At 40.3% G+C, this 56,962-nt stretch overlaps 3 protein-coding genes across 5 annotated transcripts; 2 read left to right on the top strand and 1 right to left on the bottom strand.

Annotated features, from left to right (window-relative positions):
* Positions 1–232: 232 nt before the first annotated feature.
* On the top strand, positions 233–8,347 carry stoml1 (stomatin (EPB72)-like 1). Its single transcript, XM_034204882.1, has 7 exons — positions 233–527; positions 1,215–1,321; positions 1,926–2,075; positions 6,905–7,108; positions 7,190–7,394; positions 7,482–7,682; positions 8,044–8,347. Exons 1-7 carry the CDS (start codon positions 377–379, stop codon positions 8,238–8,240), a joined length of 1,215 nt encoding a protein of 404 aa, XP_034060773.1. The 5' UTR covers positions 233–376; the 3' UTR covers positions 8,241–8,347.
* Positions 8,348–8,619: 272 nt separating this feature from the next.
* LOC117538821 (cholesterol side-chain cleavage enzyme, mitochondrial) lies at positions 8,620–11,663 on the top strand. Its single transcript, XM_034204727.1, has 9 exons — positions 8,620–8,916; positions 9,159–9,314; positions 9,455–9,654; positions 9,763–9,966; positions 10,103–10,263; positions 10,349–10,515; positions 10,702–10,780; positions 10,885–11,076; positions 11,168–11,663. The coding sequence occupies exons 1-9, from the start codon at positions 8,669–8,671 to the stop codon at positions 11,288–11,290; spliced, it is 1,530 nt and encodes a 509-aa protein (XP_034060618.1). The 5' UTR covers positions 8,620–8,668; the 3' UTR covers positions 11,291–11,663.
* ccdc33 (coiled-coil domain containing 33) lies at positions 11,632–34,323 on the bottom strand. 3 transcript variants are annotated; one of them, XM_034204729.1, is made up of 12 exons: positions 34,241–34,323; positions 34,020–34,124; positions 16,429–16,604; positions 16,222–16,285; positions 14,511–14,700; positions 13,033–13,121; positions 12,815–12,946; positions 12,613–12,706; positions 12,408–12,532; positions 12,133–12,222; positions 11,907–12,023; positions 11,632–11,823 (listed from the first exon to the last, which is right to left on the bottom strand). In XM_034204729.1, exons 4-12 carry the CDS (start codon positions 16,249–16,251, stop codon positions 11,761–11,763), a joined length of 930 nt encoding a protein of 309 aa, XP_034060620.1. In that variant the 5' UTR covers positions 16,252–16,285; positions 16,429–16,604; positions 34,020–34,124; positions 34,241–34,323; the 3' UTR covers positions 11,632–11,760. The 3 variants fall into 3 exon arrangements, with proteins under 3 accessions (XP_034060620.1, XP_034060621.1, XP_034060619.1); XM_034204730.1 differs by lacking the exons at positions 34,020–34,124; positions 34,241–34,323 and adding an exon at positions 23,796–23,888; XM_034204728.1 differs by lacking the exons at positions 34,020–34,124; positions 34,241–34,323 and adding an exon at positions 17,585–17,683.
* Between the last annotated feature and the right edge of the window lie 22,639 nt (positions 34,324–56,962).

Here is a 56,962-nt window from a genome sequence, read left to right on the forward strand (position 1 = left end):
TCTGGACAGAGCACCCTTTGGACCGAAAATACAATTACCCTATTTTTTTTACTGTTAAAGTAGTCCAGTATCTAACTGCAAATATATGTTTAATGTGAGATCTTGAAAGATAAAGATGTATAACCTTGTGCTATGTTATCATTTTAAGCACCATCTGGGCTACAGTAAATTACGTTAGGGGGCGGTAATGAGTAGATGCACTGATGAACAGGAGCCGTCAGTAAACACCGAGAAGAAGAGCCGTACCAAAACACGGAAGAAAGAAATGTAAAGCGTCCATTTAAATAACCAACCAGGTTTGGTTGACAGTTGAAGCGGAGTTTGATCATTCTGATGAAGTTGATTTAAATAGGAAATACCATTGTTTTACCTCATAATGTTCAGCAAGTCTTACACGCTGCTCCCTCAGGGGGACTGTCCCAAGACTCCGGGCCTGTTCGTGGACCCTGTCAGCTTCACACAGCGAGGACCCCACAAAGGCTTCTCCTTCGACAACATCCCCAATGTCTCTGAAAACGACTTCACTGGTAGGCAGCTTACATTAACTATAGAAAAATATAGAAAATAATAAGTGACCATAAGGGTTGACAGTGGGTTAAAGTCCAACAAACCAACCCCAACTATTATAGTGCAATAATGACAACATTTTCTTTGATATATTTCCTTGTTTGAATAAGAGCGATTTACTCTTAATGATCAACAATATGTTGTTAAAGTGTTATTACTGCGTAGTTCAGTGTCTCCCTGTACCTGTAACTGTGTTGTCCCCAAGGGAAATGTGCCTTGCACCGAGGTGATCACAATCCATAAAATACAATACAAAAAAACAATGCCACAACGCAACAAAAATTAATTAAATATGCATTAAGCTAAGGTTGGATAGCTTGCAGGAAACAGCTTGGTTATAATTAGAACATATAACATCCTGAAATATAGTCTCTATGATGAGTGAATCTCCAAGGACGCTGGGATATGAGCCCTTCCCATAATGCAATTCAAAACCATTAGTAAAAAGGGCCTTCCTGCCCAATGAGACACCATATTCCAAACCTCACACTCACACAGTTTGTAATACAGGTTTTCTGTTCAAATGGTGTAGTCTACATTCCTAATTTAAGTAATTTCGTTTCAGAAATGTACCCTTTAAGATACATATTACAAAAATGTTTCACATGCTGACTGGTGTACTAAAAAGTACCTTTTATTTCTTTAAGATGCCTCCCAAGGATGGCTGTCCTGGATCTGCAACCTGATTGTCATCTTCTTTGTCTACTTCTTCACCTTCATAACATTTCCTGTAACAGGGTGGTTTGTACTGAAGGTAAGGTGAAATTATCTCTCATCAGGTACTCCCTATAATGTCCACTCTTAATAAACAACCTGTAGAGGAAACTTCTGTGTAGCTATGTAGTGGGAGTCACCGACTCAGGAAGGAGACACGGGAAGAGCAGTAGCTTTGATGTCAAACACATGATGGTTTATTTGGAGTTAACGGCCGGAGGATTCACATCACAAGTCCAAGAGTCAGAGGTTCTGACTTCACGGTAGAGTTGCCACGTCAATTCTGGAGAGCCTCTCTCTTGCCAGCCCATCTAACTGGTTTCGCAGAGAGTAAACAACATATTTGAGGAGATAGCCTAAACAGTGTGGGAACACAGAGCTACTTGCCTCGGACACTTATGACCTCGAAGATTTTACCTTGGAGTCCACAAATACAGAGAAGGAAGTGTCCCAGTGTACCCACAACACAGACCATCTGTATCCCAGTATTGACCGGTCACAGAATGGGAACAATAACATTATTGGCTAAGCCGCCTGTGTCCTTAAAGAAGGTAAACAGACATCGAGGTTTGTCCTGTATGTTACTAATTGGCGTCTTATGATAATTATTTCCACAACACAACCAATTCTTTTTTTGTCTGTAGACGGTGCCTAACTACCAGAGGATAGTAGCATTTCGTCTGGGTCGAGTTGGTCCTCCAAAGGGTCCTGGTATTGTCCTCGTGCTGCCTCTCATTGACCAGTGGCAGAGAGTAGACCTGCGCACCCGTGCTTTCAACATCCCTCCCAGCCAGGTAAACCACTATACTGAGTTCATAACTAGTACATTTACATGCTGTAGCACTGAAAGAAATACAGACAACTACATCAAGTCTTTACTAGCTAAACTATTACAAATTAAAGTATGAGTAACATTTATCAGCATTGCCTTAAAACAGAAATCAGTCATAAAAGCTTCCCATTACCCATTGAATATATTTTTGAACCGTAGTAAGAGTGTGGAGTTTGTGCCCAATCACTCAGTTTAGAGTGCATTCACAGTTAATCTGTTAATCGCCTGTTGAAACAGCCGTAATGATTACAGGAAGCAAAATGTCTCTTGATTTTGTTTACCCTGCAGGTGGCACTCTTGGTGCACTGTTGATCCGTTTGAAACTGGAGAATGTAAATGGTACTCAGAGATCTATAAATGATTAGTTTGCGACAGCACATCAGCTGACACTTAACGATGTAACCTCATGCTGCCTGCAATTCATTTTAAAATGACTATTCCAAATGTTTTGTTTGTTTTTTTCCAGCTTAAACGTAATAAGTAAATGCAAATAGATGTCTTATGCTAACATTTAGTTTTTTAAAGTTCAATCAATTAACACAATTACTTTACAAGTAATTTTTATAATTTATGTGTGTACATTTTTTAATCTTCACTGCATTTTACTAAAGCTTTTACATTTCAATAAAGCTAAAGTGTCAAGCTCATGTCATGTCAGCATTACACTTTAAATATGTCTTAGTCTGCATCAGCTTTAAGAATTAAAGGTCACATGTCATGTCATTTCCGGTTATTACCCGTCCCCTTGTGTGTTATGAAGGTTTTTATGCATGTAAACGGTGTGCAGAGTCAAAACTCTCAAAGTACACCATGTAGGGAGTAAAACTCTAAAACAGAAAATACCTCCCCAAAACGCCTCGTTGGTGAAACGTCATCATCCATTTGATTCTTCCGGGGACATCTGATGTCATGTCGTACCCGGAACGAAATGGACCAATCCGTGGAGCCGTTACGTTACGTCCGCGGAGCCGTTACGTTAAGCCCCCGCTGATTGGTCCAAATTGACCAATCCACGGACTTCCTCACACACTCAGTGCAAGCAGCTCTGCTGATCTCTCCTCCCTGGCTGATAACAGACAGTTGGGATCGCGGCGAAATTCTCTCTGCAGACCCATTCTCACAGCGTTTATCAACCTTTTTCTTACTCAATATCAAGCCACACTTATTGTTTTTACTTCGGCTGTGACTTTTCATTTCATTTCAAACCTTTATTTATCCAGATAAATCCCATTGAGATCATTGAACTCTTTTACAAGGGAGACCTGCTCAAGTAGGTTCCACATGAAACATAAAAACATTAACAGAACAACAAAAGGACATCTTACATCATCATCACAGGGATTACAATTTACATAACTATCCACATGTACAGGTACCAACAGCTTCCGATTGAGTAGCATCCAACCGAGCTTTAAAAACATTTAGTGGCACCAGATTGCTCAGTTTCCATTTCAGTTGCAGACTATTCCAAGACAGTGGAGCTGCACATCTAAAAGCTGTCTTCCCTAAGACAGTCCTAGCAGTTGGCACATTTAATAAAACCACAGCATTCGATCTCAGGCAGTAGCCACTTATACTTTTCTGTGAGATCAGGGAGCAGATATAAGATGGAAGTTTCCCTAACATGGCTTTGTATATAAAAATGTACCAGTGACTGAGCCTCCGTACAGTTAGTGAAAGCAAACCAGCCCTTGCATACAGGGTACAGTGATGGGTTAATGCTTTACAGTTTCTCACAAATCTTAGTGCACTGTGATACGCAGCATCTAACTTGACCAGGCAATTGGCAGGTGCATTCATATAAATCAAATCACCATAGTCCAGCACAGGTAAAAAGGTCACAGTGACTAGCCTTTTCCTGGCCTCAAGCGAGAAACAGGACTTATTTCTGTAAAAGAAACCTAGCCTAACCCTCAGCTTTTTAAGCAGGTTATTGTCATGAAGTTTAAAAGTGAGGCAATCATCAAGCCAGATACCCAAGTATTTGTAACAGGCAACAACTTCAAGTTTTGTTCCTTGTGTAGTTACAATATCTAAAACATGCTCTGGTGTCTTTTTAGCTTTAGAAAAGAGCATTACCTTGGTTTTCTCAACATTTAAAAGAAGCTTTAGTTCAGAGAGCCGAGTCTGAATAATGTTAAAAACAGTCTGTAATTTAACACCGGCCTCCTTAATGGAGGGACCTGCACAGTACAACACGGTATCATCCGCATAAAAATGAAAAGTAGCTTCATCCACATTTTCCCCTAAACTATTGATGTAGATGGAGAATAAAAGTGGACCTAAAACAGAACCTTGGGGAACACCATTAGCAATATTCAACCACTCAGAAGACAGCCCATCAAAATGAACACATTGGGACCTTTCAGAGAGGTAGTTTACAAACCACCCTACTGCATGGCTGGACATGCCTATACTGGCTAGCCTCTGCTTTAAAATGTGATGATCGACGGTGTCAAACGCTTTGGACAGGTCAATAAATAGAGCTGCACAACTCTGCTTATTGTCTAAAATACTCGCCACATCATTCACCACTTTCATTGTGGCAGTGATGGTGCTGTGTTGCTTTCTGAAGCCTGACTGATGTTTAGACAGGATGTCATTTGTACATAAAAACACCTTTACCTGCTCACTCACTAGGCGTTCGAGCACCTTAGCCAGAACTGATAATTTTGAGATGGGCCTATAATTATTTAATAAAGTGGCCTCCCCTCCTTTTAGTAGAGGCAGGACATACGCTGACTTCCACAATTTTGGAATTGTGTTAGTGCTGAGGGAGAGGTTAAAAAGAGTAGTGAGAGGTGGAGCAATAAAATCTGCAGCTATCTTTAAAAAGAAAGGTTCTACGTTGTCCGGGCCAGCCGGTTTCTTAGGATCTAACTTGGTTAAAACTTCACGAACAACATCAACAGTAAAAGGAGTAAAACTAAAAGGGTTTTCCAAAACACCTTTTTCAGAGTTACAGACTGTAGTGTTCACAGAAGCAGAGTTAGTGACAGAATCAAACAGAGAGCCACAGGACACAAAATGCTCATTAAAACAATTTAACATAGTGGCCCTGTCCGATATAGTGCCAGATGCTGTGGTAATGCACGGAGGTAGCTCATTACGGATATCACCGGTGGATATCGATTTTATGGCTTTCCAAAATTTTCCAGGATTATTCAGATTCTTTGTGGTTACTGACAGATAGTACTTTGATTTAGCACTTTTGATTTGCGATGTGAAGCTATTTCTTAGCTGCCTAAAACGCAGCCATTCTACCTCTGAGCCTGATTGCCTAGCCTTTGCCCAGGCCTTGTTTCTCTCATGAAGGAGACTGGACAGATTAGCAGAAAACCAAGGATTGTCTCGTCCCTTTACTCTAAAAGTACGCAGGGGTGCATGTCTATCTATAATTTCCATAAAACCAAGATAAAAATAAGACCATGCAGTTTCTACATCAGGACACAGATCGATTTTACCCCAATCAAAATCAAACAGATCATGCACAAAACCCTGCTCCACAAAATGTTTTTTGTCTCTCTTACTGATAATGCGAGGTTTAACTTTTAGGACCTTAGTGTCCCTAATTGTGGCTACAACACAGTGATCACTCAGATCATTCGCAAATACTCCCACAGATGAGTATTTATGGGGAAAATTAGTTAAAATGAGATCAATTAGGGAGGATTTATTTGGGGACTTAATGTTAGGGCGAGTAGGACTGTCAACAATCTGAGTAACATTTAAAGAGATACAAAGGTTTTTAAAATCCTCTGACACTGCAGTTAACCAGTCCCAGTTAAAATCACCAAGCAGTACTATTTCCTTGTAGTCTAGTTGAGATAAAAGTGTTGCCAAAGAAGATAAAGAGTCCTTGACAGCTGAGGGGGGTCTGTAGCAGCCCACCATCATGACCTGTTGCCCCTTTGCTACTTCAATATTTAAAGCTACAAATTCTAGTTGTTTACTAATAGATTTGGAAACCATCTTGGTTACACAAAACTTATTTTTCACATAAATGGCAATGCCACCACCTTTTTTAGTACGGTCGGTACGATATACACTATAACCATTTAAGTAGATGTCAGAGGCCAAAATAGATTTATCTAGCCATGTTTCTGATAAGACAATGACATCAGCATCAGTCGAGCTCCCCCAAATGCGGACAAAATCTAATTTAGGTAACAGACTGCGCACATTTAAGTGAATGAATCCCAACCCAGATCTAGAATTAATATCAGCAGGAGTAGCGATCTGACTACTACTGCTGCTGGGCGGTCCAGGGTTTAGTTGTACATTCCCTGATAGTAATAATAACAACAAAAAAAACAAGCACTTTTTCCTCTTAACCGATATACATACATTGTCATCTGCTTTAAAGTCACCAGTAAACTCTGCGAAAGTGAGATTAGAGCTCAAGAAGCAGTCCTACTTTGTGTGTGCTCAGGGTGAGTTTGGCTGTGTATCGCTAAACAAGGAAATCACACCTCCACGGAGCTTAGCGCGATTCACAACGTCCCGACTGGTCCCGACCAATCGGAGCACACTGGGCTCACAGGGAGGGGGGGCAAGAGCTGCAACGAGCCGTTTAGTGGAGAGAGTGAATACACGTAGTTTACAGAGATGCTGTATGCGAAACAATGTGAGTTTGGAAAATTGCACAGTATAAATCTATTCTAGTAGACCTCAACAATGGAATTATGATCAGTGGAAATGGCCATGACATGTGACCTTTAAGATTCCAAATTCTTTAACTAATGTTAAATGACCGCAGCATTCATCTTAAATGTAATTCTGCTACTGTAGGTGATCACTCTGGATGGCGGTGAGTTGTTAGTGGGAGCAGACATCCAGTTCAGGATCTGGAACCCCGTCATGTCCGTACTCTCAGTCCAGGACCTGAACGCCTCAACCAGGATGACGGCGCAGAAGGCTATGACCTACCTCCTGGCCAAGAGGACTGTCAGGGAGATCCAAACTCAGAGAGTTAAACTGGGAGAATATCTTGTGGTGAGAATACACTGGACCTACTCTATCTGCTGACTCTTCACTGTATCAGGTCAAACTAACATCCTTAAATGTTCTTTACAGACGGACATAAATGAGATGACTCGACCCTGGGGGCTGGAGGTGGACAGGGTTGAGCTTGCTTTGGGCTCTGTACTCAAAGCACCGGAGCAAAGCCCCTCTGCACCCCTCACCATGCCCCCTGCTGTGCCTGGACTGGAAGATCTCACTGACCCTATTCAGCAGTTGGCCATGCACTTTTTGGGTGGCATTCAACAGCCTCAACAAGGTATGGATCTACATGTAAATAACCGTTTTTATATAACATATACTGAATCTGATGTTGAGTAATACATCTGTTGCTTTTCCTCTTCAGAGGACTGCATAACTTTTACAGATGAGCTCAGCAGTGCAGCTCAGAATGTCATGGCCACACCACGTTCTGTTGAAGAGCTGCTGGACGCCGTCAAGCTCCTGCTCTCTGAGGCTTTGGTCCACCAGGTTGGGGCCTGCTTCCAGTTTGACGTGAGCTCGGAGAATGGACAACATCACAATTACTTTGTGGATTTGAGCCAAGGTAGTGGTTTGTATATTACACTTAAAGGTGGGGTATGTAATTTATTTCAGAAACACTTTTTGTTATATTCCATGGAATGCTCTTAACATCCCGATAGCAATGAATATATTAAATGCTTTGACAATAAATACAAAAAATGTCATCTGTGGAAGCCGTAGTACTGGCAGATTTTTTCCGGCTGTGTATTTTCAAATCCTAGCGCACTCGAGCTGGTTTCTCCAAAATTACCTACCCAACCTTTAATAGAGAAATCCCATTGAGATTAGTGTTCCATTTGTGTAATAATGCTGATGTGAGAAGCAAACACAAATACTGTTACATTAATATTAAATATCTCGTTCGCTCTGTGTGTGTTCTGTAGGCAGCGGTGCAGCTGGAGCAGGGTCTCTGTGCAGAGAGCCAGATGTGACACTGAGCATGAGTGACAGCGACCTTCTGGCCATGTTCCAGGGAGTGCTGCGACCGTTTTCTGCTTACACCAGCGGCAGACTGAAAATCCAAGGAGATATTGATACTGCTATGAAGCTGGAAGAACTCATAAAGTTACTTCAGAAATAAGGATGAGATTGGCATTTGTAAACGTATTTATTAAGTCTTTAATTTAACCTGTACAGTGCCTGCTTTTTATGTATACATTGATTACGTAATAAACTGATTTACTTTTATGGACTTGTCTTTCTTCACAAAACAAAAACTCTGAAGGTGTTAAGGTCTAGTGTAAGTTTTAGTTTAAACACAGAAGATTGCATGGGCCATGATACAAGGTAAAATATTCAGTAAGTAGTACAGCTCAACATACCCACACATGCTGCATTGTGGGGTATTCTGTTACTGTACCTATCTACTGTAGAGATGAACTGGGGAGCCCTGATCAGCCCAGCAAGGAGGGACAACTATTTAGACCAGCCTCCTTGTTTTGCAACAGATGTCCCTGGGAGATCCAGAGTAACTGCTGAAGGTAAAGCAGAGTGAGAATTTAAGTTGACATGATGGTTGGGTGGAGTGTTTGGCGCAGTCCGGTAATGGTGCTGACAGCCGGTGTGCGCTGCAGCAGCAGTGTGCCGGCAGTCAGACAGGCGTACTCAGACAGCAACATGGTCAGGCCTTTCAGTGAGATTCCTGGACTGTGGAAGAATGGAGCGGCCAACTTGTACAACTTCTGGAAACTGGATGGCTTTAAAAACCTTCACCGTATCATGTTGCAGAACTTCAACACTTTTGGACCCATTTACAGGTATGGAAGATTGCAAAAATAGTAGATAATAGCTATACATGACTCTACGGTATCGAATAATTAGAAAACAACAACATAAGCAGGCACAAATAATAATGACACGTTTTAAATGCATTTTCTGGTCTAAATATAAACATTTATGTTCTTGAAAAACAGTTGTGACCGTAAATCTAAAAGTCCATGTTTTCTGAAAACGAGGCTGACATGTCATATTTGTGTCTCTTTTCCTTTCTGTATGTCAGGGAAAAAGTAGGTTATTACGAAAGCGTTAATATCATCAATCCTGAAGATGCTGCTATCCTGTTCAAAGCGGAGGGCAATTACCCTAAAAGACTGAAAGTTGAAGCCTGGACATCATACAGAGACTACAGGAATCGCAAATATGGGGTTTTACTAAAGTAAGTGCTCTCTTTACCCACCTAAATGAATTCTGTTTCACCAATATATTGACACTTTCATGGAACCAAGGGTTTAACCAATTGCCATAACATTGCGCCTATTAGTTTCTTGTCTAAGTTAGCATCCAATCTGTCCACAGGAATGGAGAAGACTGGAGATCAAACCGTGTGATTCTGAACAAGGAGGTGATTTCCCCAAAGGTGCTGGGAAACTTTGTTCCTTTACTGGAGGAAGTGGGCCAGGATTTTGTGGCCAGAGTTCACAAAAAGATAATGCGAACCGGCCAAAACAAATGGACCACTGACCTCTCTCAAGAGCTCTTTAAATACGCACTGGAGTGTAAGACTACTTTTTCTCTCTTTTTATATAAAACTATGTATTTTACTCTCCGTGTTGGCCAGTCCCATTTTATTTTCACATATTCTTTGTTTTCTCTGTTTTACACAGCTGTGAGTTCAGTGCTGTATGGGGAGCGTCTGGGTTTGATGCTGGACTACATCGACCCTGAAGCTCAACATTTCATCAACTGCATCACCGTCATGTTCAAGACTACCTCACCCATGCTGTACATACCTCCTGCTCTGCTGAGGAAGGTTGGAGCTAAGGTATGGCGGGACCATGTGGAGGCTTGGGATGGGATCTTCAACCAAGGTAAGACATTTCAAATATTGTTTGACTGTCACAAATAGACTAAGTTCTGTTTTTTAAAAGTAACTTCTTCTAGTTTTTGATTGCACTGTGCACATTGCAGTTTATAATTGAATTTGTATTATTTTTCATATATCAGCGGACCGCTGCATCCACAACATCTACAGGCAGTTACGTCTGGAAGCTGGCACTCCGAAGAAATACCCAGGAGTCCTGGCCAGCCTGCTCATGCTGGACAAGCTCTCCATTGAAGACATCAAGGCCAGCATCACTGAGCTAATGGCTGGAGGAGTAGATACGGTAAGTAAAACATTTGAAAAATCCATTACTTCCCAGAATGTGACTTATTTTTTGCTTACGGCTTGATTCTGTTTGTGTGTTTCAGACTTCTATAACACTGCTGTGGACGTTGTATGAACTAGCGAGGCACCCCAACCTCCAGGAGGAGCTGAGAGCGGAGGTGGCTGCAGCGCGGGCTGAAAGCCAGGGAGACATGCTGGAGATGCTGAAGCACATTCCATTGGTCAAAGGAGCTTTAAAGGAAACACTGAGGTGAAACAAAGATTGCATTGCCACTCATACAACATTGTTAATGATAGGCTAGGGATGGTAGATGTCATTTTTTTAGGGGCAAAGTTTGCCTCTTTCAGTTATGTAGTAATACTTTCCTTACTAACTAGATGGCAATTGTGTCGTCCACAAAGTTCCTAATATAGACTTTTTACCTTGATCCCTTAGGTTACACCCGGTTGCAGTGAGCTTGCAAAGATATATAACAGAAGATATCATCATTCAAAACTACCACATCCCAGCTGGGGTAAGAGGCAGTTACAAAAACATAATAAGATCATATATATAATTGTGTTTGCTTACGTTATGGCAACTGCTTATCTTTCTGTGTTTTCTTTTGGTTGTGTTTAGACTCTGGTCCAGCTAGGACTGTATGCAATGGGAAGAGACCCCAAAGTGTTTCCCCGTCCGGAGCAGTATCAGCCCTCCCGCTGGCTGAGGACAGAGACGCACTATTTCAGGAGCCTGGGCTTCGGCTTTGGCCCCCGTCAGTGTTTAGGACGCAGAATAGCTGAGACCGAGATGCAAATCTTCCTCATCCATGTGAGATAAACAGAGAATAAGATGTATTTCTATATTTTGTGTCTCATTTACACAGCACTGTAACTGTGTGTATTATCTCCTGTCTTTGCAGATGCTTGAGAACTTCAGAGTGGAGAAAGAGCGCCATGCGGAAGTGCAGAGTACCTTTGAGCTCATCCTCGTACCAGAGAAACCGATAATCTTGACTTTGAAGCCCTTACATATTAGTCGGTAACAACAACTTAGAGAGAAATGTTTTGTGCATGATAAGCCAGACCTTTATCACACAATTGTAAAAGGCTTACCAAAGCATTTAAATACTAAATAACTACTGATAACCTAACATGTTGATGGAAAGCAAGGAAACATTAGGAAAGAAAAATCTAATAACCATCAAGAACAATTTACCTCTGTAATTCAATAACTAATGAAACATAACTATATGTACTGTATATCACTCAATGAGTAATTGTACAAGTGATAGTAATGTGTAGTGTTTGTGTGTAAAATATTCCAAACAATTTCCTGATGCTTTATTCTGTGTGCACATGGCAAAGGTATTTAAAAAAATATCTCCAAAAGATTAATAAAATATTCGATTCAAAATATGTCTTGTAAAATGTATTTTTTTAGTTTATCTAAATGTATGAATTTATTTGGAATATTGAATCAAAGAAAACTGTGAGTGTTTATGTTTAGTCTGGGTCAACAGGACTTATTCTGCTTCCTCTGTCTGCTTTGCTCACTCAATGATTCTGGTACAGATCTCTGTAAGAAGCAAAAATTGCCCATGTCACATAAAATAATTCATAAAGCACATGTAAAATTACAGCAAGTAGCACTCAACTGACCGAAGGAACGTTATTAAGGATTGTGGTGGACGTCCGGACGAAGCCATGCCTGTGCTCGCTCAGTTTGGTCAACATTTCTTGTTTTTCTCTCCCCCATAAATTAGAGTTCTCCTCCAACTGTAATACATGCAAACCAAGGCAAATCATCCTCTTAAACATTAATGCAAAACTTAAAAGTGACTGAATACAAATAAAATACTGTGTACATATGTTATATTTGTTTCACCTGAGCCTCCAGTGTTTGAACTCTTGCCTCTGCCCTCTCCAGCTTACTTAGTAAACTAATTCGCTCCTCGACTGGAAGGGCTTCTTTTCTCTGAAGGTACATGACACATTTAGATTTCAGAAACGTTAATACAATATATGAGTAGGACAATAACATTTCAAATATATTCTCAAAAGAAATCTGAGCTGCCAATCCCTAAACACTTAATCTGATGACAGTAAAACACAATTTTCACATCACACTATGTGAGTCCTGTCTATAAAGTGTAGGTGTACCTGGGCTGACTGCTGTTTAATAACTGGGGCCGGCTGCTGGCGAATCCTGTCCAGCTCTCCTCTGAGACGACTGTTTTCTGCTGCCAGGGCTGACTCTATCTCTTCCTTTCTGTTATCAGTGCCACCTACATAGGATGAAAAAATGTCATTGCTTCTGCACATTTTGTTTTGTGTTTTGTTATCTCACCGCATTGAAACCACCTACCTTTTTGCCTATTTACCAAAGGCCTTCTGTCACCAGTCTGTTTACTCTTCTCTATGAGTTTGCTATCTAATGCTTTCTCCATCTTCTCAATGACCTGAAAATTGGATGGAACAAGTTTACAGAATATTATGCCAACATACATTTCAAGCTGTCATAGAAAGAAGCATTCCCTGTTTTGATACAGATGAAACAGACTGTTCACCATTTCCTGATGTTTCACTGTTGCCTCCAAGTTTGCCATCTTTGCCAAGCGGCTGTGGCAGCGCTGCAAATCCTCCTGTTGCTGCTGGTGAACTCTCTGAAGCTTTAGTAGCTCCTTCTCACTTTCGTTTTCCTGCTCAACACACAAATAAAGCTAGAGAACTATATTAACACTATGTACTGTATACACTGACATGTATTACTTTAATGTTATTTAACCTTGATCAGATCGTTCTGCAACTTTTGGATTCGGTCCCTTTGAGAGCCGGCTTTACTGGTCTCATTGGCCAGCTTAAATTTAAGAGAGGCTAAAAAAAGAGGGGAAGACACATCATACAGAGGAGCATGATAATTCTACATGTAAGCCATTTATTTGAACAGATTTTCATAGGCATATACATGTTCCTTTATTTTGCTACATAATTAGTTGAAATAAGAAAAGGCACAGCTTATTTGATAGAAGTTGAGACTCAACATTTGCTCTGTATATAACTTATGAAACATTTCAGTGACGTTTCAAATTGAGAATGATTAGCATGTCAGTTTTGATGCATAGACATTTGAACAGCACGAATAAAAAAAAAACATCAATAGAACTTTTGAAATGTAATGGATTTTCTGTCGGGTGGGAGTTAAATCAGTTTCCTTTGCTTTGCTGCCAGCAGAGAGACCTTCATGAACATCCTTTCATTGAGGGTCGCAAACTGTCCTTCAGGAGATAAGGGATGAACTACCCACAAAGCTTATCTGGGTCCATGGCCAAAATGAGCTGCCTTATCGCAAAAAGGCACAGTCTGCTTGGGAATAGACACTCACAAGGATTAGTTGGCACACAGCGAGCCACCTTCCAACATCCCTCCTTCATCTGCCAGTGAAATGCCCTTAATCCATCCGATATGAAATGAAGGTTCAACAACTGCTGATTGGATTGTAAACTTTATGACATTAATGAATGAAATTATTTTTCTACTTTTGATCACAACTTTAAGGAAACAAATGACAACTATTGCTTTTGCATTTTTTGGTTTGGTTTTGGTTCAGGCTCAGTTTAACGCAGGAAACATATGAATGTATATGGTTGGGTTATTAAAGCTTTACTTCTCTGCTGCGGTTACCTACAGAGGTGGGAAGTAGTGGAGTACAAATACTTTGTTACTGTACTTAAGTACATTTTTCTGGTATCAGTACTTTACTCCACTACTTATCTTTCTGGCGATTTTTTACTTTTACTTCTTACATTTTTAACACAAATACCTGTGCTTTATACTTCTTACATTTTCAAAAGAGGCTCGTTACTTTAGTTTTAATCTGTGTTTGGTGGCATGATTATTATTATTAGTCATTGCGTGCCTATTGATTTTAACACGATCCGTGTATCCATCATTTCCTGGTCTTCTCTAAAGAAGAGGGACCAATGAAAACTTTGTCATTTTGCCGTTGTTCAGCTTCGAAACATTCAGTAGCTAACAATGACATTATTGTTCTATTAATATAAAGGGAGGTCAGTTACTCTTTAAAACAGCTGGTAGTTATGGGTACTCTTTACTTAAGTACATTTTGAAGCCCATACTTCTTTACTTTTACTTGAGTAAATACATTTAGTCAGTAATTCTACTTTTACCAGAGTATTTTTAAACACGAGTATCTGTACTTCTACTTGAGTAAAGGATGCGTTTACTTTCGCCATCTCAGGTTACCTATATAATTAGCAATCTCAGCCCTGGTCATGACGTGGATGTCGTCCAACAGGTCTTTGCCGAGGTCCTGCTGCAGAGACAGAGCAGAGCGGAGCTGGCTGTTTTCTGCCTCCAACCTCACCATCTGTGTCCTCAGCGCTATGATGTCTTCTGCCATCTTACCCATGGCTGAGCGATAGTTTTCCACTTCCTGATGTTAAGATGTCATAGGTTAGTTTCACGCCATTTAATACAATACACATAACATTTCCAGGAACAAAAAATGGCACAAGAATATTCCATACATTTGATGGTGATGTTTGTATATCACCACCACCACTAGATGTCTCTTCAACTCCACGTCTTTAAAGGTGTCCTCCAGTATGTAGACAACAAAACCTTTTTCTACACCAGGAGAATATGAAAACATCCCAGCAGCAAGTATATGTTATGTGTACAGTTTATCACAAAGTCTAAGCTTCTCAAAGAATAATTGTTTTCTGCTGGTTTGGGATAGTAGACATGGGAAATGGGACATAACTGGAAGCCAAAAGAGAGAACATTTTGCGTGTGATGTTCTTGTAATCGATTGACTAAGGTTTCGGTACAATGAATTGATGACTTGGCTCCTCAAATCCAAAGGGACACCCTACCCTGTGAAGCTTGTTTGTCATGGGAGCTTTAAGCAGGGTGTTTGGATAAATCCTAGTCGTGCATTCACGTAGCATCTTGTGTGAAAGCCCATTTACTGAACTGAGGAAAAACTCATGCCAAATTCATGAGGGTATTTCAGGAAAGCAGACACAAAAACAAGACTGAATAAATACAATCTTGAGCCTTTTTGTTTGTTTTGTCTACATGTTTTGCCCTTCTTTCCTTTTGAAAATTATGCAATTCCTTGGCTTTACGATTCTGCAGAGCCCTGTTATCAAGACATGTCTCTGTGTAAGGTGTGTGCGTGTTGTCTAGCAGCTTCGACACGCTCATTGTTCTCTGCTCTGACACATGCTCATTCACTCACATTGAAAAGACAGAATTGAATGGAAACTGAGAGCAGGGTCCAGCTGCATGTATGAGGAGGGGGCGACGATCATTCCAATCTCAGATGGTGTGGTTGGGACTCCCGTGGGACACAAGAGTGAAATTGAGCATCTAATTGAAAGGGCAAGGACAAGGTGACAATCATGAGTGTAGAGGAGATGGTGTCTCCACTGGGGGCCCACAGGCATGATGGGAAGGACGCCTCCCCATGATGAGTCTGGAGAGTCCAATCATGTGTCAAATCATAAAGGGGAATCCTCCTCTGCCTGTGAATACCGGAGCTTCCCTCATCTCGCTGTGATTTGGGGACATTAAAGTTGACTTGCTGTCATACATGCTGTCACTTTGGGACACTTGTATCACAGACAGAAGGCAGCTGGAGTGTATTGTGATAATGAGATATTTAATTAAATATAATTATGAAGAAAACATTTCAGACACAGGAGTAGTTATGATAAACATTAAATAACACAACGGGCCAATAGCTTCCCCCCAATTTTCTTGAACCTCCTTGAGTGCAATTAGTCTAGGAAATGTTAATCCTTTTTTATCTGCCATTTTGTCACTGATCTGTGATACTGCTTCACTATACTGTCCCGTCCCATCCACTTTTCCATGTTCACTAACTAAACGTGACCGAGGGGATTGTTTCACTGATTCAAGAGTTTAGGTATTGATTTTGTCTAATCACCTTAGTTTGGAGGTTGGTGATCTCTGCCATGCGGTGATCATCCTCACCCGTATGCAGTGGGGGTCTGAGGCATGAACACGTTTAATACAAATAATGGATTAGGGAAATAACACGTAGACATAATTTGTTTTAATCCTACTAAAATGTAATTCATACAATGATCATGACGGTAAATCCATGCCTCTTGCATGTAGCTGTTTTCCTCACCGTTGATGTGGATGATGTATATGATAGGTGTGGTTTATGTTGGGTTGCTTGGCCTCTGGTCTCTCCGGTTCTCGTTGGGCTGCCCTCTGAAGCCTTGGATTTGCTCCTTTGAAAAGGTAGCGACCATTTGGTAGGATCTGTGCAAGGGCATCATGGGATGGGAGGTTGTATCCATCCTTCAGAAAATAAGATGTAGAGGAAATATTGGTCACATTTATAACATGCATTTCGACACTGGGCTAGAAGTAGCTCATAAGAAACATCAACCTTATGTTCTGTAACATTGTTTTTACCAGATTAATACTTGACTTTTCCACATTTTATCAGAACTGCTTATAAACTTAATTTTGAACCGATATCTTCAGAAGTCTTCTGAAAAATTAAATAACTGTTCCGTTTCTCAGAAACCCCAGCTGTATAACATGGATAAAGTGGATTTTCATATGCTCTTTATTTGTAATATGCGTTGAAGTTTACAAAGAGATGTCCCTCCCAAAATCAGGATTTATGTTATTAGAGAATGTTCTTAAGGAGTTTGACCTTGGTGTGGTCTAATTGACCCCCAAGCTTGAATAACACCACATTAAATATATAGGTCCAGTCTGTGGCACAGAAAATGGTTAACAAATTCCTTATTTCATTTTCCCACAAATTGGTTCTAAACTAGATGTTAACCAATAGTATTACTGTAGTTTAGTCCGTTGGACTATAAAGTACATCTGATTTCAGTAACATACAGGGGTTAAATACACACAATAAACCACAAGCAAGCAGGCGCAGCATTCATTTTGTAAATGTTGGCTGTCGGTTGGGCAAGCAAAGTTGTATTATTATAGAAAATGAAAGATTTTATCCCAAAAACATTGTAGCTATGCCCCCTCAGTACTCACGGTGCTTGTGTGTGGCCTGTTCTACCTCTTCATCTCTTGAATATAAAGGCTGTTACATCACTATGCATACAGCACCCACTCTATAACAAGAGAGCACTTAGTCAACAGCCCTTAAGTCCTTCAACACGAGCCCTGCATATACAGTGTACATTGTCAAATACTGTGGTTGCCAGGTAGCACGCATTCAAAGGAATTACATGAAAAAGAGGCATTATCTATTATCTTCCTACAGGTAACACACATACCTCCACATTAAAGGAGCCTACCTTTACTTCTGCAGGGTTACTAAGTGATTTAGTCTTTTTCGAGGCCTTCATCCAACAGAAAATATCAGAGTCCTCACCAGAGGAGCGAACACGTAACTGATGGTGGATGTGAGAGTTGGAGCTCTGTCATTAAATCAGAACAATCAACCTGTAACCACAACACCAGCCTTAGCAACTTTCAGGCCAAGGAGTTTAATTCCTGTTATGTACAAAATAATGTAGTATCATGTTTCAAATTCAACCCAAAGCAAAACAATGGTAAATAATGTATTTACAGCTTCCAGGATTTCCCACACATAGACTATACCTGGCCGCCCAAGTATATTTCGCGACCCATTTAGTTTTTTTTTTTTTTTTTTATAATTTTTTTTTTTAATGTTTTTTTTTTTTATTCGTCCGTGACCACGACGCCATCTGCGATCGATTAACTTGTAGACAATGATCCCTCGCTCCCTTGCTCTGATCTCGCCTCCTTCTGGCCTGTTAAGTGGCCTGCCTCACACAGGGTGACTGGCTGTCCACATGATGTGGCCTGCCGACATGGCCACTGTCATACAGATCATAAATCAAAGCCCTTGATTGGTCTCTGTGTGTCATTCAAGCTCGGGATAACCTCAGCTCAGGTGAGGTAAAGGACTCTCTGAGTGTTTAGATAGTTAACTTAGTCTAAGTTCTCAGTGGGTCTCAAACGGTGTGGTCACCATTTATGTAAACACATATTTCCATTTGAGAGGGTAGTGATTGGTCTAATGGAGAGTGAGGTGGGCTGAAGATCGGAAGGCTGTGAGTTCAAATCCCGCCAGGAACACCACCACTAGTGTGCCCTTGAGTAAGGCACTTAGCCCTTAGTTACTCCAGGGAGAATGTCCCTGTAATCGGTCATTATAAGTCGCTTTGGATAAAAGCGTCAGCTAAATGAAATGTAATGTGATTAGTAAAATATGCATGAATAAATAAATAAAAAGTTAACTAGGTGAAAAAAGGTAAGATACACTTTTAAAACTTGTTGAGAGAAAACTAGTCTTTGCTGCTGCCTCAAAGAGGAGGGGGGGAGAGGAGGGAGACAGGAGAGGCTGATTCAGGAGCACAGACACACTCCCAACTATAAATGAACCAAAAATAAATTAACAAGTTTCAGTGTTTTTTTCATATTGGATATGGTATGTTATTGGTTATGGCCTTGATTTTATGATTATTTAAATGTATACAGTTCTGTTTAATATAGGTGTTTCCATAGATCTAGTCTCTTTATTTTCCCCTCAAAATGCACCAGATTGATGCATTTAACTCCAAAATAAAAAATAAAATCTTACCGGGGGGGCATGCCCCTGGACCCCCCTAGAGGATTTGAGGTCGACCCCCACTAAAAATCACATGGATAGGTTCCTAAATACATTAATAAATACATTTATTTTTTTAAATAGTAACCCATTTCCATATGTTCATGTGTGGGTAGTAGATTTAAACTATAGGGCTATCATTATGGACCCTGCCTGTACCTGTTCGCTCTGCCATCGCGTGAAGGGTCTGCTAACAAGCGACCAACAGAAAGGTTAATGTTGTTGCACGTCACCTCAACCCCCCCCCCGCCGCTACCACCACCCCCCAAAGTATATTTCAGATCTGTGGGAAACACTGGCAGTTAATGGACCAGCACCACACAGGCGTTGGAGCTGTTTCTTCATGAAATCCCAGAAGGATGAAGTGCTCTGACAAACAGTGCCATCTTTGCGCAAAATGATTATACCGGAATGAAAAGTCAATAAATAATGTTGTTAAAACTTTTCTTTTTTTTCGCGCACCCCCCCCCCCCCCCCTCCTTGCCACCACCCGCCCAAGTATATTTCATATCTGTGGGAAACACTGAGCTTCAATTCCTAAATACCTTGTTTGCAGTGGTCTTTTTTTAATTACCTTGCTACAATTACCATACCATTTTTACATACTAGTATATATTATTAATTATCCTGAAGTGGGCCAATCTGCATAATAATAAATACTTTTGGTACGTTAAGTATATGTTTTTATTACTAGTGTAATTCTAAATGACTTTTACTTATAATAAAGTATCTCTGCACTGTTGTCTGCTGTAAATCTGAGTACTTCTGCCACGTTTCACTTTAGATTTGAGCATTTTGTAAAGAAAATCAACCTTTATCTTCATACCTGGAGGCACAGCAGACAAATCAATTCAATCAAAGGGAGGTTCCTGATCAGTAAATGCCAGCCCCCAAATGAATCTTGTCTATGGATAAACAGATTGATGGGGACTGACTAATGATTTAGTGAAGTGCTGTGTAGCACCTGTGGCTCCTTCTGAGCATTAATATCAGCTTCACTCAACTCAGTGAGAGTCTGATGTCAAATCTGTAATTCCATGATGAAGAAATACTTGATTTGAATTCAAATATAAAACTATGAAAAAGCTCAGGTGATTTTTGGACACATGTTCAAATAGCAATGTATCTCCAAATGTTTGTATTTTCATAAAAATTGAAAGAATATACTCAGTTCTCTTTTTTCTGTGCACTTGCTTATAAGCAAATGTATGTGGAACCGTCAATAGCACGGATCGATAACTCTCCTGCTTGGGTAGCTCATTAGGCAGGAATAGACCATCATTGATGGCACAAGATCTGATTAAAACCAAATGATTTAAAAAGGGGGCAGGAAGGAAGAGTAATCTATTATGTAAAAGACTGTGCCTGGCACTGCTCTTACTATCTCAATTTACTTGATCTGCAATCTGTGAAAACAATGTTATATACTGTATGTTCATTTGTCCACACATGCATGTTCTGCTAAATGTATGAGAGATAAACAGTGGACAGGCAATGGATAGTGTTTGACACAAATTAGCTCAACACAGCTGCCTAAAATGGCAAAAACAACCACCTGAAAAAGTTGGTTCAAATGTGAACACATAAAAACCGTATGGTATCAATATGCAGTTAGCTAAACCCAACATTGGCAGATAATTCAACACAGTTTTATGTAACCATGTACGTGAATTTCCGTTACAGCTACACATTTAAAAAGCCTAGTCTTGAAATCTGGCAGTTTTTAGATAAATATTTTTATAACTGGCTGCTTTAATTCACGATAAATAATTCACTGGATGCTCGCAGCTATGTGCTCTGTTAGAAGACATAATCTCTTCTAATCCAACCAGGGAAAACCTGTACAAGTGAAAACACTTCCCGCAGAGTCTAATAACACATTATCATGTATGCGACCGCCCGACAAATTTACAAAATGATTCATATGCACATGTTTTGCTTTGCGGTAGCTTGTCGTGTTCAGAATGCCTCTGACCCTGTTACATATAATCTGTGGAGAGCTGTGGAGGGGAGTGGGATGTGTGCTGTGTGTCCCCATGCAGGAGAGAGGGGGGGGGGGGGGGGGGGGGGGGGGGGTAGGGGGGGGTCTAGGCTTTCTGTAACATCATCAGAATTCAGCACACAGCCTACAAAAATGCAGCAAATGGCCTCTTCATTGGAGTGACAGCTCAGAGCTTCAATTAGCCTGCCAGAGCAAGGCGGCTCCCGGGAGCTTTCTCTACGTCCATCATTTACACATTTTCCTGTCCACTACCTTTTTATTTCTTTCAAACCTTCATCTGACCCAGACTTCACTCTTTCTCCTCTTTTCACACATTTGACCTCAGCATCCTCCCCATCTTTCCTCTCTCTAAAAGCACTATCCCATGGTGCCATTCACAAATGACGAGCCGAGCGGAAATACTTGTACTGTGCTAAAACACGCAGGTAATAGGTGTTGGATAACTGAATTAGAAAGGAGAAAATAAACTGAGAAAAGAGGATGGAGTGGTTTGCACGCCAGCTGCTCTCCCGTCACCACAGGAATCCAGCACAGCAGTGTGGCAGCTTCTCTTTTATTACTTTGCTGCAGCAGAGACTTTAATCAAGAAATAATGGGATTAGAAAAGAGAAACAAGAGTGAAACAGTTTCACTTGCATGTAATAAAAAATCCTTTCTCAATTCTCTTAAGTATTTTAGTCTGGATGGAGTTGGAGATATGAAACAGACAGATTTCACGCCCATGATTTCTAAATCATTCATTTTGACAATCAGTAGAGACATTGTATAGTTTACACTAAATGTATATATTTAATAATAACTCTTACTATTACATTTCTCATAGTTATATTAGAGTAATATAGAGTATATAGATGAGGATATGGAAATATTAAATAACTGCATCATTCTAGTTTGAAATGTAAACATTTAAAATGTAAGCTATCATTTATTATAGAATTGAATTGTATTTTGGAAATGTTGGAATTCAAATTCTGATTAAACACAACTTGTAATAACTGATCTGTATTTAGTCTCTATGTGCAATAGCGTTAATTCTGCACCATTACATTTCACTTATTGTTGATGCAACCAGCTGTGACTAAAATGTGTCACCAACAAATGTAATTACTGCGCTACCGGGAGAAATTGAAATCTTGCTTGGTATGTAATCAAAACTGGGCCCCTGTCAGCAAAACAAAATCACATCTGCAGTGAGGCGGTATGTGGCTATAAAGGTTTTTAAATTTGGCAATAGAGAGAGAGGGACACAGACCAAGGGGAGAGATAGGTGTGTGTCAAGGGCAACATGCAGTTTTGATTCAAGGACGTGTGAGACTGCAAGCCAATCCCACTCCTTATGAGGTCCACAGTGAGACCAAAGCCAAGGATTATCAGTAAATCAACATCTGTCAATTACGGTGATGCTCCGTTGACGCTCCGTCAACAAACAGGACATGCAGCTAAAAGCAGGGTCAGCCCTGAGCGTAATGACTGGTGTGTGAACGAGTGCAAACAGCTCAGTAACAGTGATGCAAATGAAATAAAGCAACAAAATAATAATCCGATTTGAGCAAACAGCCCACCATTGAATCATCATTCTACGAGTATGACCGAACAGTTTTGACTTTGGATATTTTGGACACTAACTGCCTGCTAATATCTATTTGATTTATAACCATAAGCCAACAGGAGCTTGGGAACCACCAGATTTTTATTAAGGTACAAGTACTTAAAATGTGTTCTTAAATACAGTAGTTAAGTAATTCCACTTAGTTAGAATCATACAAGCTATTACAAGAAGAGATTAGAGTAATTCATTTTTGCATTGAGACACCAAGCCAGCCTTCAATTTGAAACAGGTTAGTAAATACATACATACCAATACTGTACATAAAAACCAAGTCTATAACTTATGGAGACCATTGAATATGTATTGTTTACTTTACTGTAAATCCGGTGCGTTTCTGTGAATCCCTGATCCTAATCAAACATGTATAAGTAGTGTGACTAAGCCTCTTGGGACAATGAAGCAGTCTCCACCATCCCTGAAGCCTTACCAACAGCAGGTTGGTATCCATGTCGCAGTCGGCCACAGCACAGTGAGTATCAATGACTGCTTCCCCTGCCGGCTCCACATGACCTTTCCAAAATGCTAGACAACCGAATCTTAATGACTAACACGCCAGTTGACATTTACCGAAGCCAGCTAGCTGTTGAATAGTTCAGAGAAACATCAAAATGTTAATGTAGCTTGTACCCAAAAGGGACCCCGAAGAGTGAAAGATATGGAGATAAGAAACTTAGCATAGAAGAAGTAAACACACATACAGCAACAATGTTTTCAGTTGGTTTTGTAAAAATAATGTAATGGCAAAGAAGGGCATCTAGTTGAAAGTCATTCTGGGTGGCTATAATAACGATTGTCAGGTGAAACAAACAAAGCTTAATAAATTAAACATCTTTGCTTGAAATTAAAAGCACGCCACATTATGTCTGAGGCTGTGAAAAGGACATGAAGATTGATGAGAGAGTGGAAGGCGTGCATGTTGTGTAATACATCATTCCTACTTTGGCAGGACTGTCAGTCGGATTGAATTTACATCAGGGGGTGATACAATGATGTCAACACCCAGCCGCACACTCCTCCCCGAGCCCGAGGTCACACAAGTCCACTGATGTGATTACGAAGCTCTGAGAGAAACACCAACTTCCACCCAGGAACCCGTCCGGAGATGGAGATCATGAGAACACTGTGACTGAAGAACAAAGGCCTGCATCTTGATTATCCCAGTACGGGAGAGCAGGTCAGGAGAGCAACTGCTATAACAAATAGGGTCAATGGATCCAAATGATGACCACATAAATTGTTCCCATTCCAGTGTGTACTTACTGTGGAGAAGATGGCTACTTAGAGTGCTGTTTGGTATGCACTCATCAGTCATATAGCTTCTATGCAACCTTGGAAAAGACCATTTGTCATGTGTAGAGAGGAAATAATGGCATTATCCGGGGGTCCATCAGAGGGTTAAAGACTTACATTAGCCTCACATCGACCGAGACAAGAAGAGCACGGGGGGGTGACGGGACATTGTGCATTCTGGGTACATCATTTACATTTCTAAAATCGGATAAGAACGTGCGATAGAGAAAGTTAACCCTTCAACCCTTTTTGTACAGCACATTCTCTGATCCTTAATGAGAAGGCCTGGGTTATTCAGCAGGGTTTCCTGATGGACAGCTCTGTATAGACGGACAGCTGAGAGGCCATTAGCTGGAGCTGAGCTGATACAAGACAGGCCAGACAATAGCTGACACTGCAGGAACAGCTTCATTGTGAAGCAACAACCGCAGCACATCTGTATTCAAATCAGAGACGATTGCGCGGTTACCCATTTAGCTGAGGTGGGAACAGCAGAATAGTCTAAAATCCGTTCTACACGGTTTGCTCCGGCTGCGGGTAAAGATACAGGCCCCTGCATGACACTTCAAACACAGCAGGCAGCCCAGCCCGCGCTCCAGACGGGAGCCGAGAAGCGCAGTGCACCCCCACTCCGTCCTTATCAGAGAACAACAGGACAACTGAGGAATTAGCAGTAAATAAGCCTGGAAAAAGCGGTTTAATGACTCTGCTGTCTGTTAAATGTAGAATTATGGAGTGCTTTATGCAGGGTTTACTTCCCAGGACATGCCTGTGGGGTAAGTCAAAGTATACATTTACATAAATGTCTCTTTCTTGTATTTCAGTGCCACATTATACATTAGAAAAACTGATTAAAATGTTGGTAATAATAAACACGAGCTTGGGGCTTTTCCAAATAACGTCCCTCAGAACCTTGGCTTGTGATGACCCTCAGTGTTCAAGGTCTCTAAATCACTCAGCTCTTGTATTTACACTCAGACTGAGCTGCCCACTTTCATGACCCCCCCCTCCCACACCTTTCTGGTTTGCTCTATAGTCTTTCTTCCTGCTTTTGTCTGTCAAGGCTAGCTCATATCACTTATAGTTTTGCCTACATCGAGACATGGACAGTGCCAAATGCCTGTTGGCTTTGTTAATTGCAATATCTTTAGAATATCTCTAACAAAACAGAGATGGGCAACAGCATAACAGAAAGGCATTCCTGATGAAAGAGAGGAGTCATGCAGTCAAGGTTGTAATCATTTGAGAAGAATATAATTTACGTAAGAAAAGTTTTTAGACCTTCAGTTAAATTAGCTTAAATAGCCGGCTTCAATCTAATTTTGGTTTCTTATTGATGTCTGAAAGTGTTTTATGAAACATATTTTGTAACGGCCAATATACTGTAGTCCAAAGCAAACAAGTCGATCAGAATCCACAACACACCTCACATTGACAATAAAAAGCCACCAGATGTCACTGTGGCCCCATTTAATCTCCCGTCAGCTGATCGACTGACAGTAACCTCTGTGTGTGAGAAACACTGCAAGACTCTGCTGTATCTAAACCGCACAGCTGCAGTGTGTGCAAAGACTCTGTAAAGCTATTACTATTCAGGACCAGTTCCACTCTTCCCGTCCGTTTGTCTGCAATACTCTCAAACCACAACAGTGCCCGGCGGCACGAGGCTCGGAAATTACTGTACACTGCAGCTCTGCTGGAGTAGGACTGCATAATAAACTGCATCTGATCCCGGGGTCCGGCCTGTAGGGAGTACCACAGCCCTGCCAATAAAAAATACATAAAGGCTTCCCACATTCGCACTGTTATTATTGAAGTCATTGCAGTGGTGATGATGGTTGGGGAGCAGTCTTGACAATTAAATGCATGATACATTTGATATCATACAATGTGGATTTCATTTTAGCCAGCAGCAGATGGGACGGAAGGATTCAGCTGATAAATCTCAAGAAAGATACATACAACATACTTTTCCACACCCTGTTCCTATCGTTCCTTTATTTCTTTATCTTCCTATTTACACCTTTCAGTCAGACATCACAAAAGGGCACAGTGGAAGTATTATTGTACAATGGATCTACCTGACTGCTGCTATCAAGCTTCTGTTTGTTCTGACCGACGGGAAAAAAAGTAATCAGATTCTTTTCAGGGCAGCCATTGCACAAAATCAATACGATATAAGGGTGCCTGATGAATTTGAAATGTGTACTCAGTGTGGATATTGATCAGGCTCAGTCAGAAGACTTTTGAAAGCCCATGTAGATTTACAATCAATATGTCTTTTAAAACACATAACTCAACTCAGCAAGTAAGGAGAATGTATGTTGGTATGATAAGCCAAAACATTAATCTACTTCCCTAATATAGTGTTATGTTGTTTTAAAAAAGGATAGGAGCTGTAATTTTCATGTTGATCAGATACGGTTTAGACAACACATGATACTAACAGAGAGCAGGATGGGCGTGGTGCTCCATTCAAAGGGCCCCTCCTCTTGGTTGGCATTAAGCAGGAAAGATGGGTAACTCATTGAGAGTAACATGGAGAATTTCACGATTAAGGATGTTTGAAACCATCACACAGTCAATGCATTACCGGTGTCAGAGCCATCTGCATTTTAAACACAGATTATTGAGAAACTCAAAGCGTGATTAAGAAATAATAATTTGATATTTTTTGCTGATGTTATTTAACCTTGATACGATTGAAATTGTAGACTTATAGTGCCTGATTTAAGATGGCGGTCTAGCAGAAAGCCTGTATTATTTGCGACTGAAAATATCACGTTCCTGTGGCCCATCAAATGAGAGCTGTGTGCTGGAAGGTACTCTCCAGACTCCTTTCTAATATCATTAAGGGCGGATACACATCGCCTGGACTGATCCAGCTGTTCCCCACAATTACATTTTAGCCTCTTAGACATATCTGGCCCAAGTTCATTGCAATAGTGCTTTCCGGGCACGGCTTTATGATTCAGTTACTGGCTGTAAAGGGAGTCTCGTGAAAATACTTACGAGCCCTACTCAAAGTGAATTCAGCTTTACAAATGGTCTTCTTTTAATTAAAAGAAGACCTAGTTGTGTTAAAGGATGGTCCGAATTAAGGCTAACAACCCATACCTGCCAGAACAATACACAAAGAATTACAGTAAAACAGTGGTACTATTTTCCCATGTTTAGCTGGTCAAATACTCTGTTCCTAAAGTATCCATAATATGACACAAAAATAAATATCAACATACAAAATCCTTTTATCATTCACTGTATTATACTTTAAAGTAAGTCAGAACAAAGTTTACAAACTGGAGCACAAGAGACATGTTTACGTAAAAAGACGTACATAATGTAAAGGCATTTATAGAAATCAGTTCAGTCAGCAGGATGAGGCGGCGCACGTCTCAGAGACAGTCTAGCTAGACTCTCTGTTCTGTATTTTGCAAATTGAACGCTAACTCACAAATGGATGCTTTATGAACCTGGCATCTGGAGGCCATCTAATAAGCAGACTTTCCCTTGAAGCACAGCTCCAATCAGTCTCTCTGAAATAAGGGTGCTGAACTGCGATGAGAGCCAAGAACACGTAGTCTGTGTCTGGGCGTGTTTGAGGAAGACAAGAGACGGTCGCTGAGGAAATACAAGGCACTAAGCTATGTGTAGTCACACAGTCCTTGTCTTCTTAACATTTGTTTGTTCTGCTTGTCTGGGCCACCTGCCCACTGACACATGAATTATATTGTGGTGATGTTTCTCTTTGTTCTATTAAATTCTGATTTAATGGGCTATTGAACCTTTCGATCTTTCTGTTTGGGCCAGCTCCTTCCATCCGTAGATGGACATGTAATTTACGGTGTTGCAGCGTCTGACACACCAATCTTCTGCCTCAGCAGAGGAGTGTATTGACAGCAGCGACTGTCAGAGTGCAGCTGTGATGATGTGCCTCTCCACCCAGCAGCGGGCAACCAGTTGCAGCTAAGCCCCCTGCCGCAGTCCATGAGGCTGAGGAGAACAAAAGCATCAAAGCCCGAGCTCTCCTCCTCGCTCCTCTCTTACGGGGAGGGGCTGAGCTGTGAAGGGGGAGGCACCATGTGTACTTGATTCAATTAGGCAGTCTGTGAGGCCTCCCCCGGGAGAAGGCTGCACAGAGAGGGGCTGCAGGCCTGTCTAACAAAGACGTTCAACCCAGCCCTTTGCCCCTTCTGAATCCGCCTCATTAGTCAGCCGAGTAAGTGTTGATCATCTCAAACCGTGTCCTCACTGCAGTGTGAGGAGGAGCACATCTCCTTCTGACTGTGGCTGAAGCAAGACTACATGAAACAAATATTTCATAGCAAGGATTTGTATTGCACGGGTGAGTATTTGCACTGCAGAGACCTACTGTACTCACTGAAGAGGACAAACCCCTTATTTGGTACAAGTCGTGTATACTATAGTGTGTTAACTGCATGAGTGTTCCTAATATTCTTGCTGTAAAATGTATTATCTGCTACTGTCTGTCCGGATTGTCCCTGCAGCAGAAACAGAAATTGACACAGGGATTCAGGAGAAAATAAACCCGCAGAAGTAATATCTCATTCCAAGTTGCGTGTGAGCATCAACAGAAGCCATATCTCTTGGCAAACATCTGTCATATCCACTATCTGACTCACACCACTGAAAGTACGGCAGTTTCAAAGTTTCTTCTGTATCACAGAGAATAAGTAGAGCTATTTTTAATGTCAGACAGATAAATACGGTCAGGCAACATTAGTATTCATTTTCCGTACTGCTGGTCCTTTGAAATGCAGCAGATGTCTGTGTTTCTGCATTTGCACGTTGTCATAGTCGCTTAGAAGCAATGGTGGAAAACAAGATAGAAAACAGAAACATCTGTTTTCTCCGTTTAATTAGTGCCACGCCATATCTGTCAACACCAATCTGCTCTAAATATATTCTAAGATAATTATAAAGAGATGTGACATATAGCAAGATGAAAAAAACACCTTTATTGATTGTTCCTTGATTACAGGCAAGATATCAGGCTGAAAGTGTTTTGGATGGTGTTTGATCCATTGGAGACTTGTTGGTTTTCATGACATTATTAGCCACCATGCAAAAAATTTAACTCAAGTTAGTCGCAAAAGTAACTTGAGTTTACCATTGTCCCCACATATAAACATAAAAAAATGTAGGCACTGGTCTGTTCAGTCTCTACTATTCCAACTGCTGGTGTGCACTCACCCATCCACAGGCCTACAAACCTGCAGCCTGACAGCCACACCTGCGGTGCTCTGGGACCACTTGGCTGTTTCAACAATCATTGCCATCATAGGAACCGGAGATAATTACACAGCTTCCACCCACCAGGCTGGCCTGCTTCACTAAAACCGTATTGCTCCTGTGCTGCAATAACACTTGTCTAAATGAATGCACGGCACTTTACTGCACGACTGACAGCGCCCATTTATTCTACCGTCCAACTGGAAAGAAAAAACAAATTCATTTGGCACTTAAGGCCCCCACCCCTGTGAATAATGTATCACCCTTCCCTCAAACCGCAACCCCCACACCCAAATCACCACCATTATTCAACCCTCTTTTTATGATTCCCAGTTTTGAGTAACGCAAGTGTTCAATTAAAGCATATCACATTTATACAGAAAGAATCACTGGTGTTTGATCTCAATCTGCTCACATCAACATTACCATCAATCTTGAATAATAATTACACTAGTCTAAAACTAGCATTTATGCACCTTCCTCACGTTAAATACAGTGAAAAGTGTCCATCTGTCATACTCAAATTGCATATTGTACTTTTAAAAAAACATCAATTGATCTACACATTTTTCAAAATCAAGTGAATTATCTTTAATTCTGTCTTTTACAGGTTCATGTGTTTGCTAGCCAGTCTCTTTGTTCACTTCACACCGTTTAGTTTATGGCTGGGTGTCGGAATAACAGATCTCTAACAATTATCACTTGTGCACCCAGATCCCAGTAACACCTCTCCTCCTCCCCTAGGGGAGGACAGACGTTGGGCTTTACACTCTCATGTGCCCCATTATATTTATGCAAATGTGACTAAAATCAGGGGGCATCCTTTCCTGTAAGTGCTAATTAGCAATGAATGAAATATTGCATACATAATGCATGAAGTCCCTCTCAGTGCAGCTATACATTGTGACCTTGAACACAAGGCCAAGTATTGGTTGAAGAACCAGGAATGTTTCATTTTAATAGTAGAATAATAATCATTTGTCATCTTCCGACTGAGTTCTGTCAGAAAATGACAAATTATGAAATGATCTGCAGTTATTTTAAAAAATGTCACAATCTTAGGAAAGCGTCTTCTTGAATCATTGTCCGGGAACATATTACTTAAAAGGCTAACACACAAGAGAGCCATCCCGACTGCAAAGAGATCTATTAATATCATAAGGCTACAGCCTGCCAATGAATCAGGCCTCTTAAAAGAGCCAAACAGCAGGAGGGAGACAGACCGGCACACAGGTGTGCCACATCACATCCAAGACTGCCACTCTGCTCCCGAGAGCTAGTAAATGGTATTTTCTCAGATCCCATAAAAGGGGCTGCATTAAGATAACAATGTTGAAAAGCAATTATTAAAGAGCAATAAAGTATGTTTAGTACCCTCTCCAGGCAAGTGGCACTCATATTTTTTGAGTAACTGAGCTGAGAAATGAGGCCTGTGGCCCCACGGCTATCTGCAGGGCTCCATGGGTAAGAAGAAATTATTAAGAAAAGCAGATGTTAATATGTGCCCGGATAGGGTTACATCTTTGATGAAACAAATAACTTGTTAAGCTATAATCTTGCTTTTTAATTGAGGTTAGTGATAAGCTTAAAAGTGTTTTTTCTAACATAAATACTTGAAAGCGGATACAATGAGCCTCTAAGATGTAACGTCAAAAGTTTCAATGCCAGAAAATATAGGGAATTAAATCCAGTGTAGCTCAGTGACTAATCCATTGAAGATAATATTATTTTGTATAATAGGAGTCAGAAGTGTGTGGAGTATTTACTTGAAGGGGTGAACTTGTATCATATAACAAAGTTTATATGTTACATGCTACAAGTTCAGGATTTGGAGTGTTTAGTGAATATACTGTGACTGGATCCTAATTGATAATACAATTTGAAAACTTAGTAATGAAGTATATGTAGGGAAAATCATCATTGTACAGTATATCCATAACAATAAAGGATAAACAAACAAAATCAATGGCTGTTGTCATGACGATACTGAAACATTTATTCCCTAAAACCCAGATCATTAACTGAAGCTGTACAAAGTGAAGCAGAGGCAATGAAGCTCCCTCTGCCCTGTGTGTTGGACCAGCTTCTTGTGTAGCTCCTGGTGGAGGCATTTGCATACAACACAAACATACAGTAAACACTGGTGAAACCCTACTGAAAGGATTCAGATCATTTAAAAAACATAATAGATTTAGCGAGAATTTAGTTTCTTCATGTTCAACCTGTACATGTTTGACTTTAGTCCCGATGTTGCTAGTGTTTATGGAGTATAACTCCAACATCAGCGCAGCAGTGAACATGTAAGCGCAGTGTCGTGTAAAATGCTGCTTCAACACAAACTGCATCTCGAGGGGAAACAACCCGGGAGACCTGCAGCAAACACAGAGGAGGAGCACAGCAACACACAACAAAGTCCCAATGAAGCTTTAGGAAATTCATCTACAAATTTCAACGTAGTACTCTAAATCCATCTTTAGTCTGCTGTAAATCTATATTAAGCACAGCGTGTCCCTGGGTTAATAATGAGTCTCTGGGCGGGAATGAGAGGACATGATGATCAACAGTTGGCACAGGAGGCTGATCGCAGCAGGCGGTGCTGTTGTGGCAGAGCTGTGAGAGCGTGCCCAGCACCTGGCTGCCACCCTGAGGGGAGCTGGCAGATGGCTCTGACGCTGGGGTGGGCATCCTCATATACTGAGCACGACTAAGCCTGACTCCCTGGGTCGGCAGGTGAGGACAGGAGTGCCAAACAGAGGGGTCCAATGGACGGGGCTGGAGAGGGCGACAAGGGTCACAACATGCCCCAGGCAGACAGATGTTTCAGCTCATTAGAGCTTATCAAGCCGGTCTGCATATTCCACTGAACAACTGAATTATTTATGTCTGCATCTTTCTGTAACCTGTCTCTCACCCGTTTTAATATGTTCTGGCTACATGCTACGATGTATAGGCACGGCTCATGCTAAACACTGCAGATTGCGTCGGTGCATCTATATGTTCTGCCAGGCTGAGCACTGTTTAGAAACCGAATGCCAAAAGTGTCATTTACACGCAGCCTGATGTGTGCTTATCCATTGGGACCTTTGAGCTTAAAATGTCATTGGCCGAGGCTCCTCTGAGCCCACACAAAGGTCACCAGTGACACCGACTCCTGAGCTCCTTATTGATTACCCATCTACCATCATAATGCCTGACAATTACAGACGCAACGGAAATTGTAATCATGGAAACAGTGGGAAGATGTATCTAGAATCGTAATGCTACGCAAATACATGTATAATTCAATCTAAGGTCACGGATTCCCCCGTGTGTTGGTGGACACGTTTCCTACTATATCAATATTAAACATCCTCGGTTAATTCAAGACATATTTTGAATGTGTAAAAATAGAGATGCACAAATCTTACAAAAAGGGGAATGATAGATAAAGTGTTAAACCTTTCAGTGACACAGTTAAACCTAATCCTAACCCTGCTTTTAAATTGGAGTCGGCACAAATGTAGCTATAAGTATACATTTTAAATATTTCAGGAGCTCTAGGTAATTCAATGCCGGCATCAGACTGGCACATATTTGTTTTTAAATACTGACACAAAACTGATGACATTTTAATAACTTAATAAATCAATGAATAAAAACAAACGGAGAAATGTGCAGTATGGAGAGGCTGAGTATGAAGTGGCCTGTTGCCTGCCTGAGCACAGATGGCGGCAGAGCAGGATGTACCGACCTGTACTTTTGCCCACAGGCGCGTGCACATATGCACACACACACATTCATATATACAGAATATCACATATGCATGGATGCATATGTAAATACTGCCCTCATACATAGACACCCACATACAGTAGGTGATGCTCAGCCAAGTTAAGAGCTTATTGTTCAGCATAGGAACTGCAGATAGACATATTGGTCATTTAGGAAGGTGTCACACTTGTTTATATAAAGATCAGGAATCGAAACCTAAACATACTCTTAATATCTGTAATAAAAACAGCTTCTGTCCCTTTTTAACGGTAATGCAAGACATCCAGACATGTCGATCAAAGACTGACTGCAATTCACAGAGACATCCAAGGCCAAGCAGGATAATTAGTGCACTGAGCGATCAATACTGCTTGCGTGGGGGTTGAATGCAGAGGGAAAAAAGCAATCTAAGGTACATTTTGGAGAGAAATGCTAAGGAAAGCAAAATCCAAACAGGCGGAATATATTACAATGTGAGAGATTTGCATCAGTGGGAAGGATTGCACTCACGGTACGTACTGTAATGAGGACATACCAGGAGCAGGATGTCCTGCTTTTAAGATCCATATTAAAACCACTAATATTCATAATTTATATTTTAAAGAGAGAGGTACAGAGTATATTGATCACTAACAAAAGCCATTGAGAGATCCTCAGTGAGCATACAGACAAGTGGTAAAGACTGGAGACAAATGGCAAGGCGTAAAGACAGGAAGACGGATATATAGGTAGATGAATGAAGGCGAGGGTTCAGCGTATCGATCGACAGAGGAAGAGTAGAGCTCCCCCGGGGGCCGAGGGGCCTTTTTAGCACAGTGTGAGAAGAGAGGGATGACATGTTTCCTTTTTGAGGTGTTGAGGGACCGCTTGCCATCATGGCAAAGATGGAAAGATGCATGTGAGGAGAGTGTGTGGCCGTGGCGCTCTTTGGCGTGACAGACGGTGATAGCGAGTGACAAACCGAGTGCTCTGAGAGAGGAGAGGAAGACATACTGGAGTCCAGCTCCCCGCCATGACTCTGGGACGTCAGCCATGCCCTGCCCCTCCTTGCTCAGATACAGCCATCAAGAGGAACACAGAGCTTTTGATTTGATCTGGATGCTTTTTTGATACATTATCCCGTCGTCTTTCTGGAAGCACTTCAGGAGGAAACCCAATTTAAGAGGGCCAAAAAGAGCAGAACAAGCATACCTGAAGTCAGCTCTGTGCAGCGAGGTGTGGAGGAGGAAGGCGGGAGGGCGGAAAAATACTGGGGTCACAGCCAATCCTGCTGCTTGTGGGGTGGAGAGCATCATCCTTTAAAACAAAATGACAGAAAAAACATTATTAGTATTAAGAATTATTTATTATTAAGAATTTTACTATGCAGAATATTGTTTCAAAATGAAACAAAGAAAATCTTCAGATGTTACTTCTGGTTTATGAATACATATCTATTTGCATTAAATTGAGTGATGGAATAATGGCTTCTGTGGAAATAGAGAATTGCTCCTCGATTTCCTCGAGTAATACGAATTTGTAATGGCTTCCCCCACTGACAAAAAGGCATAAATGAAAACATGATGTGGGCGTGGACGGCCATCTCTGCTGCAGATTAAGGTTCTGACACTCTGCTAGGAAATACATTTGAGTGAACAAAATAAATAAAACATTGAGTTGTACCATTTGCACCTTGGCAACCGCTCTACTATTATTAGAAGACCGGTAGGTGCAGGAAACGTAGAGATGGAAAAGCTCCAACTGTGTCCAGACAGGCCAGACTCAAACGCATAACACAGTCTGAAAAATGATACCAGGCTCTATATAAGACTTTAGACTCACTCCTTATTCAGTTTTTCTTTTTTTATCAGAGAAAAAGAGAGAACAAACATGTATTAATACGAAATAAGAGTAAACATCCAGTCCAGAGTATTGGGAATGAAACCACTTGAAAAGCATCTCCTGTTCTTTTCAATATAACTCTGCGTACAGTTTGACCCTTAAAATAAATAGACTTTCACAAAAATGCTTATTTCCTTTTTTTGCATAAGACCATTTTGTTTTTACCTAAAATGAAGCTACAGATAGCAGCCTGTTAGCTTGTCTTAGCATAAGGTCTGGAAACAGCAAGCCATACAGTAGGTCAATCCAAATGTAACAAAATCCACCTCGAGCAAATCTGTAGCTCGCTAATTAATACCTGTTATCTACCATGTTTATTATGTGCGAAAATGTAAAAACGATAAGTTGTGCTTTTTGTGATGTTACGTAGATTTTTTGGCTAGAAGCAGTGACTTCCTGAAGTTTTGTCATCATCGTGAGGTTATCAAGAAACCTCTAGTAAGTCACTGCTCACATCCAAGAAAAATGTTGGTCCACCCTGTTTCCAGTCTCAATGCTAAAGCTAAGCTAAATAGTTGCTGGTTTAGCTTCATATTTGGCGTACAACATGAGCGAAGCAATCTTATTATCTCAGTAAAGAAAAGGTCAAAGGTCAAACTATTCCTAAAAATATGATTAGAAATGACCACAACATAAAAGAGGGCCTTGGTGCAGAAATGTCACTTTAACAGATGCATTATTATTAAAGGCGGTTCCTTCCAAAACTTAATCACGCCCACATTGCATTCACATATTCAAGCCTTTTAGCTTGCAGTGCACAGGACAGTTGTCCATTGTCTCCCTTAATTGATGTCAGAGCCCCGAGGTGCATTAGTGCTCTGCAGGATGTGCGCACGCTGGTGTGCATTTGCTCCTCTCTAGAAGCACCGGCCTCGCCCACCAGCTGCACAGCCAGAGCATATTGATTTTACTGCTCATGGAGGCAGAATAAAAGCTGGGGGGGATATTTTTTCTGACTGACCTGTTTGAGTGATATTAAGGAACAATCATGGATGCACTGGGCAGAATATCTAGTGTAGAGCGATCTTCATCGGGGTTAACCATAGTCTGCAGGAGAACCTAAAAGCACGATTTATTGAGCAGGAAGGACGGTAGAGAGCGGGCACATCACAAATCCCTCACACAGCCCAATCTGCAAACATAGCACATCTCTAATGGTCAGTTTAAGTTATGCAGTATCACATGCGCGCATTTAAAATCATGCTATTCAATACCACCTGGTGTGCACAAGATCAATGAAGAGATTCAGCTAATATCAAATTCTCACTTTGCTTGATTAAGTTAGCATCTTTTTCATCTCGCAGGCACAGAGCTGTTAAAATAAAAAAATAAAAAAATGAGATCTTATCAGATATTCAAAGATCTAATTAAAGCCAAACGATTTGTCCACATTATAATTGCTCCAATCCAGTAAACCCCTCCTCACGTCTCACTGGATATTCATCACCACCAGAGGATTTAATTCATTTATCAGCAAAACGAAGGGGAAATGTGAGGATGATAATAAATATATAAACCAGCTGATGTTGGATGGGGGAAAGTGAGTTCACACCCAGGGAAGGTTGTGCAGTATATGTGGTTAAAGGGAGGAAACAGGCACAATGGGCACAGCAATGTTACTGCCACAGTGGGGCAGTAGTCCATTAAACTACAACCCAGTTCTGTAGTATGAAATCTCTCTAGCAGCAGCAGTCACTGCTTTATTCACCTAGTGAGGAATAGTGTTGAAGGTTAGTGAGGCTATCATCTGTAGATAGGAGAAAAAAAACAGAGGACTTCACAAACAGTGATTACGGCTCAGAGCTCTCAAGAGGGTCCTCCATTAACAACGCTGCACAAATCAATGTTTACGACCCCCATAAAAAAACTGCAAACTAGAAAGCCCCCAAAGCTCAAATCATCCATCAAATCTGTTCTTTACACACCATATTCAACCAGATGCAGTCCACTAGCCCTTTATCTTCCTGCTGCAACTAACCCTGCATTTTAGTTACAATAATGACAAATAAAATAACATGTGTAGTAGTAAAACGAGCCCTTCCAACATCATAGAAATGAATAATAATAATAATAATAATAATAATAATAATAATGCATATGATTGAGGTCCTTTACCCTGGGTAATTAATCAGCTTGACTTACTTTCCTTTTAAAAGTAGCACAGTTAGAATAATAATTAAATGTGATGTTCTATAGAACCATATTTGCCATCCTACATGGTAGAAAAATTGAGAAATGTTAGTTATTTTAGTTTTAAGATTGTGGGTTTGGTTATTCATTTTGTATGCAATTATTTTTAGTCTGATAAAGATGGAGATTATGTTTTGGGACATCCCAAATAAAACAAAATCTATTTTTGCACACGTAATCTTAATAAAAATAGCTTACAGTAAAACTAAATAAAGGAATATTAACATATCAGACATCTTTATCAGCTTTTCTTTCTGTAATATTTTAAGGTAGCACTGAGTACATCAAATCTCCCAATTATATATTTGAAGATAAGGACTGGATGTTATAAAATAATAAGAGTTGAAATAAATGATTAATACAAATACAGCAGTTGGATATTTGAAGAAAAGGCAACAGAGATTGTAATGGGATAGGCATAGTTACACAGGAAAGGGTAAAGAAAGCATGGATTATTCATGTCTATTCCCACAGTGCAACAGCTCCTTTTTGATGGATTGTGCCCGGGGCGCTGCTCCCTGTTCAATACCAACAGTCCCAGGCAGCCCAGCCTCACGCTGCTCCACGCAGCCGCCATGATGAGCTCCCCCAGAAACACAGACAGGGCCAGCGGCTGCGCTCTCCTCTCTGAACGCACACATAACGATGGTGTGTGGTCTGAGGTGAACCTACATTTAAATTAGAGTATCACGAGGAGGGTAGAGGAGCAGAGAAGTAGCAGGAGACAAGCTGCTGCTGGCGTTTGACTGAGCTTATTTTTAGTTTAACTGGAGCGAGGAGGTAATATAGATATGTTGTACCAATTAAATGACAGGTAGAGGTGCAGTGAAATGTTGGCAAATACATTGTCACCTTCAGTACAGTGCAGTAACACAGTACTGAACATATTCTCCGAACCAGTTTGTCATCCAGAAAGAGATGTTGGAGCGTGTGTCTTTGTGTGGATGTGTGAGCTCACCTGGACTGGCTCCAATTTGGAGTTGTGTAAAGACTGCAGGGGTGTTAATGCAAGAAGCAGGAGGTGATGCTCCCAATGTCAGCCATCACTGCAAATAGAAACACAGATAGACAATTTTTTTTTCATTATTCATTCAGATCTTTTGCATAGATAGTGTTACAGCTCCTTTTTGTTGTTGTTTTAAATGTCTGTATGTCTGTTAGTCATGTTCTGCAGTATAACCTCCAACGCAATAGACAGTTCATTGAGTTTTTAATTCAAGCATAGAAAATGAAGGAAAGAAATTGAGAAATCCTTTTCTTCCCTGCCTCCCCCAGTCTGCAGCGCTGAAATAGCTTTCCTCCTCCATGAGCTCTGAACTGAGGATGAACCTGAGATTTTTTTCCCACTTCCATCTAAAAGAGGCCTTTCAGTAGACAGCAGGAGTCGTTGCCAAACATTTCTTGGCAGAGGATTTAAAAGATGTTCAATATAAAGAAATGCAACATGATGTGGGTCATTCTCAATAACAAATATTGCCTGAAGCCATCAACATCCCAGACAGCAAGTGATAGTGCAGACTGTCAGGCCTGCTGAGAAACTGAGTAATCCTGAGATTTCACATTTTCAATAAATTCCATGCTATCTCCTAGCAATCAGCTGGTGACGATGGACAGCAAATGATGTCCTGTAATGGTCAACTAACCATTTAAAATACCTTAGCAACAGTTAAAATCCTTCACTCGGCGGACTTGAACATCAACCCGTGACTTTGCCGTCCTCCAATGAGCTCGCTTCACTGCAGAGGGGAGGAGGCGGCCGTAGGCAAATACAGCAGGAACCTGAACAAAGGGAAGAGGCTTCAGAAACATTGTTAGACCATCAGTATTCCCTCCACATCCACTGCTATCACTCTGCACACTCATTCAGAGCCTTATTTAGCCTTGTGTGTAATTATGCTGTCACTTAACAGGCAGACACCGAGCCCCATGTATACGCAGACCCATGCACGACAATTATCATCAAATGAGCCGGTTTGCACATAAAAGCAATGCAATTTTTTACACAGATATGCACATGTTTCTGTCAATACTCCCCACAAACTAGTGGAAAATATAATGCATTAACATCCAGAAAGAGACCAGTCAAGTGCAACAGTTTCTCAAAAGGCATACGCCTACATTTTCACCTCCAAATTAATGTCTTCCTCAGCAACAGAGGGACTTCAGAGACATGCATTTCGATATGTTTCCTTTTCTTGATGTTGGGACTTCAGTCAGTACTTGAAAGGTTAGCTGTACGGAACGCAGGGATAGGGAACCCACATTTCCTAAATATTCTGCAAAACTTCTTCAGCGGGAGAAAAATGTGCATCATTGCACCTTAAAAGAGCTCTTTAATTCACTTTGAGTCAGTTACAGTAGTGTGAAATTGAAAGATTACAGCACAAAAAATACATCTAAAGCACTAAAAGGCATTACATCTTTACATCAGGGTGGACTAGCATGATGTGCATTATCTGGCCAAAGCTTTACAAACAGCTTCCCAATTTTAAGATTTCTTCAATGCTATGCTCCTGATCTCTGCATTGAGGAGGAGTTTAATGCATCTGTGTATACAAATACTGAAATACTATTCTTGCCTGTTTCTTACCCCATTTAATTATATGAATAAAAGACCATTTAGTTTTAGAGCGGCAGATAGAGTCATATCGCCTGAAAGCATTCATGGCTTTTAGCATGTCACTAACAATTATAAAATCAGAAAGGATTCGCCAAAAATCATCCTAATGAAATGAGCCAGAGCGAGATAGTAACCCTCGACCCAGACAGATCATATTCTGTGTTCTGAGCTCTTTGTGCTGTAATGTGCGATCTGAAGTCGAGCCCACACAACATCACCCGATAACTCCGTCCTGTGCGCTGGTGCTGTTCTCTGGGCTGCTCACACTCCCTGTAGGCAGGCAGCCGTCGGAGCCCTCTCCTCCCGGGAGGCGCAGTGTGTGGGTTGGTGGGTGCAGCGGGTCACCTCCCGACACCCCCGCCCACCAGACTCCACTCTACTCTGCCTGTGGACGCAGGGATGCAAACATATGCAGTATGCTGATCAAATAACACTTATGGGATTTCCTATGTTATAATTAAGCCAATTTATCAGTTTTTGAGGGAACCGTTTTCTTTAACTGTACGCCACACAGATGAGATCTATGTTGGTATATTGTTTTGTGCAATTTGGGTGGGGGGGGGGGGGGGGTTCTAGGACATTAAAATACATGAGAACCACGTTTTTGGTTGTTACTAACAAAGTCACTTCTTTATGAAGTTTATAAACACAGATTAAAGCCATTGGAAAATGTTGATGTTTTGAATGGCACTGTAAAAATTGAGTCCCCTGCTTCGAGTGTATGTACAATAATCATTCATCAACTTCTTGGTACAGTATATTAAAAACATATACTGTGTGCACACAAGTAGCTGACTGACCAGCTTTTTAAAATTAAAGAGAAGGCAGAAAGCTAAGAGGTCCTTTCCACTGAAGTAACTGTTTTCTTTCGCAAGACGTTACAAAACACACCTCCTCAGAAATCAGTCCAGCTCAAGCTAATCACATGAACAGGCCAGCGTCCTCCCGAACCTTTGAACAGGCTAATCAAATACGCTCCCTCTCCCTCCAGAGGCCTAATCCCTCTTAGCCAAGACGTAGAAAACGTGCCACCTGCTTCCAGTCGTACAGCTCGAGGCCTGACTGCCCTTGTGACACCGCGCTGCCTCTAATCTCTTGAACAAATGCATAGCTTCATCTGGATGCCACTGCTGGATCTGGACTCACCGCAGCATACTTACTTACATATGTCCACCTTCGCTCACCAAACTCAGGCTGGCTTGCAGGCTGGGATTAATGGACTTTAACCCATTAACTATATTAGAAATGAATAAATACATGACTTTTTCTCACTTAGGCCAAACCCTCCGGAAGTATCTGCAACTTTATTAGAAGAGATAATCAATTCTGATACAAATATAGGCTAACGTTTTTTCACTGTTTTGCTTGCTCCTTGAGATGGCCATTGTGATATCTCTTCCTTATGTGTTTCTGATGTAAGTGATGAGGTACTTAATCCACTTTTCTCATGCGGAAGTGCAGAAATCCATTTAATTTTTTTTTTATTGAATTAATGGGAATTACAATTGACTACCAAAGTGAGGATGAAGCTTTCTCAAAATGCAACATCTGTTCTAGATTCCCAAACTGGCAAGGACCGGGAATAAGACATGGACAACTGGGATCACTGCACATCAACTGGCTACTGCAGTAAGAGGCCTCTGTCAAGGAACATTTGCAATGACTACATTCTTATTCATTGTCATTTAAACATCGTCTGAAGTCAGTAAGATGAACCTTACAGGGGAGTTCATGTGAAGATGTGTTGAGTTTCACAGAATGTCTACCAAGCTTGTGACACTTCTCTCAGTTGAGACAATAAGTAACGTGAAATGCATGATGATACATTTAGTATGAAACGTCATCCGTCACTGAATTGTACTTGACGTGTTAAATCCTCTAAACTATGCTACATACATAAAAACTTGACTCAACAGTAAATAAGTAAAACCCTTGTTTGTGTTGAAAGGGCTTTCATCTTGTACATCGCCTACACAATATTTTCAGAATCAAATCAGACAAGGCTGAGATCTGAGTGCACAGAAAAAGTAGAGCAGTAGAGTTCAGAAGCATCTTTTTTTATCAAAGTTGCCTTTAATTTGCCGTTGCAGTATTCCATTCAGGATAACAGAGGTTGTTTAAACAAGGATGGAGATGTCAGGCTACATTAGCATCCAGACGGGCTCTGCACCCAGAGGACTCAGCAGTGCCGGGAAAATCAGTCATTAAATTTGCAGACGCTCTGCAGAGTTCCACTGTCTGCTTATGGGATGCGGGGCAGCATTTTATGGCCAGGATGCATTTACCCAAGCACAGGTTCATATTTCTGATTCACCCCGCAGATAAAGAGTCGCCTGGATCAAATGACACAGAGGCCTAGGATGATTTTGGTAAGGTTTAGTTGTACAACGATAAGAAATATATTAACGTTTCGGAATTTTGAAAGAGATGGTGTGCCGTCTTTGAAGAGCAGGGTCTTGGAAGTGCCCATTCAATATTTACAGCATACTAATAAGACACCGGCTACCAAAAGGGCTGTGCTAAAAATACACATTTGCCCGTAGTTCAAGCTTAGACTAAGATACATTATTATACTGAAGGCTTCAAGAACTGCTAACGTGCATTTCAAAATAAAAGCTCAGGACCATTATAACTTATTTTTGACAAAGTAATTAAATAAAAATCTATTTACCGCTGTGTAAAAATCAGGGAACGTTTTTTATAAGATACACCTGTACAATCTAATACAATTAAACATTATTTTTGGCCAACTCATAGAGGACTTTATCCATTAATATGGTAAAGCATAATATCTTAGTGGTTTTTGGAGTTTTTAGTATTTAGCTCCCCTCATATTGTTTATGGGATTTTAAAAATATTTTGAGTATTTACTCACAAGATACTTTTTACGGCAATTTACGGCCTTATAGAAAAATCTATTCAGAGTCGACACCGTAATTAAAGATGACAGCAAAACAAATGGCAAGTTACGAATCTATTCAAGTTTCTTGTTGTGGCAGCAATTATTTGAAGCATAAAGTTGTCACAATTGTTACACTGCCATTATCTTTTGATTGCGCTGTGATGTTTGCTACTCTGCTGACTTCAGCAGCCACATTGACTTTGTCAACAGCTCCTTGTTCGTCTATTGTAAACAAAGGATTTTTGTTGTTTCTCATTTCAAGTGCCCTTCCCCCGTCTACCTTTTGTCTCTCAGAGCCCTGGTTTGTTGTTAGAAGCCTTCAATTGGAGCCTGCCCCCTCTCCTGCCTCAAAGCCGGTTGCAGATGAAAAATGTATGACTGTATGCCTTGAAAACCTCCATTTGAAGTGCTGCTGTTCCTCTGATGCGGCCCCCGCTGATGGGACTGCGTCTGCCGCCTTCATTCGACCCGCGCTTTGCCTCACAGTGGGAGTGCTAATCAGGGAGAGAGGGTGGGAAGGTGTCCACTACACTCACTTTAACAGTATTCCCTAATCAAGGAAAGACTTATATATTTTGCATGTGTAGAATAATGAGACATTGATTAGCTGCTTTTGAAAACCATTGACTTTAAATTCTGCCCCGCACAATTCTCAGTACAGCAACATGCCTGCATGTCTCTGTAGGCATTTGTCTTATTTCTGGATAATCATACAAGAAATATATATATTTATATTTTTTTAAATCTCTGGCAACAGCTGTGATTTGGTGTCTGATTACTTTAATTGTAAAGGCTTCGAGCACTTTCTGGAGGCTCTTTAATTTCAGATGGAGATGTTTTATCAAGGAACACCCTCCTTTGCCTCAGTGTTAAATGTGCTCACTGAGAGTAGCATTTTCTCAAATCTCTTTGGGATATATTGGCATTTACAAAAGTCTATTTTACACGCAATAATACATTACTTCGAGGCCATTCAATGCAAAATGGCTATTTAATATGAACAGCACACCTCCACTAAAGCTGTATCAATAATTGATAAATATTGCATGTTTAATCCCATTGATTTTGATCCAAACCAAAACTGAATGGGCTCCACCTTGGCATGGACTTCATCCTTTTACCATGATTCATGATAATAATAGTTTGAAACTGGTGAAAAGAATGGCAGTCAGGTATTTTGTAACACTTGCATATTTCAGACACCTGTGAAGCATATCATTGAATCCCTCAGGTGAGAAGGATTTAATCACCATGCTCAGTGACAATGACAACACGTGTCGCAGGGCCAAACATGTGGGCAGTTTTTCTCAAGGCCTCTCAATCACCAAGATCCTCAGTAAGCTGAAAATATGTTTTCCCACATACCTTTAAATGGTTGTGAAATGTGCATACAGGATAACAAAAAAAAATAGGCTTAGGAGTGAACGAGTAACACCATTTAGGCTATTTCATTCACAAGCAGTTCATATAAGAACGACAAGAGATGATACAAATACTAAATCTCTTCAAAATAGTAAAACATAAGGATCTCCTCAGCAAAATTAGAAGATAAGATATCATGGTTAATCTGCCTCAAAATGCAAGCAACATAGTTACATAACAGAAAGTATAAATAATAAACACTTCTAGATGAATTCCTGTGTTCAAAGACCTTGGCAAAGCCTGCTTTCAAGCACCAAGTCACTCTGGTTCCTAAGCAACAGGTAATTTCACAACACATACCGCTGTACGTGCAGCAGCGGCTTTTCATAGCAGGGATTCAAGCCAATTTAAAGTCACATCTGATGGCAACCTTGAGCCACTCAATACTGTTCAAAAACCCCTGTTCAGAGCTGGGGGGTGATGTCACACTGTCACAGGAATAATAAGTCCAGGACAATGAAGCACAATGAAGCAGCATTCATCTTCAGCAGCAAGGTCTTCCTCACACCGCATGAAACAACATTCCCCTGAACGAGCTGCCGTCTCCGGGCTCAGCCTCAGGTTATTGAGTTTAACAATTATGATAAAAACCAACTCATCACAAGCTGGCCTCCGACAAAGAGACATCAGCTTTTTAGAGGTATTACAATATGTACTGTATGTGGATAACTATACAAATAACACGTGCTCAAGTTAAAATGACTCGACACTGTTACATATATTCAATGTTAAATGGATGATCAAGAGAGTTAATGAGATAAAGCTTTGATATCAAACTGAAGAGACACTAAATGAATGTAATCATTATTTTTTTAAACATTTGCAGTAAATACCAACAGGAACAAGCCATCACATATGGAAACATGAGAAAGGTTAAGCCTGGTGATTTTCCATAGTTTTCTTATTGTTTAGAAAATAAATAAATAATTGATCCAGCTATAAATACATTTCTATGTAAGTAAAGGCTTATATAACTTCATTATCTGTCAGAGACCTAATCCATAAATAATTAAAACACATCATTGTTAATTAACTTAATATGAACATGGGCACTTGTAGTCTATATACAGGTATGTATTATTGCTGCCACAATTACATTAAAAACAGTAGGCCCCAACAAATTCACTATTAAGTTAGAAACTACAGAATCCAGTTGATAATATAAACAATGAAGATGTTCCTTTGTCTTCAGTAGGGACAAATGGGCTTTAGGGTCACAAAGGTATAGACAATGGGAAGAAGTAGAGAGGGACTAATTATATATTGTTATTCTTCATATCTTCGCTGTTGACAATAGGAAAAATAAACAATATTACCCGTCCTGATTCTTTCAGTGTTTTCTATATGAATACTACTATTTTCAGTTTTGTATCTGCAGGACTCACTGATAGCCTTAAAGAAATGTTTTTTTCAATGGATTGAACTTGACAAAGTCCACATTTTGACACAAACAGCCAAATCAGTACATTCCAAGAATCAGACTTTTATTCATGACAAACATGTTGTTGTACAGTTACAAAAACAGTAAGTAATTTAATAGGATTTTTGCAACATTTCTCACTGTTTGCACTATGTTGTTTGCACTATGTTGTTTGCACTATGTTGTTTGCACTATGTTGTTTGCACTATGTTGTTTGCACTATGTTATGCACTATTGATTGCAGTCATCTAAAGCAGCCAAATTCATACAATAAAAATGTATTTATTCATACACTATGTTCTGCCCATCAGTCAGTATGTAGCTAGCAGGGATTGAAATGATATCCTTCCCCTTGCTTTAGACTCTGGACATGACAAATCCCACCATTTTGGTTTTGAGAATCCACCAAAAAAAAGCTCTGAGCTGCTTCTGACGGACAACAACAGCACACTAGCTCAATCTCACGGGACTGCAGACTAGTCAATAATTTACAGCAGTGCAATAAATTCTATAAGGAGGCAGAAAGATAGTGGACAGTGAAAAAAAGCAGGGAGGAAGTGAATAGAGTAGATATGGAGGAGATTGAAGCCTAACCCCTGTTAGCCAGTGTCTGACCCAGAGCAATAAGATGTCAGCAGAGGCTTTCAGAGATCCTAGCTGTCAATCAACAAGACACTTAAGTACAGGGGAGTGGTCAATATGGAGTACAGGAGAAATACAATCTTCCATTTTCTGTGGATAGTGTTTAACAAAGAAATACATGTGACATGAGATCACATGCGGGGGAATCGGTGCGCTACAGGTATACAGGAGAATCAAGAGCGATGTTAGACAATGGAGCATTGATCTCTGCAGCTAAATGCAAATCACTGCAGAGAATATTTGCACGAGTGTTAGTTAGCAGCATGAAGACAGTATGAGGGATGATGTTGGATATTAAACTGGCCAGTAGCATGTGTACATCTGACAACAAGCCTGACAAATGATAGAGATAATGATCTACAAAAGACTAATTTAACCCAGATGATTTTACTCATGCAGGGACAAAACCTTAAGCAACTGAAATATAGTACAGTAACAAGGTAAATCTGTGTCTTTATTATATTAAAAAGCATGTTTGATTATAATTAAGGACATTTTATTGAACAATGGAGAAACCTGGTCAAAAAGCCCCTCTTTTGTTACTTTAATGTATCTTCATTTTAGATTGTACGTGTAATACATAAAACCCTGATGGGGCAGATTATTTTTTTTCAGTCTAAATGATCCGACATTCAATGGAAACTCACATAAGGAACACGCATGTAATGGTAGAGTGCACAATATCTCAACATGATACCACAGAATAGATGTTATATCAATGCAAGAACAAAGGCTTTTCTTACTTGAAAGCAAACAGCCTTAGGCATGTAACATCTAAATGTCGCTGCCTGCTGAATAAAAGGAGGCGTCTTACAAGGCTGCACAGCTCCTGTTCTCCAGAGACAGGAATTCCCAGCAGGTATAAGGCGGATCTTTTGTCGGGATCAGGGCACAATTTGAAATAATGACGCTCTCTTGAGTTTCTTTATCTGCTGCGCACATCAATGAAGATGGTGAACAGGGAGAAATCCAAAGACTATTTTATGTTAAAAAGTGCTAAAACATAAGTCAGTCTGAGAAATATCGTCATTTGGGGTCATTTACTAAAGAAAGACAATCTGTTTCGGTGTAGTTTAACACAAATGAACCATTCACTGTACCTGTATACCACACAGAACATTTGGAACGATGAAATACATTTATTTATCCACGATTATAATTAGCTTCAATAACAACCCTTCTGAATTGACTGCACCTTTGGGGTCTGTTAAGCAAACGGGCCCTGAAGTGCCACTATCCTTCCCCCATATGCACGCCACCTCCCCTCTCCTCACTGGGGCACGTAAATGCAAATGACAATCTGCTGCCATACTAATTAAGGTCTGCTGTAGGTCACGTGAAAGAGAGCTGTGTGACTCCTTGAGCTCAAAGAGCCGCTTTTATTCTCCAATCACACTGTGAGCAGCCTATTGAGGCAGGTAAGGGCTGTGGTGTTATGAAAAGTGTGTCATAAATCATCTTTGAAGCAGCATCTCAGAGACTTGTATAAAAAATAAGCGACATGATGTATTCTGCCCTGCCCAAAGCATGCCCACAGGGGGTTTCCTCACTGGCTTATCCTCAAACCTCTCCGGGAAACGTGACTCAGTTCTCCACAGCAGTCATCCGGGGAATCAATACCATGATGTCATTGCGACAGCAGGTGGATATCAAAACCAATACTGATAATACTTCAGGGAAAGCCTAATCACAAATGCAGTAACATGATATTTGGAAGAGAAAAGTGCAAGAAAACACTACCGTTATATAAATGCAATATTTAATTTACTAATGTGCATAACTAAATAGTGCTCTCTGGGCTGAACTGCAGAAATTACATTATATTATGCTCATACACTGTTTTTATTAAAAGAAACAGCACACACAGTGCAAACACAGTATCAGGAAGTGACACATTGTTTCTTTGACAATCAACTCCTGTCTTTAAGAATCACCTCTCTCTTTTATCATCTGATCCTTACTCTGAAACACATCAGCTCAGATTATCTGAAAGTCATTTCAGTACAGATCTAACACACACACATGCTATCAAGCACTGCAGCACATACTCCAATCTAAAAACGTTATACAACATTACATTAATTACTCAGGCTTCTTTCTCGTGTCAGAGCGTGTTTACCAAAACCTTATTTATGGCTGCTAGCATTCCTCCTTTAGTGTTGGATGAATACATGTCTCTTTGTTCAAAAGGTGACATGTGGAGAGCAGCCTTTTGCTAATGGAGTCTGGCGTGAGTGATCTTCGCAGGAGAGCTACGCAGTGTGACGGCACTGCAGTCTCTACAGGATTTACCGTCAGCTTCAGAGAACACCCAGATTCCCGCACGTCTGGCCATTTGGGCTGAAGTGACTTTTACAAATCATCACGGTGACCAGTTCCCTGTCTTCAAAGCAGTGACCGTAATCTATTAACAGTGACAGGAGTGATAGGAGTGGTTTTTAAACATCCAAACTTTTCACTGTACAAATCAATGCATAGTTTTCACCCTTATGTTTTATAAAGCTATTGTCAATTTATTTGAAGAGGTTGTCAAGATTCTGCAAGTAGTGATACTATCTTTTGCTACATCAAGTTGTAACAAAGGCACTCAATTTTCTATATTCTGCCATAAATTGTCTGACTTGTTCAGAAGTAAACTATGCTATCATCTCTGTTTTCAGATAACATGCACTTCAGTAACACTCCTGAAAAGCTGAACGTTTCATTGCCATGTAGAAGAACAACACCTATGTTGATAAGAAACCATCTTTGCTTTGCTACAATGAATTCTGTTATGAAAGGAAAACAGATATGATTGCTTTTGTGCCCAATGGAAGAAATGTGATCCATTTCAGTGATGACCCAGAAGGCTCCATAACTATTGCTGTTGTAGGAATAATAATGAAGACTGTCCCATGTAGAGCATACACATATAATATTAACATCTCCTAAAACTGTGTTGCCTTTCTAAGGAAGTTGTACTTATAATTTGTGTTCTGATAAGTGTTGGACGATTTCCTCTAACTCTTATATAGTGTATTTATTTAAAAACAACAAGAAATATGGCATACAAATTGCTATAGATTTAATGTAACATTCCTCTGACACAGATGAACAAAATGGAAAGCTTTAACTTTAAACTGGTGTATTCTTGTATTGCTTTATATCAGGGGTGGGGAACCTTCGGCCCCCGGGCCGTATACGGCCCGCGAGACCTTTAGCTACGGCCCTCGAGGTAATTTATAAACATACGAAAAAAAGAAAAAAAGGAAAGAAATCTAGACCGCAAAAAAATTAAACAAGCGAGTGCCTGTTTTTCCTGGCCAAGGTCAGGGTCCTTGAACACATCACGAGCCTAACGTGTCATCACGTGGTATATGTCTCGTCTGACAGGGGTGCAGTTCTGACGCAGAGCACCAGAACGCCGCTCCGCCACTTCCACAAATTGCAGTAGCCATAAGGAGCCGTACACATGCCGCAGTTTTTGCGTGGCTGTGTCTTTAGTTGAAAGCCCAGTGGTCTGTTCATTTGTCATACTGATCATAAAGTCAATAACTGTGTTGTTATTAGCATCTGGTTAGCTAGCTATGCTAACGAATATAAGAAGCTTTTTCTACAACCAGTGAGGTAAAGGCACATCTTTATATGATCATTATAGTTATAAAAAAATAAGAGAATAAAGTAAACAGGTATAAAATACTATATGACAGTAACAAAAAGTTGTTATTAATAAACAAGAATACAGTTTGAAAGGGGAGTGATTTGTAAAATATCCATAAAGAAAAAGAAAATCTGCTTACAGTTCTGTTTCATATGGGTGTTGAGAGATGTATCCATAGATCTCTTAATGTTGCTCTCAAAGTGCACCAGATTGATGCTTTTAACTTCAACATTTAAAAAAAATCTTCCCGGGGGAGAACACCCCCCTAGAGGAGGTTAGGTCCCCACTTAAAACATGTTCACATGGATAGGAAACTAAATACATTTGCACACATCTTGTGTCCATATATTTCTGTTGTCATGCCACAACCGTGCACGTGCATGCATGAGTCATGGTAAAATATCTGGATTAAGAGGTTGCTTTTTCTTTGCACAGCATGAAAGAAAGGCCGAATGAATAGGCTGTGATGTTAGTATTTTTAAGCAGAGGTCAATCATTTGTACGGCCCTCGGAGGATGTTGGAAACATTTAAATGGCCCTTGAGAGGAAAAAGGTTCCCCACCCCTGCTTTATATAGTGAGATAATATCGTCAATCACCACATTTTCAACTAATGTTAGTCTACTTGCCATGCAAACACAAGAACACTCCATTTATAATTATAAAATGAAAATTCATGATTTAAACGCACACATGAAAATATGTAAGTCTAGCCATTATAAAGCCTCCTCTGTAGCCTTAGAAATATCTCAACATCACAGATCGTTTCTGTTTCTTTAAATCATAGCAGGATATTCCCCACATCTGTTGATCTCTGAGACAGGCTCTTGATTCAGCCTCGTTTCAGCAGAGACGTGTGAAAGTCAAGCGGCTCTGAACACACAGTGAGACGCGTCTGCAGCTCCAGACTATGAATACATTATTCATCAGAAAAATAGCTTGCAACGCTTTGAAAAATGGTCAGACTCGGGCCAGTGGCAGTAATAATGCTAAAGGCATGCAAAATAACCAGACATTGGATTTACAAACCGCATGAAAGGGTCACTTAAGCTTTGATTCTAGCTATGGGAAATAGACATTCATTTTTTATCCAATACATTGTTAAATGTTACTTTTTGTTTTTGATGAGAGCAACCAGAATCCTAAAATAAAAAGGTAGGATTTTTTACATTTAATGCTGCACTTGGCTTTTAACACAAACATAACTATTGTATTTATATGATAAGAATTTCAGAAAACACACTTTACATCTCTTAAGAGAAACACTACAAACACACACACACACCAAAGCTAATTCCTGTGTCACCACTCACCAGATAATAAAACCTATCAATATTTCTCTGCCCCCAATTAAGTCATTGGACAATTTGGACACATTTCATATTTTGTTTTTGTTAGGCATGCTTGGATGAAATTGCATTGCATGATTAAAAACTCTGAGATGTGTGAAATGCAAATCCCCATCAGACTGAGACGGGACATGTTGCTTAAACAGCAACATTCATATTCATAGCCCGTTTTCTGGGATAAATTGTGTGTGTGCATCATTTCAGCGCAAACTGATTACGGTGCCTTTCATTTTCCTTTTCCTAAATTAGACATTTGTTATGTTACCCTGTGTAAGTGTAGTTTATTGGCCTTCCTTTAACACCTAAGTGATGGAATATCAATCTTAAAGAGCAAAGTACAACATAAAAACAATGAAAGAAAATCTGATTCTCAGTAAAAAAGGTCATGAATGATATCCAAATGATTAAACTTTCAACGCTCCAGTTTAAGAGGTCACAAGATAAACCTGCATCTTCTGAAAATTCAACAACAAACCAATAATCCACGTGCACATGAATTGACAAATCCTTTAAATGAATGCTCACACAGACCACCCAAACAACACACACACACACACACACACACACACACACACACACACACACACACAGAATGAATGAAAACATAGAGGCCATGGCAAGGACATCATCTATCACACTGACACACACAACACCCCAACATCACACAGACATCACACACACCAACACACACACACCATCTAAAAGAGCAATAAATACTCAAGCAGAGAGAATCCTTGCTCTGGTTGCTTTACAAACTGTGTGTCATGCTCTTTATCTCACTACAGAGTATGATACAGTAACATAAACCAGATAAACAGTTATTTAAATACAACAGCCACAAAATGAATTGCATCCTTGTAAAGCTTAAATGGTTCAGTATTGGGGAAACTGTCACGGAAGTATCGGTTAATTTGTAATTTCCTTGCATTATATTGTACTAGTTAATATTTGTCCACCACTATTTATACACATTAAAATAATAATAAACCGGCAAGTCACACAACACACAGCTGTGATGTCTAGTAAGTATTTATCCTGTAAAACATTTGATGTTAGCTGTCTTTTAAGATAAACAGATCATGAAAATCAAATCAAATTCTTGAGTGTGTGCCGTGTGTTTGCCAAGGTTCTCCGAGCGGTTATATAAAGAGGATTATTACACAGAAACTCAAACACGACCCTGCCTCAGCGCCATAAATCCAGGCGGCATGTCAGGCGGTCGCAGCAGGAACGTGACGGACTGAGCGCTGCACACCGGTGTGTCTGCGGCAAAGTGATCATGACCACTTTAATAACTATCAAGACGATTTGTACTTGTCACAGGCTCCTTAGATATAACATCCCATTCTCCGTGCTCATAAGCTGGGAAATAAATCTTTCACTCCCCGGCTTACTACAATAACAGCAATATATCAAAGCAGAAATGACCCGTGGGACTGAAATTGATTTCCTTTTTTTTCTAGTGCTCGTTTAAATTCAATCAACTTTGGATGTCAAAATGCAATATCTACCACAGATTATTAAAATCCATTAGAAATCAGAGAGCTATCTGGACCTAAAAAATCAGTATCAACTGTATTGCTGTTTATGCCAACATTGTAATTCCCCAAAATGTAGATAATTTATTTGTTTGCCTATGAAGCTCCACCTTCATATTGCTTCTTTAAGAGGGGTGATGTTTTGGTTCCAACTGACAATGGCTATCAGGAAAATTACCCTTTATTTCTTTTTTTATTCAAAATAACAAGATGTCAACATTCAAAAACCAACGACACCAAAAGGAACAGCAAAAGTGGCCAATCTCGAGGTTTCAAAACTGTCTTCCACAAACCAACGAGTCACAAAACAGTTGCTTCATCCACTTACTTTATTCATTATAAACTTCCAACTCTCTCATCGGATTAAAAAACTTTACAGGACACAGGGATCTGCCAAATGTGGACAAATAGTCAGATTTTATAAATCTTTATCAGTACATAATTAATATAGTATGGGCTTGTTGAAAAAAGTGTTTCTTGTAATAGTCAGTAAAGCATCAGAAGTTGACAGCATGTCTCCTAGCAACACCGGGCCTCAGATGTCAGTCAACTGAACACCCGCCCCCAAAGGCCTGAACTTAAACATTTTTACAACAAATATGTCTGAAATCGGTTTTAGCCTCTTATATGCAGCTTCATTGTAGATCCTTATACCAAAGTGAGAATAATTTAGATCTGTCTTCATCTTGAAAACGACAACACATTTGTGATTTTCCTGTATAAATGTACAGTTAAATTTAAATGTCATACTATCCCATCTAAACTAGAATGTAAACAACAATGATACAACAATGTAAACAGTACACATGGACTCATATTTACCCATGGCCCTGTGCCAAATTATAAATTATGAATTAAACATCCTGATGTAAATCCAAGCAGTTTTTAAACCAAGCCAAATGTGTAGAGCGGGATGAGGTGTGCTGGAATATGCTTACACTGACTGAAATTGTACTGAAATGTACAACTGGCCGACACAATTCAACTTCATTATAGCTGTCAACAGAGATAAGCAGTTCTTTCATGTCCGCTCAAATGTAGATTTTCTTCCACCTCGAACACACGCAAATCCAATTATGATCTAATTGAGTGTTACAAGGCTCATTGATTATGACAGAGGCAGTGCAGCAGACTGAGCCGGAGAAAAATATCCCCAGTAATTAGCCCCCTGCACCCAGGAGGCCTTCAGCAGGCATGATTTAATAGTACTGAGGCAATAGTTCTCGATATTACTCAATTTGAATTGACTTGACCAACAATGAAATGCCAGGATTTCAAAGCAGATACACTTGCATCTTAAATCAAAGCTAGACTGCGTTTTGAAAACTATTACAAGCTCTGAAGTATAGTTCTAATAATGTCTATTAGACTATTTCATTGTTCTCTGTATAAAGAAAGCTGTGTTGGCGGATTGCTAACTCAGTTTTCAAAAGAGAAACCGGAGTCAGCTGGTTAATAATTATGATGATGTGTTTTTCCTCTTGGTACTTAACTTCATCAAGAGTTATTTTGAGTCCATATACCGAAATTCTGGGAAACAGCAATAGGATGTACTCACTTAAGTCATGAGCAGGTGATCTTTGGTTGCTGTGTGGAGGAACTCTTGATAACGGATAAAAGCTTGCACTTGAGATTCCTACTCCAGTGTCCCTGGCAGGAAGCTAGAAAAAGAGAAGAATAACAAACAGGTCTTAGATTCAAACTATTGGACACACCAGCTCTGTAACCCCTAAGGGTAAATCCTAAAATACAAATTGTTGTGTTACGATGAACACAAACAGAATCTAATTTGAATAGAGACACTGTTGCACTAATGAGACAGTATAAAATGTTATTGCAGGACACCAATGTGAATAAATTGTTGATATAATGATGCCAATTTTAAGAGCGACATTTTTACTGCTCACTATTACTGGAGCTGGATTTGAGGGAATGAGATTGTGAGTTTTGTTGTGAAACTCACAGCTGTGTTTTAGCTGTGTCTTAATGTTATTTGTTAACAGCTTAATAGACAGTTGCAGTAAAGCCAAAATAGTTTTCTCACCAGCTAGAACATCAATCTCTTGATCTGATCCCCTCACAAGCACAGCTTCTGCATTCAGATGATGATTCCTCTTCTTACAGAACAGAAGAAACACGAACACATGTAAATAAAGGAATCTTACAATTAAAAAATCGATGATAAAGATAAGGACCAATCCGTTTTTTGTGATGGTGCAAACTAGGGGTGCACCGAATGGGAAATTATTGGCCGAAACCGATACCGAAAATAGGAAACAGTTGGCCGAAAACCGAATGCCGAAAGGCCGAAAATGATTAATAGAAATATATATATATAAGGTATACATTTTTTACCAATGTTGTTCAGCTACCTGATTATGGAAATAGACATGATTATGGCAAAACTTAACTTAAATAATAATCACTATTATGGGTCCATAAAACATTTATTCAGCACTTTTGAATGCATACAGTACATTTATATATGTCATGTATTATTGCTAAAAAACATTATATCGCAGTCTTAGTGTCGCCAACTCGTTTCTAATATGCAAAGACAACAAATGCGTCTATGATGTATTTTCGATCAGACGAGATCTCTCTCCCCCGTCTGTGTGCGAGGGGGCGGGGCAGTTTACACACACGCAGCTGCTACATGCAGCGGAGCACACTGCGGAGATGGCGGAGAGAACGCGCTCCGAGGTGTGGTTAAACTTTACCCGTCTCGATGTGGAGAATACTTGTTACCATAAGTGCAATAAGAGTTTAGCATGTAAGCACGAGCAATTTGTCTAAACATTTAGCAAAAGTGCACCGCATGCAGACGGAGGAATGCACCGGGTTCGACTGTCTTTCTAGCAGCTCTGTAGCTCCATCACGAGTAATCTCGATGACAAAGGTCAATGTCTCCCCCCCCCCCCCTGTGAGCCAGCCGCGAGCATGGTCGCCGCGTCTTTATTACGTCATCACAACAACACGTTAGGTTACCGACGTAAGCCTGTTCTGACATTCGGTGATATTTTTTCGGTGCTAAAACCCTTTCGGCCGAAAGCCGAAAGGGCCTTTTTAACCATTTTCGGCCGATAATTTTCGGTGGCCGAATATTCGGTGCATCCCTAGTGCAAACCTAACCCATGCTGGTCTGCACAATGATGTTCAGTGCATCAAGAATTGGGCTTAAAGAAGTCTCCACCAGAAGGTTGCAGTGTGTACCAGAAATGTTCCATTGTTGAACTTTAGAGTCCCGTTCTCAGCCTTCTTATATTCCACCGTGGTGCGAATCCCTTGTAAAAAAACTCCTGTAAAATCTGAATTATGTGTCAGTAAAGTCAATGTTTTCTTTGTCAATGCAATTATGGCAGGAACAATCCCTCTTTGACCTGAAATGTCAACAGAGCAATAAAAACCAGCAGGTTGTCACAAAGTTCATTGAGTAGAAATAACATTCACAGCATAACTTGATAGATGATTTCACAAGCCTATAATATTTGTCATAAAAAAAAATCTCTTAAAATCTCATAAATCATATATTACAAACATCCAGTTTTCTTAGTCTTGCATAAAACTTGACCCCATTAGTCACCTCTACATGTTTCACAACACTGATTCCTCTGTTAGCTTGCAGCAGCACGTTTATGGTTCATAAACAACAAGATAGAGATGGGTCAAAGTCCCAACCATACTACATTTGAAGTGTCCGAAAAAAAAGAGAAGTTGCACTTGAGATTGTTGTTTCTATATGGGAATATTGATCTCCTCTGAGGTGGATGTAAAGTGAAAAGAGATTTAAACTCAAGTCATTTGAAGTTCTCCAAGCCAGGAGAGCACAAGGTAAGATGTTCAACTATAGAGCATTGTGTATGCTTTAGTGTGCATATTTGGGAGTAGTTAGTGCTAGAAATGGTCAAGTCGGCCTGAAATGCAGCCTTGGCGCAGTATTTTAGTTTTGGCGCTTGATAAAACGAACTGCTGGTGCTTGCAGACCTGCTTTACTTTACTCCACCTTGCACGCCCACATGGCGCTGCAGCACACCTGCAGGCGGTCGGTAAGTAGCCTAGCATCACAAAGTGCAGAAAACTGATTAGCCTGTGGTGCTCATATTAAAATAAACTCACAGTAAAACATCCATGCTGTATGTTTCCCTTCGGAAGTGCGCGTCGGTCAATCATATAGCTACGCGTAAAATACACATAAATTCGCAGCGTCCTATAGTCCTGCAGGCCTCCACGAGAAACAGAGGCACAGGTGACTCAGTTACCTGCCGTGGCTCTCAGGCTGAAAGTCTCTTTGTTGTCAGAAGATCAAACTCAGCTTCAAAGGGAGGAAATGTGTCCACGATGTCTGTGTGAAACAAAATCCAGAGGACCCAGCTGCAGCTGCCTCCACAGAGACCGCATGCTCAGCTGTGGGAAGTAAAATAATGTCTGCGAATACAATTGAGTGTCATTTAATTCAATCATTTAACAGACAATTGTTTCAATGTATGACAAAAAGTGATTTCCCTAAGAAGCGTTTGCGTTCCTCACAGTG

The sequence above is a fragment of the Gymnodraco acuticeps genome, unplaced genomic scaffold (genome assembly GCF_902827175.1).
Source record: "Gymnodraco acuticeps unplaced genomic scaffold, fGymAcu1.1, whole genome shotgun sequence".
NCBI classification, from domain to species: domain Eukaryota; kingdom Metazoa; phylum Chordata; class Actinopteri; order Perciformes; family Bathydraconidae; genus Gymnodraco; species Gymnodraco acuticeps.

Excerpts from the sequence above, each read along its gene's own strand:
- stoml1 (XM_034204882.1), top strand. The coding sequence starts at position 377 with ATGTTCAGCAAGTCTTACACGCTGCTCCCTCAGGGGGACTGTCCCAAG. Across the intron at positions 528-1,214 it reads CTCTGAAAACGACTTCACTG|ATGCCTCCCAAGGATGGCTG; the intron begins GTAGGCAGCTTA and ends TATTTCTTTAAG. Across the intron at positions 1,322-1,925 it reads CAGGGTGGTTTGTACTGAAG|ACGGTGCCTAACTACCAGAG; the intron begins GTAAGGTGAAAT and ends TTTTGTCTGTAG.
- LOC117538821 (XM_034204727.1), top strand. The coding sequence starts at position 8,669 with ATGATGGTTGGGTGGAGTGTTTGGCGCAGTCCGGTAATGGTGCTGACA. Across the intron at positions 9,315-9,454 it reads AAATATGGGGTTTTACTAAA|GAATGGAGAAGACTGGAGAT; the intron begins GTAAGTGCTCTC and ends ATCTGTCCACAG. Across the intron at positions 11,077-11,167 it reads TGCAAATCTTCCTCATCCAT|ATGCTTGAGAACTTCAGAGT; the intron begins GTGAGATAAACA and ends CTGTCTTTGCAG.
- ccdc33 (XM_034204728.1), bottom strand. The coding sequence starts at position 17,635 with ATGAAGGCCTCGAAAAAGACTAAATCACTTAGTAACCCTGCAGAAGTA. Across the intron at positions 14,701-16,221 it reads TCACCAACCTCCAAACTAAG|GAAGTGGAAAACTATCGCTC; the intron begins GTGATTAGACAA and ends TCTTAACATCAG. Across the intron at positions 13,122-14,510 it reads TGAGATTGCTAATTATATAG|CCTCTCTTAAATTTAAGCTG; the intron begins GTAACCTGAGAT and ends CTCTTTTTTTAG.